Genomic DNA, 72,089 nt, shown 5'->3' with positions numbered 1-72,089 from the left:
GATAGCTACTCCAGGGTGAGTACTAGTGTCAAAATAAAACTAATAATAATAATGATAAAGTTTTTGAGGGCAAATCTTTCTGTTAAAAATAAAAGAAAATACTCTTCTAAGTCCCCCCAAACCATTACTGAATGGTAAGCATTCTTGTTTAATTTATTTTGGTGATAAAGGATCTTAAATATTGCAGCACACAAAAGCACAACAAGTCTTTTTAGGATTGTGAGCGCCATGGTAACTATCGCCCCTCAGTAAATAAAGGGAGATGGATCCCAAAGGCACAGATTGAGCGTCAACTGGGTGATGGCTCAGGCTACATTTGCAGCAAGACTCCAGAGAGGTAGGAGATATGGGACTTCTTACAGCTAAGTTCAGGGAGAGGGGATTAGATAAGCATATCAATGTCTTAACCTCAAGAGTCAATTTTATAAGATGGAGAATTCCCCCTTGTTATGTAGACACTGTTTGTTTCAAAGTTTGCCTTCCAGAAGAACATTAAATGTCAATGTCAGCTGGCTGCCAGCATAACAGTGAAAAAGGCCAAAGATGTCTGCTGTCCCAGGGTCTCCTCTCTAGGCCCTCAGGTCTCCCAGCTGCCCTCCAGGTAATCCACACCTCTTGCTGCCCATGTCTTTTGATTTCTCACCATCTGCTCCCAGAAAGCTTGTAGAGCTCCTTTTATCATTCCTTGTACATTTTCTTTTGTGACAAATAATAAGAAATACATTTCACATCAGAAACTTTAGCCATCCATGAATCGAAGTTAACTTAGGTGAGCTGGTTTGGTGTTAGGATGTTCACTTAATGAATGCTGTGATTTTGAGTCAGTCCTTTCACTTCTGTGGGGCCTGCAGGAGGTAATCATTGGCAAAATCCCACACATTTCAATGAGTCAATCTGTTATCTTCCCTGAAAGCTTTTCTAGAATGAGGACTATTGAAACAAGGCAAAGAAATGTCAGTCATTCAGGACTAGCACCAGGGACTCCTCATTTAATTGTGGCCTTGTCCATGCACTTATTCCAGAGAATATTCAAGACTCTGGAGAAGAACAGGACTTTTCCTCTTGAAAAGAACTATTGTCATTTATTAGAAATAGTGACTGTTTTTCTCAATCAGTGTTAAAAACTCCCTGGGTCCCAACCATGTGGGGTAGACTTCAAACAGAAATATGAGGATCATTTAAAAGAACTCAGGTATTGGAATTAGCTGGAAGAGTTAAATAAATTCCATGTGAGAAGTGTCTTTAAAATGAACAACATGTATTAATTCATTATTTTACCTTACAGCCTGGTTAACTAGGAATAGGTCAGTTTCACAATTTCAGAGTGTGTGCTATCATTTGAATAATGTAGTAGTTGAAGAAAGTTTTATCAGGTGTTAACCTGTATTACTTCTGTGTAAATGTATGTGCAAAGAAATATATCTGGGTATCTTTTTTTTCCTCTTATAATGAAATTATAATATTTTAATTGAATGGCTCAAAATAACATTCCACAAATGGCTTCAATAACTGTGACATAAGTTTCACACAGCATTCTTCAGTCCAAGGCAAGGGTTTGCTTCTTTGTTCTGATGCCCTAAAGCTCAGCTCCCAAGAGTTTGATTAGCCTATGATGTCTCCACCTGACTTAAGTCTCAGTTTATGTAGAAAGAAATGCTTGCCTTCTATACAATATTCCTTTTGCAGCATTTATGAAAGCCATTCTTTAATTGAAAACTGTTCAATAAAAGATTTCAGAGTGGCAGAGGTTAGGGTTGGTAGGTGATGGGCTCAGAATGTGGAGTTGTAGAAGCCTGTTCACCATCCAGATGGAGAAGTTCCATTTGGCAGTTGGGATATATGTGTCCTAGGGACCCATTTAGAAGTCATCAGGATCTGTAGGGTGGCAAACACAGCCAGAGGGAAGCTTAATGAACAGCAGATAAAAGCAGCCAGAAGATGCTAAGAAATTATTAGGAAGGTAGAAAGGTCAAGCCCATATCTTTTTTCTTTTTGTAACACTGCTTGTGAGGTTACTTTTTCTGAAGTTTTAATTCCAGAAAAGTAAACTTCAGGAGAATTCATATAGATTAAATCACTATTGTTTCTAATTAGAACATTATTTTGCATGTGAGGTTTTTTTCTTTCTTTCTTTTTTTTTTTTTTGATTCTACAAGCTCTTCTCAGTGAGAATTGGAGGAGGAAAGGATGTATTTTTGGTCTAACAGTTCCAGTAAGCTAATTTTCCTCTAAAGTGTTAAGTAGCATCTATAAGTTAAGAAATGCTTAATATGCCATCATCAGAGAAGTACAAGTTAAAGCCACAAGGAGATAGCAACGCTTACTTGTTTGAACGAATTTTATCAAGAAAAGATAACAAGTGTTAGTGAGGAGAGAGAAAAGGGAATCTTTGAACATTGTTGATGGGGATATTAAGCAATAGAGACATTTTAGGCATTATGGAATACAACAGGAAGTTTTCTCAAGGTACTAAAGATAGAAACGATATGATTCAGAAATTTCCTTCATATGTTTTTATATGAAGGAAATGAAATCAGGATGTCTAAAATGTATCGACATTCTCATGTTCATTGCAGCATTATTCACCAAAGTCAAATTTGGGTTGAACTAATCATGGACCTGTGAATAGATGATAACAAAAGTGTTGAAAATATTAAGGGCACTTCAAAAAGTTGATGCAAAATGGAATTGAAATTGAAATTTATTTTGGCAGAAAAAATGGGTATCCATGGATAGTTTTCTTACTATATGAATTTTCCAAGAATATTTTAAAAAAATATGTCACATACAAAATAGAACACCACTCAACCTTAGAAAATAAGTAAATCTTGGTATTTGTGACAATATGGGTGAACCTAGATGACATTAGGCACCATAAAACATGTCACATTGCTTCCCATAAGTATATGGGATATATAATGAAAACAAATATATCAGAAGCTAATGGCCCTAGATATTAAGACTTAAGTAGTGGCATTATCAGAAATGTAAATATGTACTCATGTAACAATTAAATGCATACACACCAACATAATATGCATTCACAATGCATATTGTATGTTTTTAGGCTTCTCTCAAATAAATAAGTGGCAGATATTGTTGGTTTTCCTAAAGAACCATACAAAATTTATTTCTAAACAAAGCCTGTCAGTTCCATCCAAAGTTTCAAAACTTTCTGGTGACTTATTAGGTCAAAATCATATGCTCCCATATTCAGTGTGTGAAGTACCATTTAAATAGTATTGTATAAGAAAAGACAAGATAATACTCAAATCTCTCTCTCTTTCCTGAAGATGTCAGTAAGAGAAATGCTATCACTTCTAACTACTATTCTCTAGATACATTTGGTAGTAAAATCTCTGAAGAAACCATGGAAAGCTTTCAATGTATTTGCTTTTTTATGAGGTAAAGCCAGCCACATTTCTAGGACATTAATCTTGTGTCAATGAGCAATGGACGTTTATCAAAGTGTCTGTGCATCTCTGTCCATCCTACATGAGGCTCTCCTAGGTCATTTCCACTTAGGAAATGATGTAGGCATACAGAGAGACCTATATACTTGTGCACACACCCAGAAGGAATATAACCTTTCAAACTTCTATGATGAACTCTGACCTCTGCAAAACATGTTTAGCTTGAGAGAAAATGTCTACACAATTCCTATCCATTCTAATATTCCTTTCAATTTGGTGGTGGCGGTGGGGGGGGGGGAGATGCAGAAATGTTGCTGGCTGAAGTTCTTGGAATGGAAATAGGTATTTCCATTGATGATGGTTGGATACTCCTATTTTGTGGGATCCACACAATTACAGATTACATATTTAAATTACCAAGTAGGAATTAGTGGTCACTCCTGGGCTATAGACCTGGAACCCTATCTCTCTCCCTCCTGTACATCTTGACTGCTGGTACTGTGGTGCCTAGACTGTCAGCTCTGTGTCGATGGAGGCAACGCTTTCTTTATATTGTTAATGAAGACTGCTCAACAAATATCTGTTATATGAATGAGTGCTGACTAGAGATTGAGTGGGCTCATGATACACCCATCCCTGATTCTATTTACAGCCCAAGATATGATAAGCTTAGGGGTAAGTGTTAAAGGAATTTCTGATACTGATTTTACATGAAACGTAAAAGATTTCACAAGCTCTGCAGCAACATGCTGTTAAGTATATGCAGCACCACAGTAACATGCTTCGATATTCTGGGGACCTGCCAGCTTCTGGTTGTTAAATCAATAAAAGTTGAAGTTTAATGGATATGAGAACATTTGAAGAATCTCCACTATTAGAAATGCAAATAGCCTAAGTATAAGTATCTAAAATGCTCCCAGATATTCACTGATGATGTATCTGCCTATCCATATGTCATCTATATCAGAGATATACACAGACATGTTTGTCCTGTGAGATATCTAGCATCCAAAAGATGTCGCATGTTTTGTGAGCAAGCATCCTAATAATCTCCATTAGGATCTTTGGGTCATGTTATCTATTGAGTTTATCTCCATTACCCTTAATATGGTCATGACAATTCTTGTTGAGAAATCAAGTAGCAAAGAAAGCTCTTTTGTACCTTTGTCTCGGGGTTTTCCTGATCAGCAGGCCCCGGGCCCACTGACGGATGCTCTTCTGTGGCAAGAACCAACAAACTAGTGAGGGATGTTCATTTACGAGGGAGCTCTTACACTCTTATGTAGGGGAAAAGGGGGGCTGTAGAAAGGCAGTCCCAACCATATGCCATCCAGGGATTATTGTGAATGGCTAATAGCAATGCCTGTCTGGACCATCCAATCACAAATCACATTCTGCATACATGAGTAAAAGCTGCGTCTCAAGCCATGGGCAGGAGAGCCAAGATTTGAGTCTGTGCGAACACTAGCACCCAAGGTGAAAGCTATGGCCCAGGGCATATTCATCATATGCGGCTGAGGAACAGAGTAGGGGTTGCTTTTAACTTTCTAGAGTTACTAGCACAGCTTGTCCAAAGACAGAGAAGAGAGGCTGGGGTACAGCCCACTGCCCAGTGAACAGGCCAGGTTGAAGTCTCGGTTAGCCAAGACCATTATCAGGGGATTCTCCCAGGGAGACAATGTGCCGTGTGCCTGTAGCTTCCCACATGGGCTAAGCAGACAGAGAGCCAGGGGCAATCTCCCACACCTTTGAGCCCAACTGTGTGCTGTGTTGGAGTTGGGGTGCTGATGTGGGTGAGTGGGAGGAATGTTAGAAGGAAACAGAGAGATACAAACAAAGAAGCTAGCCTACAGTATTACTAAGGAACATTGTAATGCAGTAGATTGCATTAAAACTCAGTAGTTTGAAAGAGAAGGGTAGGAATCAGTGTTTAGCTGTAGGCTCAGTATTAACTGTGAAGTCCTTCCCATTTTGACTCTCCAGAGACAGACTCCATTGGATGTCCATGGTTAGGGGTGAGACCACACTGCTCGAGACCTTTGAGAGACCTCTACTGATGTTGTTTTGATCTCAACATCAAGTATCTTTTCAATTGGCTTGTCTTTATCCTAAACTTAATCCAACACTGACCACCAGGCTTTCCCCATCCCCAGAAGAAGCATAATAAATTTGATTCCTTCTAGTACTCAAGAGGACCATACTATTAACCTTCAAAAATATATACCTTCAAGTGCCCCATAGGATGTTACATGTTTTGTAAGAACATGGGAGATGCCATATATGATATTTATCCCCCAAAATGATTAATATATTTATTACAATTCTGATTGGCATGTCAAAGAAATGGGAAATAAGATGTTATAGAGATCTGTTGTTTGATCTCGGCATTTCCTAACACTTGCTGAATTAATTATATAAAAAGCCATCAAGCCAGGGAGTCCTATTTATTTCTTACCAGACACCTTGATACCAGGAAGCATTGTTTCATAAAATTCTTCAAGATATTTTAGCTAATAGAATCTTGTAAAAATTTTTTTGGAGGACTCTTGGGCTCCATTTTGGCTTCTAGAGAAAGACTGCTGGGATTGTTTTGCAGTGTTCACAATGGGTATAACAAATATATGGGAGGTGCAAATGTGTGCCATTCCTGCCACAGATAAAAGTGACTCTACCAAGAGGCTCGCACCTTGTGGGATCTTCGTCCAACCATGGCCTTTATTATGTATTACTGCAACTGAGTGTGGGCGCTTATTGCCAGTGACCCCCATTTATACTTTCCTTAATCTCTTGTGGAGAAAGATGTGATACATATATAGAGCTCTAAACTTTTGTTTGTTAAAGTAATACATCTACTTTGAATTTTTTTTAAAAAGTAGCATGGGCGCTTTTATAGATAGCTTGGGTAGCTTGGATTTGCCTATTGATGAAAATCTCATTGAATTGAATGCTATGCCCTTTGCATTAGCTAATGAATTGAAGAGGTTCAGATTTTGCCATTTATGGTCAGTAAATAAAGAGATGAATGTGGTCACATCCTTTGCTCACCATCTGGCTCTGACTCTTTAAGTTAGTTATAGGAAGAATCTGAGAGGCTGAAAGAAGCTGAGTTGAAAATATGATAACAATGATAAGTAGAAGATTACTGAAATCATTGTTGAATTATTTATACAATAGAGTACTTGGCATAGTACATGAAACAGAGTAGAGATGGAAACTATTTTAACTGTAGACACATTTAGATATTGCAATTAATCTCAAACCTGAAGGCATAGGATCTTGACTCAGCTTCCCAGGCCACTCTCAGTGCCTACATTTGCCTTCCTTGGTCAAATACCTGACATTTGGAGGGTGATATAGCAGCTCTATTTTAGAATGTGGTACTTTCAGGACACTCTCCCAAGCTGTTGTCCCACTGTGGTACTCTTGCTAGTTGAGTCTTCTTTTTTCAAGTTTTTTTTTTTTAATTTGAAAGACAAAGTTACAGAGAGAAAGAAGAGAGAGACAAAAAGAGATTGTCCATTTGTTGATTCTCTCCCAAATGGCCACAATGGCTGGGGCTAACTAATTTGAAGCCATGAGCTTATTCCAGGTCTCTGACATGGCTGCAGGGGCCCAGGACTTGAGTCATCCTCCTCTGCCTTCCTAGACCAATAGCAAGGAGCTGGATCAGATGTTGGGCAGTCAGGACATGAACTGGTACCTATACAGGATCCCGGAGCCACAGGAAAAAGCATAGCCTACTGTGCCACAGCACTGGCCCCTGAGTCTTTCTTACCCCTGCATTTTATACATTTTATACAATGACTATATCTGTAACTCATCCTGAATGGGGAACACCTGGGCTCATCTTTCAAGGGTCAGCACTTTTCTTTCCAAACACCTTTTGTTTCTGTTGCTCAATGCTGACTCTGCAGTTGCCTCAGATTTAGCCACCTGAAATCTTTCCACTCCTTCAATAGAATTTTTAGCAGGAAACTTACAATTCATAAACTTGCTTCATTACCATAGCACTGTGACTCTTGTCAGGTCCTGATTTGAAACCATCCAGCTTGACTAAGTAGTTACTAATCTGTTTGGTTTCCATTTAAACTCCCCCCTCCCTTTCCCCCATGTGCTCATTACTGTGGTTTATATTCAGCTTCTGATGATAGCTAACCATTTCTGTGAAGCCTAGAGCATAATAGGTATTAAAAGCTCAAGCCTTCTGATGCATCTGCTATTTGTTTTCCCTCCCTACTAATTAGCGGGTCTACATTCTCTTTTGTCTCGTTTCTAATGTATTTGTGAAATATTGTCTGGCTGCCCTTTGTTTCTCTCGCTAGTTGCATCTCATATTGTGCTTTGGCTTTCCGGCTGCTGTTCCCATATTACACATGCCCTGTTCTCTTACCCTTGCCTTCAGCAGTGTGCCCTCATTTTCCCTGTGCATGTCATTTCATCCTAGCAGCAGAAAGTTCGGTGTGGGTTTTGCTCTCCATAAGAATCACTCGCTGAGTGAAAGCTTGAGGACATGCTTTTGGTCACTTGGAGAAGAGCAATATTTGCCTCAGCTGGTATATAATACATGACACAAAAGTATGAAAAAATATCCCAGTAGTTTCTGAAAAGCCTACCTATTCCTACCCAGCATTTGGGATTGCTTGCCAGGTTGGTAGGTCAAGGTCCTGATATTCTTGGGCATCTAGTAGCATTCTTTGTTGTCTTCAGTGGCTAATGGACAAGGTGTCAGGTATGAGAAATTTTTGCCCTTTCTAACACCCTTGAATATTGGTAGAAATTTCAGGTTTCCCCATAGATCTTTAAGCAAATGCATGCCAAAGTATCCTGGAGACAGTCTCTTGGCATACCGTTTAAAAGATGTGAAGTGAGATTAATTCCTCTGTGGTAACTCTAATGTCTAGCCTGGCACACTGCAAAATTTAACAGACACAGTTATGAAGCTAAAAAGAACACTGAGGTTGGTCACTAGGGTGCAGATTTCTTTGGTTGGTAATAAAACAAGCTGGGGGCACTCCAAGTCAATTGTAACTGTCACTGCTGAACCTTGTCCCATTCAGAAGCCAGCCAGAGATTTTAGATTTATCTAAACAGAAGAATCTATCGCTTCTATTGGATTTTCAGACCACCTCCTGAACAACCAAGGAGATGGAGAACCTTGCCTACTCATCAAGTCTCATGTATGGTTCCTGAATTGATTGTTGGCTGGTTTAGTGGCAAACAGAAGTGAAAGCAATCTTGGCCGGGTCCAATTCACCATGCTTATGGGGCTGTGGAACCAGCTTTGTGGTCTGGCCTGGCTCAATGTCTGGACCGTGGTTTCTTTTATCAACAGTACTACCTGCAATTGTTTGCATGTAAGAAGGTTTTCTTGAGGAGAATGGGACCTGACAGGAACATTGCAGGCATTCTTAAATTTTCGGCACTTTGCTTTCCTGGGATATATCTGTCAGGACTATTTTTCTTTTCTTTTCCTACCACTGGGAAGTCAAATTAGCTGTTGACTTATGAAATTCCAGAACTTCTATAATGTTATTCTAATTGATAATAATACAGACATAACTTACACAGTATAACAAAAGCTGTCGAGAAAAATGTCATGGGTCATTTCATTTCTTAAAATCTGGACTCATTTCTTCTTTGTATTCTTTTTAAAAATGTAGCCTAATATTATCCTATAGTAATAGAAGCATGGAAGATTTATCGAAAATATACATGCATCCCTATTGTTGCTCCCAGGAATTAGCCCAGGTTCTACTTCATGGCCATAAAGACATTGGTCTCCTCCACCCCCCATAATGAAATAACTTGCCCAGCTCCTGTTCTGATATTTTAGCAAATCATGCTTCTTCAAATTATTATACCTAGCTTGGCACTTGGCTAGTTTACCCCCAAATTCATGCCAAGCTTGCCTGGCCTGGGGAGTTATCTTAGGCCTCAGATTCTCCTGTGCTTCTGTATTTTAGTTTCTAATTGACTTCCTGGAATTTTGTTTATTTTTTCTAAAACTTGGTTGTGGTGTAGTTCATTCCTAGCTCTTTTGGGAATAAATTAACCCAGTTTTTGTCCACTTGGAAAACTGTAGTGATCTCACCTTGGGTGTCTGGCTCTCAGCATGGTACTTTTCATCTGCATGAAGAAATCAATTTTCTTTTTTAATCTGGTTGCCTCTTGGTCAACTTGTTTTCCTCTGTACATTTGGAGCCTAGATTACTAATAGATGGTCCTTAAAAATGGCCTCTTTCATTTTAAATATGGAGCCAGGCATTGCTATACTGCGTTCAAATTGATGTCTACCAGAAGAAAATTGGTATCAATATTAATATGGGAATACTGGCTTCTTCTAGACTCTGTGCATCAGTACTTAGAATTTAACTTAGAATTTTACTGTGTCTGTTACTACTTTGTAGCTTCAGATGAGAAGAGAGACTCCCAATTTGTGTAGCATTCAGAATGATAGATACATAATATTTTAAAAACTGATCCTACACTTTATGAAGATCCAGAGCCCGGACAGGTCAAGCTGTTGTCCAAGGTCACACCATGGCCTTCATACAGGAAGATGAGACATAACCCCCTGCCATCTGTGGTATATTCATTCTGTTTATTGACATCTCAGACAAGGAATGCAGAGCCAAAGCTGCAGCTTGGACTGCAGAAAGCTCTCTGTTGTAGGATAGATTTTAGGTATAATGCTGAATCTAGGAAAAGAATTGTGTTCTCAACTAGATTAGAGAGAAAGAGAAAGACTGAGAAGCTATAACAAGGGATACATCACAGGAGGATAAAGGGAGCAGCTGGGCTGGGTGTTTTCATGCTGAGAAAGTTCCCGCTTGTGTAGCGACATGAGGGAGATGCTAAGACCTGCCAGGGTGTCCAGACAGGTGGGCGGGGGTGCAAGGAGATTGTGGGTGGTTATGGCACCGTTTGTGACTTTTTCAATGGAAATAAAATCCAACAGTGCCCGTGAGGCCATTGTATTTATACAAGAAACTGGCAAACTCCAGGTGTGGGAGGCTGGAAAGCCGGAAAAGGAAATGGCATTTTATAAAGGATTTTCTAGCACATTAACCGCATAATTCCTCAGCAGGATTGCTAGCTCTTTGTGCAAAGTGCAAACCTCTCCCACATAATTGCCAGAGTGGGATTGCTTTTGGAGAAACTTCAAAGCCCTTGTTGAGAGTTACGGCAGCGTCTCAGCACCTCAAGGGATCATATTCTGATCATGGCCATCTTCACCTACCTGTTCAATGCTACCAGTCACAATCTATTCCTAAAACTGAGCTCATTTCATTAGACAACCTGACATTAACTCAGGCCGATGTCTTCAATGCACCTGACTAAGGGATTCGAGCGTCACACATAAAATACAGGCTCCAAGTGTCAGCTTGAACTTCAAGAGTGAGTCACATGTCAAAATATCATCCTGCTTATTATAGGAGTAGAGCTGACCAGGATCAACACAACAAAGGGCTGACAACCTCCCTGTTTTTCTTACTATGTTTTTCTGTCCTCCCTCATGCCCAGAATTTTCATACCAGAAAGGCAAACATGAGCAAACTGAGTGACAGCCTGAGCTCCATGGTCAGCCAGCCTGCATGGACAAAAGTCTGATGTCAGTTTTCACCAGTCAAGGATTCCATGTGTCTCAGTGCAGCCCTGCTTACATTGTAGCCCCTGAAGTGAGAAGCATGCTGTTGATGCTCAGCTTTGTCTGGCAGCCATTGTAACAGGCCCAAAGGAGATAAACGGCCTGGACTCTTAACCAATGTTAAACAAGTTATGCAACCAACTCTTGCTTCATGAAGAAAAAATTAATTAGTTCAGGCATTACTGTTTTTATGTGCCTCTTCTTGTAGCTTTAACATTCAGTGATAAGGGAAGGTGATGTGAAAAGTCATAGGGTTTTCTCCAAGGATGCAAAGGCTGGCACTTTGACGAATAGGGAAGAAGCAAGGAGAGCTAGGTGAGGCCATGCCTTTTGCACCAGGGTGAATGAACTCACAGGACTAAAAAAGAGGGTCTGGATTGAACCTAGTGTGGCAGGGCAAGGGAAGGTGTGAAGGTGGGGGGAGGGCAGTTTGTGTCTTCCAAAATTCAGGGGAGGCGTGGGGGTGGGGAGAGATAACTGAAACCCGGTTGAGATAATTTTTGCATTTTTTATGATGTTGAATATTTATTTCCTGCCATCTTCTTTTTCCAGATCTATGGACGTAATTTACACAGGACCCCCGAGGGTAATTAAACCAGTAATTCCTTTGCCAGTAAAATGAGAAAAGCCAGCTCTCGGGAAATTCTGAATTCCACTATGGCTGTTGCAGAAACAGAACTAAAAACAGCTGCAGTTTATCTGTGCTGCCGAATTGACTATAATTTGCTGCTCCCCTCACCCTTAGCACATAGCAATCAGTGTACCGAAGTGCAGAATTTTAAGATGATGAATGTTTTGTTTCTTAAAATAAACAGTAGCAATTTAGACACACAGTTATGTGTTTTACATTTTTCATATAGTAAAGTATATTGGAAACTTCCTTCCTGTCAAAAATCCTTACATGCACTTGTCAGAAATATCAAGATGGCAAGCTAATATGGAATTCAGATTTAAATAATAGATTTCTCAGATACACTCCAAGAAACTTCTGATTGTTTTGTTTACACTTACTGAGGAATGCCAATTCCTTATTCCTGGTTGGGTGTTTTAAAGTGGTGAGATTTCACAGACATGAATTCCAAAAGTTAAAGCTGGACCAAGATGTGTGAGTTTGTTTGTTTGTTTGTTTTCCCATTAGCCTTTTGCTAACCTAGCATATTCTAGTCACTAAATGAGCTTCCTTGGTTACAGTGATTTCTCCAGTCTAATAATCCACTTATATAGCCTTTCCATGCTTGTTGCATACTCATATGTACTCATCAAAGCTGGATTATTAGTGTCTTTCTGTAGCTCTAAGATATTTCAATTTTAGGATGCACCATTTTTACATTTGTGACTAAGCAAGAAAAAACAACTGTTGGGATATTTTCCTGTTTCAGAGGTGTTCAAGGACAAAACATACATCTCTTGGAATCCATGAACTACAGCACACAGTTTTCTGTAAACTGATAAGGGGATCCAAGTTCAAAGTGAGGTGGCAGAAGCAAGAGGCCCTAGTATTCTGTTTCTGGCATCAGATTTTTGAGTTTAGCCTGTCTAGTGCTGTGACCTTGAAGAATCATGAAGGCTCTCCATGCTACATTTCCCGCTTCTTTGTTTCCTGTGAAGTTAACAGTGATAATAATAGAGTATTAGTGTAGCACTGTAGGATCTAGGGCTAAAAAGGATTCTTTGAATTCAAATGATCAGTCTTGCTTTTTCAAGGTCATTTGATTTCTCTTTATACCAGATTGAATCCTATTTGTTTTTTATGGTTATTAAATTTAAATGTTCACCTATTATATATTAGTGTCTGCTTTCAAAAATTATACAAAAGAAATCTCAGTTCACAAATGACTTTCAGGCAAAACAATGAACACAACACATGGTCTTGAGTTATCCTTATCATGATGGTGAATATCATAACTGATTTCATGAGTTCAGAGCTAATGTATGCTAGTTCTTCATATATATATATATATATATATATATATGGACTCAACTGTGAAAGCTTGACACAATGTCTATAAAATTTAATCAAATATAACTATAGAAATCATCCTTCTTTTAGATAATTCAAAGAGCACCTTACTTCCACCTTTTGTGGTTGATATATATATAAATATATATATATTCATTTTTTCTGGATCTCCTTTCAAGTAAAAATGCCAGAGGAAAACATTTTGGATGATTTTGCTTTTACACACTTTTATATAACCTGTTATGTAACTCCTTAAGTTGTCATAAATGTTAACTAGCTGTGCTTTGTAAGGCATCCAAAGGTTAACCCAACTTTGCTGAGGAGCAAATGCAGGGTTAGATTAATTTTGGAGCAGCAATTTGAATCAAGGTACATGATGACATGACAGAAGTATAATGAATTAGTGCTTTTGTTCTTTATTCCATCATCCTGTTTTAAATCTGTTTGAAAGGGGAGCCAAAATTCATCTCTGTTCCTAGTGCATACCTTGCCCTTCCCTCTACTTTTCTTCCTCACCATTCCAGTCATGCCAGATCCCCACCACGTGTGAATCCACAATCCCATCCTCTTTTCTCCCAATACCTACATTATGCTCCTTTTTGTGGCCAGTGATCAAAGCAGGGAGCTTTCTTGGTCCCTGAAACTGCCAGCATTCAATCTCACTCTGCTTTGTGAGTGCTGGTTCTTAGGTTAATACTATTTAAGGAGATTCTTTCTTGGGGAACATGAATAGTATATTTTACTTTCGTTTATATTCTGCTTCACCTTGATTATGCTGAGCCTACAGATGCTGCTCAATAATTATGACTTCCTATCCAAAGAACTACTCATGCAAGGGACATCACTCATCAGGTCAGTTAAGTACTTGCCAACATTACCAATAAATGCCATGAGTAGATCCCTTAGGGACAGTTAGCTACATTTGAAGGCCAAGCCTTGTGCAAATCTCCCCATCTCCCATTTTCCAGTTATACCATCTCTCCTAGAATATCTGAAATCAGGAAATTTATATTTGTGTATATGCCCTGAGGATCTAGAGATAACATATTTTAGAGCTCTCGGGAATTCTGTGTGCTTGGCAAGGAATATGAGTGAACCTGTCAGCAAGAAATCAGGAGTGGATGGTTGTAGGGTATTTGAGCAGATGATGGCTTGTGGGAGGACTGCTGGCAACAGAAGGGATCTAGGTTTTGCTTACAAGCATTTCTTCCACCCTGTCTGTAGATATGATGTACAGTGTGGTAGATTATTAGCAAAGTAGAATCTGAGAGTTCATACTTAACAAAATTATTGTCCTTAAAGTCCACTGTAGAGATTGCTGTTCTCATTGGTGAATGAAACAGTACTATCATCATGGGTATTTTTCTTTAAATACAAATTTGTATTATGGTGAACAATGCTGCTAAGAACATCTTGAAGTCATGGATGATGAGTATTTCCAAGTGACCCTAATTTTTGTGTTCATGTTTTCTTTTCTCTGCTTGCTTTATACTGGATGAATGAGGAGAATTTCATTTAATTGGACAGAGGTAGTTGCCCTGATGAATTGTTAGCCTTCAATTTCCTCTTTAAAAAGCTTCGAAAAAGAAAGAAAAGGGAGAAAAATCTTCTGATTCTAGCAAATTGATTGTATCACAGAAGAAAGGAAATGATGCCCTTTCAGTGAATCCGGGACTAGATATGAGGGTGATCAGATTTTGACATCACCTTTGGAAGCTGGATTTGAACTGGTGCATCCATATGTTATGTATGTCAGCAAATTCACAAGGAAAAAATAAAATGAAACAAAAATAGGGCCCCCAAAATCTCCAATGCCTGTTAAACTTTTTAGGTACACAGAATTTAGTCTACTATTAATGCTTTGCTTGAATCATCGTGATACCCATTATTACCATTATGCCTAACTTAGAAGAGTACACGGATGAATAGGCAACCCAAATGGCTTATCCTATCCGTACAAAACGATGACCTTTATTCCCTTCTCATGGTGGTGTATGAATCACTGCAGGACCTCAGCTCTAAGAAACAAGCAACTTTTAAATTCTGAGCTGAAATCACCATAGGAGTGTTTCCTGTAAGCCTGGGATGGAGGCCAGAGTGTTGGTCTGACCTCCCACAAAGACTAATAGCTAATCTTTCAATCTTCTGGTGCCAAAAGAAATTCAAAAGAGGTACTAAAGAGATGACTGTGGTTTAACAGGAGGAGGGGAACTGCCAAATCAGCGGAAGTCTAGATGTCTTTAATTGATCCTATGAATAGTCTGCAAAGGTATCTAGACCAGACTGCCTTCAAGAAGCAAAGTCTTATGTTAAATGTGCTCTGACTGTAGAAAAATTTTGCATTGCTTTTATAACTTATACCCTTGAGCAGGGAACCAGTCAGCTTATTGTTTTTTTAAGAATAAACAGAAAGAAATTTGAAGCTAACTCTCAGAATCTCAAGGTCTATGAGAAATCTGTGATTTTGGATATCCCTATGTGTCGGGGGTTACAATACCCAATTGAGCGGATGGATAATAAAGTCTGGCCTTTGTAATATCATGCTAGTTCTTTAGTAGGAGAAAAAAGAATATCATTACTACATTCCGAAATCTTTGCATTCACTGCAAAAGAGAAAATATTAGTGGAAACAATTAGCCTCAACAAAGAAAAATAGTAACAGTAGGTCTCTGTACAGTTGTTCCTGTGTGTTTTGGACCACTTTGAATATTTGTACTTGCTCCTCTGATTCTCATGGCAATCCTTGAAAGAGACAAAGTTGTTATTCACCCTTTGTTGCTGAGGAACCTGTGGTATGGATGGGCAGAAATATGTAATCCAAGATTTCAAAGTAAAATCCATATTTGAGCTTAAGCAAGTAGCTAATTGGTTGCAACCCTCCCATCACATCACCTCCCAAATGAAAGTCCCTAAATGCTGTTTATTTATTTTGTTATCACTCCCAATTCTTGTTTCCCATTTTCCTCCTTGACAATTCATTATCTAAAGAGCAGTCACCTTCTTCATGTTTTTTTGTGAAGTAGAATGACCACTTGACCCTGTGGCTTACAAACCCTTGCATTCCTTCCCTCATCATCCAGCTCTGAACTCCCTGGAAGGCTTCCCTTGAAGAGCAGTGCATTCTGCTTCTCACCTCTTGGAACACTGATCTCTCCTGACATCTCATTCACTTTGCTGTAGTGCCACTGGTCTTGGCGCCAGTCTCACTTACTCCCTGTTCAAGCTGTTTGCATTTGCTCTTCTTTCGATTTGGAAGATACTAACCCTAGAGGTCCCCTTTTAATTCATAACTCTACTCAGATGTCACATTTTTGGACATCATCCCACTGTACAATACTACCCCATTCCTTTATTATTTTGTGTATGACAATTTTTACTGTCTGTCAATTCACTGTGTATTTATTGTCTGTCACTGTAACACTCAAGAGGTCAGAGGTTCTTCCTGTTTTGTTTGCATCTACAAGAACACAGCGTGGTACATTATCAGTGCCAAGAGGTATTTGGTAAAGGGATGCATGAAAATATCAACAAAATAATGAACCATAATCTAAGGGAAGATAAATGTTTTTGGGAAAACAAGAGTAAATGCAAAAAGATATTGCTGTTTGTTGCTATCCTTCCTCTCATTCCCATAAATTTCAGACTTTGGCTTATTAAACAGAATCACAAGTGAAGAGAAGCATAAACTAAAATTACAACTAAACTTCACCTTTATGAGGTTACACAGTTGTACAAGAGACCAGAAGACACAGAAATGCTGAATCAAGTATTAAAGCATGACTTTTCATCAGTGAAAATGTCCAATTTTCATTCAGGGTAACAGCTTTTTGGGGCTTATGAATAGAAAGTGAGCATGCTGATAAGAAGTACATCCAGATGGATTACCACAGGAATGAAGTCTCCACCAAGAAAGATTTAATCACTTTATTTGTAAAAGCTATTATATGTTGAATAGCATAACTTCTTTCCAGAGAAAGGGAAAAGAGACTTGATAGGGTAATGTACTGACAAGAATAGGTAGTTTTCAAAGTCAGACTCTTCTTTGTGCATATTGAAATTCCCTGATTTTTTTTAATGGAAACAGTTTAAACAACTTCAGAGGCAAAATCAACACAACATCACTGGTATTCTCTCCATCTCTGATCCACTGCTGTATTTGCTGATGGGGAAATTGAAGAACACTGCCAAACTCTGAGTCCTTGAGGAATTTATTTCCAAGTCATCATAGAAGGCTTCCAGGGTGGGATCACAGTAGACACTGTTCAAGTTTATCAAGACTGCATCAAAATTGCAAAGGTGGCTTTTCAGTATGATCTCTAATGGCCTCTTCTACCAAGAAACTGTTAAATATGTTGACAATAGGATGCTGGACTTTTTGCCATTGCTTATACCTACAATGTCAGGAAATATTTAAATTGTGGAATGATGAACTCATGAATACTTTTGAAGGATTATACTAATGTAATAATATAGAGGAAATAAGTGGAGTAAGAGGAAATTCCTGAGCCTATGGAACTGTATCATACAATTAATACATGGAGCTGGAATCTTCTGCAGAGGGGAGGTTTTCTTTCTAAGGAAGGCTGGGCACTATCCTGCAATATAATTTCTTGATTCATTTGGATTACTAAGTACCATTGCCTGCCTGGGTGGCTTTATCTACAAAAGAAACTTCTATCTCCACTTTGGCAGCTTGGAAGTTCAAGATTAAAAGGATGACAGATTTGGTGTCTTGAGAGAACTGGATTCCTGGTTGATAGACAGCTATCTTCCCACAATAACATTCATGGTGCAGGGAAGGGAAAATTCTATGGTGTTCCCTTAAAAGCGTGCTAATGGTTTAGAATGGCTCCTCCTTCAGAATCTGATCATTTCTCACCTGCTACACCATCATATTGGGGATGAAAATTTCAACACGCATATTTTGGAGAGATACAAATATTTAGTCTATAGCAAATGTTGTAAGTGGACATAATGTATCAGAACACTTTACCTAAAGATGATAGAATGATGTCCAATTCTTTGATGCTTATTACAACCAGTTCTTGCTTCTTTCAGTAGTATCTTTATTTGTAAATGGAAAATTAAACATAAAGGCAAATTTTTAAAAGAGTGTGAAATAAAGATAAATGGTCTCCAATCTTTGAGTGTCTGAGTTAGAGGAAAAACATATTTATCTATCAATGAATGTTTTAGATTCATACAACTACAGTCACCAGAGACTGAGAATGTTTGATTGCTATCCTTTCATTAATTGAAAATATATACCTGGTTCTTTTCATAAATAAGGATAGGGGAAACACTGAAACATGAGCATCAAGGCACAGACTCAACCAATATTTCTAAATGACATTGCTCCCTGCTGCATATTGGGAAACTTCCCTGAATGATTCTTAATTGGAGCCATGGCTCAGATAAATACAACAAGACATTTAAGATAGCTTGGGCAGTTCAAGCGCATGCTGTGACTCTCTGATCTAGGTTGTTTGGCTTAAGGATTAGAGAGAGCAAATAGAAGCAGCTGCACTAAGGATTTTCTGCAATTAGGTTCATGCAGATTCTGGAAGTTGCTTATTAGGTCTGTCACTTTCAATCCATCGGGTAGTTTCATGTTCAAGTAGTATCGCGAACAGCTCAGTGGGGTCACTGGTTTTCCTTTTACTGCTAGACAGTACTGTGCAACCGTGAAGGCTTATCTGCTGGAGGCAGGATGCACAATTTGGCTGCCTATTGCTAGGCACATGCATTTTTGATTTGTCTGTGTGAGACAGCACAGGCACCTCCTAGGAGTTCCAATTTGGTCCAGTATAAGAGTATTGCCGAGTTGTTCTGAACTCATTCATTTTTACATTTTTTTTTTTTGCATTGTTCTTTTCTCTGGTGACTTACATAACACATAGACCCAAAGGCAAGAATCATGGAGCTAGTTTATCCATTTTATTTCATTGCCTGTCTGGTATTGATTTCAAAAGCTGTAGACCAAATTAGACACTAGCCATGGAACTTTGACTAAATTCTAAGGCTCTCAATAGTAAAGTTTATATCTGATCTTTCAGAATGGGCTAATGTTTTCCAGCAGGGTTCTCCCTTCCACTGTCTCACAAGAGTGAAGTTAAATACATCCAAAGGAATCTCACAGCTATATTTTATCCCCACATTTTTTTTTTGAATGCTCCCATCCTAGTCCCTCATTTGGTTACAAATTTCCAATTATTTGGCAAGTTTCTATCTTCTCTTCCTCCTTGTCTGCTAGATTGCTGCATGGGATCATATGAAGACATACAGTATTCACTGGACTACTCAGTTATGAGGGCTTCTCGTTCCTAGACAGAGCCCCTAAAGTTTTATATATTTTTCATTTTCATCTGACCCCTTGAGACTCTGAAAGCAATCTTTTGCAAGGAGGCACAGACAAAGCCTGAGCTAGATTTTATTGCTTCTCTCTATCTTGCACATTTAGAATTTAAAGTTGAAGAGACAAAAAAGCAATGACCATAAGGGCACTGTGTTTCTCACCAGGTATATAAAACATGATAGGGACACCCAGTTAGTTCAGGAAGATGAAATGGGCTGCTTATTCTCTTTCCTCTTGGCAGCCATGAGGTACACCCCACAAACACAGGAGGATGTCTAGTCTGTGCATTTTGCAAGTGGTTCATGTGTCTTTTTTACTCACAGGGATGGGGATGGGAAGGTGTGCAAGTGAAGGGAAATGATCTGTTTTTCTTTGGTGCACTGCTGCTTGGAAGGAAAACATGAACATAAAAAAAATTTTCTGTGAGATTATGAGTTATATCAGCAAAAGTTGTTAGACACTTTGCTTCTTGAAATGTTGGCTGTTCTAATTCTAGACGTTAGTGTGAGGCATGCTTAGATATTGCCACTGATGATTTTGATGTAGAGTGCTAGAGAAGCAAAAAGTGGCAAGAGTCAAGTTTTTGAAAAAGGGCTCATTTTAGTGCTATGTAGAATAGTCTTGAACTTGAGGAAGTAACAGCTGTACTGAAGAAGTTAACTCATTTCTGGCCAATCTTATGGACTGAAATTGAAAAAAAACCACATATATAAATGTGTATGTACATATATATATATGTATGTATGTGTATTTGTATATATATATACATATATATATAACACAAATGTAAGATTGCACATATGGAAGAAAAGGCAGAATATTTATTGAACATGAGATCTTGGTGGTGTGTTCTACATGAGTTCTTTTATGCATCAAATATTTGGAGCTGAAAAATTTGATAATCCATAATTCCAACAGGTTCATTTAAAAAGTGAGAAAAGCCTACTTTTTCTCTCTACTCATTCTGTCAGGAAACATGAAGCATAGCAAGACAGAAAACTACTGGATAAAATCCATTCTACTGCAGAAAACACTACAGAACAATCCCTAACTATAATTTTATCCATGCAAGCAGTACCAAGTGGAGAACTGAGACTTGTACTCTCAAATACTTTGCAAAGTTGCTGCAAAACCCCCAGAAGAATGGTTTCAAAAATCCAAGCAGAGAGCTAGCACTTTGGCCCCATCTGGTAAATAAATAATGAGATCAATCTCTCCTCTAACCCTTTCCTCATGGTATTAGCAGTCATCATGTGGGAAACTAAGACTTCTAAGGGCACATATAGTCTAAAGATGTGGCATCTCTTCTTTCTAGGGTGGCATCAGAAAGGGTATAGAAGAAAACTATGTCTTTCACTCAATGGTAATGAAGTGAACCTCTTCATGGTATTAGTGAAGATCTCCTGTGTGCAGAGCTTCTGTCCCATGCAGCAGGAGGCCAAGTGAGAGACAGGGGCTTTATCTCCACCTAACACTGAGGAGACAGCACTCTTCTGCCATTCCTTGCCAGAGCTGTGTCAAAGACAGCCAGATAGAATGGGTTAGCTGGAGCTTGGTGCGATGGTTCAGTGACTAAATCATCATCTTGCAAGCCCCAGGATCCCATCCAGCTCGCTGCTTGTGGCCTGGGAAAGCAGTAGAGGATTCTGTTTCCACCTGGACCTCAAGGAGAAGAAGGGAGAGGCAGAAATGCCAAAGTGTACACTAATCTCTGTTCTCTTTAGCTCTTTTCCCCCTTTCCTCCCTGTGGTCCTTTAGGAGTAAAGATCTCAGGAAGGCCATTACCTCTATTACATTGTTTTATGTACATTTTAATCAAATGAGTTCATCAATGTTTAGCTACAAATCCCTGTCTCCCAACTTTCCATGGGTTTAAAGCACTCACTCTTCTTTAGTCTTTTTGTCTGTCTCTCTTGTCTCTATCTTGATTTTTATTTTCCTCTACAGCTTTGTAAGTATAGTTCTCGCCTAAGTGCTTTCTCATTCTTTTCTTTTTAAAAAAAGATTCATATTGCAAAAGTAGATGTACAGAGAGGAGATACAGAGAAGAAGATCTTCCTTCCAATGATTTACTCCCCAAGTGGTCGCAATGGCTGGAGCTGAGCCAATCCGAAGCCAGGAACTTGCTCTAGGTCTCCCACGTGGGTGCTGTGTTCCAATGCTTTGGGCCATCCTCAACTGCTTTCCCAGGCCACAAGCAGGGAGTTGGATGGGAAGTGGAGCTGCTGGGATTAGAACTGGTGCGTTCAAGGCTAGGACTTTAACTGCTACGCTATTGCGCTGGGCCTCCATACTTTTCTTCTTGCACCCCCTTTCCTTTACCACCAAGCCTCTTTTTCCATTAATAGTCATTTAGCAAACCCTTGAATTTATCACAGGTCTCTGCAGTTTGGGGTTCATCTAAGGTCTGTAAGGGCAAGAAAAGCATGAGTGTAGAATATTCAAATAGAGACAATTTCAGTACTGCTGATCGTAATTTATCATCATTACCACCAGCAGCATTATTTAGTAGGCATATAGAGAGGCAGCAGAGACAGAGAGACAGGGATAGATTGAGACATTCTATCTTTTGGTTCACTCCCCAAATGTCTAAAACAACTGAAAGTAGGCCAAGCTGAATCCAGGAGTGAGGAATTCAATCTAGATGTGCCATGTAGATGGCATGGCCCAAACACACCCTAATCTGTGACCTTTCAAGTATGTGTTGCCAGGAATCTGAAATCAAGTAAATTTGGACTGAATGCCAGGCATGTTGACATGAAATGTGGGTGTTTTAAGTGGCATCTTGGTTGTTTGGTTAAATATGGACCCTAACACTGTTACTTTGAATCTTGTGAAACAGGAGTAAGTGTACAGGCCCTCTTCCCTTCTCTTGGCGGATCTTCTAGGGTGCAAGAACCATACATTTGCATGTGGGTATTCATATTGTGCTCCTTGCATATGTCCATTCATGCATGCACTCAGCAACAGCAACTTGTAAGACACCTACTGTACAACGGGTTCTGGACAAAAATTCTGGGAATGTGATTGCTAGGTTAAAAAAAAAAAACAAACGTGTGTTAAGAGCCACTGGAAGAACTTGATGGTTTCCAGTTATGAAGATCATAAATGTAGCTTAAAGGAGTCTGGTTGGGCGACTACTATCTTCGTATAAAATGGGGCCCTTTATAAATGAAAGGTGGTATGGGTAGGGATAAATAGACAGATAGTAAAGATATCCAATAAAAAGTTTACACAGAAGAGTCTTTTCAGCAATGATTACTGAATGAATGAAGCAACTTGATTTGTCAAAGAAGAAAAGAATGACCTACATGAATTTGGGCGTTGGAGTTATACAAATCTCTGTTGGAGATGTGCAGCTGTGGGTAACTTACTTAACCTTTCCAAGTTTCAGTTTCCTTAGCTGTAAAATGTGGATATTTTTACAAGGATTGAGTGACTAAATGCATGTAAAACAATTAGCACAAAGTCTGGCATAAAATAAGTGATAAAAATTATTACAGCTTACATCATATTGTCATTTAAAGAGGAAAAAAAAGAATACTTTGAACAGATTTAAATATTCTTTTGAGTAGAAGCAAATATGTAAAACTTTAAAATTCAATTTACTTGAAAAGTATACTTCCCCACTCCCCTTGTTAACAAGCACACATAGTGATTTTATCTATGTATGTATCTATGTATCTCTCTCTCTCTCTCGGTTCAGCTCCTACTTACTCTCAAAGTGAAGTTGGGCCAGACTGGAACTGGAGTTTAGAACTCCATGTGGGTCTCCCATGTGACCCAACCCCACAGCCACTACTACCTGCAGTCTCCCAGGATATGCACTGTATCACCAACTTACTATTTTCTGGCGCATGTGAACAGAGGGAGAAAATGTTTATGGTCTTCAAAGAGTGAATCAAATCTATTAACCTGTGAGCTTGCAGTTCTGGCCAAGAACAAATCAGTGAGAGTGGTAAACTGAAAACACAAATACCAAAGCCCTCCCTCCCTCCTCCCCTCCCTGCTGCCTTCAGATATCAACCATCCTGCATTCATCAACTACTGGACAAAAATATCACCCACAGTCATCTTCCTTTTAGCACTGTCAGGCAGCAGCAGGCAACTATTTCCTTTGCCAGAAATTTTGACTTTTCATTTTAGACAAAGTGGAGAAAGCCAGATGCGCTCGGTAGACAAATCCTGGCTGTCTGCGGACCTGCTAACTGCTCGACAATAAGGGTTTTATGAGTCTGTTCAATGCAGATATTTTCCAAGGCACCATGGGGGTCTCTAAAAGGAGTACTCTGCATTAGAAACTTTTAACTTCTAGCTAGTTCACATTGAATGGAATACTCAGAGATAGAGGAAAGAAGAGATCTCCTTTCAGCATATGACGTATTAAGCACACAGCTCTTTATCGACACGGTATAGAGTTAATTATGTGTGTTCCATGCATAATGTGCATTAAAATTTGTTTTTCTTTTTACCAAGAGATAAGTTTTGTTGTGGGGCAATGTAGACTTTCAATCTATTTCCTGTTTATTTGTAGGATGATATTAACTTGAAATAATTCAACCATAGCTTGATTTTCATTATAATTGTTGCATTTAATTTGTATTTTAGTGTTGCATCTTAGATGCATGTTAGTGTTTATCTACAATATCAAAAGCTCCACATTTTATATTAGTTCTTGTAAGATGCCTTGACTGTGATTGTGAAACTTACATGATAAGCTGCTTGAGTTTGAGTGCAGTGATGAATATATAATAAGTGCTCAACAAACACTTGTTGATTGGTGTGATGCCAGAACAATTTCAGTGAAAAAAAAAAGGTGTGGATACTGGGCATGTATGAAATAATGGGCTGAAGGAGAAAATGTAGAATTCCCCAATTATATACCTATTGCTCTCCTGTTCGATTAATTCGAACAAATTCAGATGTTCCAGGTAATTTTCTTCCCATTTTACAAATTGATTCACTCAGATAATTTTTCAAAAAGTGACAAGTCCTAATGTTCAGAGAACTTGGAATTTTCTATATGGGAATGGTCAAATATATGGTATTGTCATCTTCAACATTCTATTATTCAGTACAACATCTAGTAAAAATAAAAAAGTGTCCACCAGTTAGAAATTCAAGTTTACAATAAAATGTCCTGAATTCCAATGCTTCAAAACATTTCCATTTGTTTTCAGGCTGCAACCTTTTATCTGTTTCCTTGCAAGGAGAAATTGTATATTGGATACATAGTGTCTGGCAATATAGTCTACATGGGACAGGCAGAAATTCATTCATTCCTGTTTATGAAACATGAACTCCATGTCCAGTAAAACCAGCTCTGCAGTCGAGCTCACTCTCTCAGGAGAGATTAGCATCACCTTTCAGCACTTTTACTATGGTAACATGACAAGGCTTAAGAGAACAGAGGACCAAGGAAACAGCTATATCTTCTGCTTTGAATTATCAGGAAAAAATTAAAGGCAATTTCAGAACACCAGAGAACAAGATCAGGGCTTGGAGGCATGAGGACACTGAAGCAGTGAGTGCAACAATGTTGGCTTGGAGTTGGCATTGTGATACACTGGGTTATGGCTTGCTTGTAATGTCTGTATCCCTTACTGGAGTGCTTTTTTTGTTGTTATTTTTACATTTGCTTATTTTATTGGAAAGGCAGATTTACAGAGAGAGGAGAGACAGAGAAAAAGACATTCTATTTACTCATTCACTCCTCAGGTGGCTGCAATGGTCAGAGCTGAGCCAATCCAGTGCCAGGACCCAGGAGCCTCTTCCAGGTCTCCCACGTGGGTGCAGGACTCTAAGACTTTCGGTTGTCCTCTACTACTTTCCCAGGTCACAGCAGGGTGCTGGATGGGAAGTATAGCCATCAGGATAAGAACCAGGTCCAAGCCATCTTCAACTGCCTTCTCAGGCTACTAGCAGGGAGTTTGACTGGAAGAAGATCCAATGGTACTCAAACCGGCACACATGGGATGCTAGCATCTCAAGTGGAGACTTTTCTTGCCACGCCCTGACCTGTACTCCAATCCCTTTATTTTCACTACTAAGCCAGTTTCTGTAGCAGCTTTGCCACTTATCTGTCCAAATGAGATGTGATTTCTTTTGGATAAAATTTTATTCATTTTTATTTGAAAGGCAGAATTACAGAGAGAGAAACAGAGAAAGCCCATATGAGAATGAGAGAGATCTGCCATCTATTGGTTGATTCCCGAAGTGGCCCCAATGGCCAGAGCTGAGCCAATGGAAAGACAAGAGCAAGGAGCTTCCTCTGGATCTCTCACGTGAGTGTAGAAACAAAAACTTGGGCCATATTCTGCTGCTTTCCTATGTGCAATGGCAAGGATCTGGATGGGAAATGGAGCAGGATGTCCATGCTGCACGAGGAGGTTTGTTAAGCCACCATGCCAGCTCTATGAAGTTCAACTTTTATTTAAAGGGATTTAAGTAGTGAGAGACTCATAAGTTTTGCGTACAATGCTCAATATCTGCTCTGTTGAGAGTGGATGGACAAGGAGAAGGCTGGAGCTTGGCCTCTGTGTAAGATAAAGATATGAACAAGGACTGTCTTTTGTAGATGAGGACAGAGTTGCCGAGAACTTCAAAAAGCACAATCAAGCACTTACTGAACTTATGTGATAATGGCATCCCCAATAATCAGCCTTCATAATGGGGGAGATTAAAGAAGGATAAATCCTGAAATATTAAAATGAATTATCGAGGAAGGGTTGCAGAATGGACTAACACAAGGAATGAGAAGAAAAGGAGGGTGATGAGGAAGAAGAGAGGAGACATTTAGGAGATCAAAGGAAGGAAGGAAGATTGGACAAAAAGGACCCTATGAGTATATGTATGAAAAGATGATCACATGGGTTTATATGTGAGAAAATATATTTTGAGAACTGAAAGTTGTGATTTAAAGAAGGTTGGTGGAAAAAACAGGAACTAGAGAGAGAAGTTTCTCACATAAAAAAAGAGATAGGTTGTTAGTTTAGGACCAGGTAGCTGAATCATTTGCATCCTCATGGGTTAACTGAATTGACTGTTTGAGAAAAATGCATCACTGCTGTTGCACATGAATGCAATACAGGCATTTGTCTCAGACATTAGTTATAGGAATTTACATTCCGAAAGAATCACAAATACGCTGTCCTAAAATTAAGACAATCAACACAAACATTTAGGAAATCAGCTTTTTATAATTTACCTGAGAAAATCTTGAGGTTAGAAACAGACATGGGCCAGCCTTAGTGAGGGAAACATTGAGCTGTTAGTTTATAATTTTTAAGGTAGTTACAATAAAGATTATCTTCCTAAAGATATTGAAGAGCAAGAGCAAAAAAGCACCAAATGCATTCAAAACTATTTCTAGTGAAGACGCTGCAGGAAAGCTCATTCAGTCATATTTTTGAATGGATATGTGATGCAAACAAGGATAATTTCTGTGCAAGACAATTCCGCGTCTATTGAATGTGTCTGGATGCAGTTTTTGAAACACACTGAATAAAATACATTGAATAGATTTTAATGCTAGTGAAAGGGCCTAGATTGAAGCACCTTAAGTCATTTGTTGGCTGTACTGAGGAAATCTTGTTGCCAAGCAAGTTGTTTAACCTTGACCTTGAAGGAGCTAAATTGCCTCAGAGGAGAAGGGATCAGTGGTTTCCTAGCTGTGATCAGATTTAAGTTTTCTTTAGCCTATACCCTGAGGACATTTAAATATTGTTGTTTGGCTTATAGAAGTCACTGGGGAATAAACAAGGACTGATTTTGTGAACATTTTATATTTGCTGTCCAACTCATGCAGTATTTTTGTTTAACTTTCTCATTTTCAGTTCAGGAGATCATCTCTTAGAAGCAAGCTATCTTTGACTTTAAATCTCTTATTTCTACTGAAGTTTATCTTGAATGCCATGGAACTTTCACATTTTGGTCTTCTCATGAAAGTGCTGACTGACCCCTCAGGATTTAGAGATGCGGATGAAGTGATTGTTCCTGTGGCAGGGCCTTCTACTCAGTTTTAACCTACTCACATATTCCTATTTCTTTCTTTTGTGTTCTCTGTGTGTGTGCATGCACATATGTGCTCACATACATGTGAGTGCTTGCATTCATTGTGTGAATAATTCCCAATTATTGTGCACAAGCCACCTCTTTCATGAGATAAGCCACAGAATTTAATTTTGGGGATCAAACGATCAGAAAAAAAGCATCACAAACAAATTTGCCTCCACAATGAAAATAGCTAAGTGTATTTGACTGAATAGAGTCCAACCAAGTTAAACACAGCTGAAACTTCCCTGTCCAGACAAGGGTTTCCTCAAAATAATCATGCCTTTAGGTAGAACAATTGGCAAATAGCATGTGATAAAGGGTAAATGTGTTTTCCACGGAAAGAAATTTTGCAAATCTTTTTCTTTTTTAAAAGATTTTTCAAGAGAGTGACAGAAGTTAGGGAATAAAAGACAATGTGTGTGTGTGTGTGTGTGTGTGTGTGTGTGTGTGTGTGTGTGTGTGTGAGAGAGAGAGAGAGAGAGAGAGAGAGAATGAGAGAGAGAAAGAGAGAGAGAGAAATTTCCCTTTCGTTGTTTCATTCTGCAAATGGCCGCATTGATGAAGTCATGGATGTGGAACTCTACCCAGTTTCCATGTTGGTGGCAGGTACCCAAATATTTAGGCCATCTTCTGCTGCATTCCTAGGTGTATTAGCACATGGTTGGATTGGAAGCAGAAGTTGGGACTTGGGAATCAATGCTCACATATGGGATGCCAGCACTGCAACTCAGCTTGTAAGGCTATAGCTCCAAGCCCAATTTTGAAAGTCACTTTTGTTAAGAGATTAATTTTATTTATTTGAAATGCAGAGTCATACACAAGAGAGAGAGAGAGAGGGAGAGAGATTAATTTTCCATCTGCTTGCGTGTTCAATACTGCAATGGGTTCAACTGCCCAGGCTGGGCCAATACAAAGCCAGGAATCTAGAATTCCATCAGGATCCTTCACATGGCTGGCGGGGACCCAAGCATGAGAAGCACCTTCTGCTGCTTTTCCAGGAGCATTAGCAGGGGTGGGGGAGTGTATCCTGAATCAAGCACCAAGGACTCAAATTGGTGTTCCAGTGTAAGATGTGAACAGCACAAATAGCAGTTGAACGCACTGTGCTGTCACAACACATACCCTTTATTTTACAAATATTACAACCAAAGCATGCAGTGTATCTTTTTTTATTTTCATATCCTTTAAAGGTAGGTTTCTTTTTTTTTTTTTAGGTAAAACTGATTTGTTTTGTCATCACGTAATAGATACCCGTAAATACGACTTATACATATTTTAGATTATGTGGGCATCAGTCTAAGGAAAAATAAATTGATATTGTTTTAGTAAGTGTTGTTTCATCATATAGCTGGAAAGATTCATCCCAGAACTTGCCAGAAAATTTTCATGGAAGTGTAATGAAATGTTTAATCAAAAGTGTAATCAAGCCCCTTCCTGCAATGCCTGCATCCTATATGGGCACTTTTCTGATTTCTGGCTGCTCCACTTCTAGTCTATTTTCCTGCTATTGTGCCTGGAAAGCAGCAAACATATCAGTCCTGGAGCTTCCGATGAACATGGGAGACCCAAATACAGCTCCTGGTTGCAGCCTGTCCAGCCCCAGCAATTGCGGCCATGCAACGAATGAACAGTAGATGAGAGAGCTCTGTCTCTCTTTAGAACTGCCTTTCAAACAAATTAAATAAATCATTAAAGGGTTTTTAAATGAAAAAAAAATGTTGCTTTTCTAAAATTCTAAAACTTGTATAACTTGTTTAATTAGAATGATCAACTTTGACTAAAACTTTACTCTTTTGCTATTATTATCACATTTTGTTTTCAATGGTAAACCTCAAAGGATACATTAGCACAAATCACTCTAAAATAACAAATGAACTATTTAATGATACAATTTCTTCAGAATATTAAAAATCCCAAGCATTACTGAAAAACTGACAGAAGAATTTGTGTATTAGGCCTAGATGATGATCTTACGCTTAGTTGATTTTTTTTTTTTTTGGAAAGCAATTCATTCATTTATTTGAAAGAGAGACAGAGAAATGGAAAGAGGGAGACAGGGAAAGATTGGGAGAAAGAGGATAGGAAGGAGGGAGGGAAGGAGAAGAGTGAGGTAAGAAGGGAGTAGTCAAACTGGGTTATTCTGCACATGACCACAACAGCCAGGACTGGGCCAAGCAGAAGCCGGGAGCAGAGAAATCCACATGGGCATCACGACAGCAAGGACCCAGGTACTCCTCCCAGGTATGCTGCAGGAAGCTGGATACGCATTGCGAACTGACTCTAATGTGGGACACCAGGGTCATAGTACCATTATTGTCACAGGATCAGCTCTAGCAGCAGCTGTTTTCACTTGGTCAACACACAAAGATCAAAATTAATAAAATTCAGATATTTCTAACATGTACGGTGTACTTACTGAAATATGTGAACAAATGGAGACAACTGAAATGATTAAATGCTGCAAATCAGCAACTTGATCACATGAAAAAATACAATGATTGGAAATGTGCAAAACTTAAAGAGCTAAACTGAGCTGACATTGAAAAACATGATCTAAGCTCAGATTATCAGTGAAGAAAATTTTCCACATACAAGTATAGTTAGGTTGTTCTTAGCAAAATGTGGAAAACTTGTTTATTCAACGATAGTTGGATGGATGGTATCTGTTTCATCACTAAAACAATATACCGAAGCATGAAAACTAATAATGGAAAAGGCTGATTTTGGCGGAAAGTTTTGGAGGTTCACAGTCTAAGGTTGGGGCGGGGCTCACTGTTTGGTCTCTTGTGATAGTTTTCTCAGCTGCTGGAATACTGAGTCTGCGGAAGCATCACACAGTAATAGACAGGAATTGCTGTGTTTATGTGGTCCTGCATGCAGCCAGATAGACCATATTAGGGAACCCCACACCAACTATTCAATCGAATCATATCCAAGAGGAGTCACCTCAAATGACCACAACCAGGTTATATTTCTAAACTAAACTCTTGCATTTGGGGAATGGAACAAATATATAAATTACAAAAATGGGAAATGTACTTTAGAATAGAGATGGATGTTATGCTTATTAAGGAGATTTATTGTCTTCAATATTCAATGTTAGCAGACTGTGGGTTAGATGAAACAGATTTCTAATGAGAAAGTCAGCTGTACAATAATGCATACATTGGCCTGGTACAGTAACTTAGGGGCTGAACTCCATGCCTTGCAGCGTCTAGATCTGGGGCATTGGTTCATGTCCCAGCTGCTCCACTTCCCATCCAGCTCCCTGTTTGGCCTGGGAAAGTAGTAGAAGATGGTCCAAAGACTTTGGACCCTGCACCAACGTTGGAGACCTGGAAGAAGCTCCTGGCTGCTAACTTTGAATTGGCTCAGTTCTGGCCATTGCAGCCACTTGGGGAGTGAACCCAAGTTCATTTCAGCAGACTGAAGCTTTCTTTCTGTTTTGCTTCTCTCTGTAAATCTACCTTCCCAATAAAAATAAATACACCTTTTAAAAATGCATACATGATGGTAGAGAGCTCCAAGAAGGTGTTTACAGCTTGAGAGTTGGAATTTATACTGGTACCACATTTCAATTAATTTGTACTTCTGATGACAGGTTTTCCATCATCTGCTTGGAGGAAGCTTTGCTGGACAATACTACTATGCTCTGTTCTTCATTCTGCCACTTACATTGAGAAAGACACTAAGAAATATCATCTCTGTGTGTCTGTTAGGAAGTTTGCAGTCAGAAATTTGATCCCAAACTGACTTTTTCTATGCTGCATGGTTTTTCTAAGCCTTGAGATGATAAATGGAAAAATTTTCATATTGAATATAATCCCTAGATTAACATCTAAATTAATCTGTTTTTTTTTTCAATTCATTACTACTCATTTCTTTCTTTTTTTTTTAAGATTTATTTGTATTACAAAGTCAGATATACAGAGAGCAGCAGAGACAGAGAGGAAGATCTTCCATCTGATGATTCACTCCCCAAGTGACCGTAATGGCCGGTGCTGCACCGATCCGAAGCCAGAAACCAGGAACCTCTCCCAGGTCTCCCACGCGGGTGCAGGGTCCAAAGCTTTGGGCCATCCTTGACTGCTTTCCCAGGCCACAGGCAGGGAGCTGGATGGGAAGTGGAGTTACCGGGATTAGAACCAGCACCATATGGGATCCCGGCATGTTCAAGGACTTCAGCCACTAGGCCACGCTGCCGGGCCCTTACCACTCATTGCTAAGAATGTGGTTCTTGGATTGTTTATAGCATATTCCCATAGCATATGATGTCTATGATGAAAGAAGTGGAAAAGATACAGAGTAAAACTGTGGCTGTGTAATAATGATAGTATCTGCTAATTATTGAACAATTAGCCTCTTTGTGTTTTAGTTTATTATGTGGAAAATAAGGATGTTCTTAGTAACTCTATAATGATTGAGAAAATACCAGTAAGTGTGTATACGTACTGCTCATAAATGGCCAATAGTCAAGGACTATTTCTTATAACTAGAACTAGATGCTACGTAGCACAAGCTCCATTCACAAATCCTCTCGCCTGCTCATAACCACAGTCTTGATTCTTAAGTACAGAATCTGATGTGCTGGGAAATTCAATGATCTGCTCAAGTCACACATAGAGTAACTAACTCTCCTAGAATTTGAAACTTGTATTCCAGACTCAATGGCCACATTTTCAACTCTTTCACTAGTTTAGTTCGTTGTTTTTGTTACTTTATGCCTTCAGAGTAAGGAGTAGGCTTACTGAGCCCATTAGATTGTGGTGGTGAATAGCATAAAAATACTTTAAACAGCCTATGGAAAATGCAATTAAAATTCGGATGCCAAAAGTTTGAAATCCATAGTTATTGTATGATATGCATTTTTATAAAAAAATTAGGAAAGTACTGGGTATAGAAAAAATGTACTTTCAGAGCATGTTAAAAAATAAATGGTAAATAACATTGCTTTATTTATCAAAATTAATGTTTCAGAAGTTAATATTTCAGAGCACAGTTTTGTTTCCATTTTGGAGATTTTTGTTTTTCTATAAAATGTTGGAATTTACTTATTCACTTAATAATGCACTCATTTTTGTTGCTAGATGAAAGTCATGCTGTGAAAATTAAACAAACATACAGCCCTGAAATGATCATAAAGTTTTCAATTTATATATTAGATACATCTTAACTTCTATTTCTCATTAACATGCTTAACTATCTGATAAAATAAACTTTTGCATAATTTAAAGGGTTATTTATTGAAACCATTATTAATTCATTTGTAATTTAGCATAAGACTTTTAATTGTGATGTATTTTGATACAAATATGGGTATAACATTATTTCTCAATCATTACAACTTAATTTATTTACTTTCTTAGTATCTTCTCAAGTATGTATCAAAGTTTGTAAGCCATGTATTTTCCTTTTTTCAGAGGAAGGTACAATAGCATTATAGCCAATAAAAGAAGAGAATGGTGTGACTCATGAAAAAATCCAGCTTTTTCATTTACTAGTAGCTGTACTACAGTGTATTTAATCTGAAATTTCTGGAGGTTAATGTGCAAGTCTTCAGAACTGTCCAATTTGTGCAAGACCAAATCAACCAGTATGCAGTTGGGCCATTTTTTGAAACTACATGTGACATAAGTCAAGTGGGGTACTTTTGGCTAATAACTAACTGCCCATGTGACATGTTGCTTTGACTTCTGACACGGTTACTTGGCCATGCTACAGTTTAAATCTTTCATCTGTGCAAAAAGTGAAATACTGGCAGCTCATGTCTAACGGTAATACAGTTACATATACAGACCAAGAACAGTTGTCTGGAAAGGGCAAAAGACATTGTAGCAATCTTACTTGTTACATGAGAGCCATTCCAGAGATCATGTAAGCCAAACAAGGTGATCTCCATCTCCGAAATGCCCTGCTGCCCTAAGAGCTTACACTGCAAAATGCTTCTGTATGCTCTAAAAGCAAGAACATCTCAACAGATGATATGGAAAGGGACATTTCACTTCATATGAAGGTTTGAGAAGATGAGATAGAATAGCACAGTAAACCTATTTATCAACTTGCTACTTTGCTTTGAACTTTTCATGATACTTCTTCTCTGTTCCATTTCCCGATCTTGACATTTAGCTGACACCTACCCATCATTAGTGAAACCTTCTGTTATTAAACTTCTGTCAACAGTTTCCTGAATTAAGATACAAACTCCACAGCAACAAACCCAGTTATACATTTATGATGAGCAGAGGTTGGCATTCAGCATTAAAGCGAAGATGCCGATTAAGATGATCGGGTACCAGATCACAGCTCCTGGGCTGCATGCCTGGCTCCAGCTCCTTTATGCCAATGCAGACTCTGGGAAGCAGTAGGGATTGCTCAAGTAACTTTTCTGTTACCCACGTGGAGACAATGGTTTGAATTTCTGGCTGCCACCTTTGTGTGGGCATTTAGGGAGTGAACCAATGTATGGGACAGCTGTCTCTCAATTACAAATAGTTCAATGAAGGTACTAAAATTAAGGTAAAAATTAAAATCATGGCACCATAGAGACTAGTATTAAAGCTTCACATATGTGTCTACATGTGTTTATGTCTTACTTTGTCTTCATGCCTGTTTGATGCATCAACAAAGAAAATAACCTGTTTTATGTATCCATGTTTATGCTCATTGACATCATTCTTGGTGCTTGTCCAGTCCAAATTCAATAGTCAGAGGAAAAGGACCCTTATTTCTCCACTACCAACTAATCTTGGAGTCTTTGACCTTTCCTGGGGAATGAAGAGGATAGCATATTCTTTTTTCAATTTCAAGATGCTGTTTATCTGTGTTCATGTGATTTTAATTACTGCATGCTCTGATGGATGTGATTAACTTGTGTTAAATTGTATCTTTCTTCATATGGCTGTATAGCAAAGAATCTTAAGGTTTCTGGTCATCATGCTGATGATCACAGAGTGAGGTTGCATTCTCTCCACACCAAAATCCACAGCCTTCCCATTTTTTTATACAAGTAAGTTTCCTCTTCATCTGGATGGTTCTAGGGCTCTGCTTTGCACTTCCATGCCTATTTTGCAAGTGGATAGGACAGAGATAGTTAACTCCAGTGACAATCACTTTGACACCCCTGGGAGTATTCTTGGAAGAGGTGCTATGTAAACACAAGGCATTCTGCAAAAATGTTCATATTCATCCTCCTAACATCTCATGAGGTGAATGCGCTGTGAACACTGCTAATATAAAGTTGCTAGAGTCACAAATAGACCAGAGATGATTTTTCTCTCACTGCATGAGGAATGACATCTTCCTTCCCCACATTTCTTAGGAGGAATTATCTATCAGATTACTTTGTGAATGTCAGCCTGTATGTATTTGTCTGATAGCTCTCACTTCCAACCTATAGGCTTGCTTGGAAGAAAAGCAGTAACTCTAACCTTGAAAATGTATAATGTGTAAGTGCTGCTTCCCACTGCAAACCAGATTGGAAGAGGTTAGCACGGTCTACTGAAAGAAAAATGTGCAGAACTGCTTATTAGGGAAGAGCATCTATTGAACAACGAACTAAAAACCTACTACCAGTGGACATTCGCATCTTTTAAACACAGGTTCTTGGCATCGCTTGTTATTGCTTTAAACATTTTAATGACATTACACTGTAACAGCATGAATTTTATCTTAGTAATAAGGCTCCAAAATGGCAGTTGATATAATTAAGTCCATTATCAATGACTGAATAAGGAGCTGGCTCTTATGTAAGGCCAATCCTCTTGGCACACCACGTTAAAAAAATATTACTCAACTGCCCCAGTGAAATGTCAGCGTGTCCCTAGAGGGCATCAGAAAGAGTACATAAAGAACTATCAAGCACAAGCTGCTCAGGATGCATCATCAAGAAGCTCTCTGTAAAGAAAACAATCAGCAAAAGGGATATTTCGACTGAAAATGCTCTCTTCTTCATGGCTGATTTGGAGTGCAGGAATTTAATATAATACGAAGTTCGTAACGGGGAAGAAGCGTATACTGCCTGCTCAGTTATCAATTGTGCAAATTAAGAATGGCACAAATGGCACTGTATGACTCATGATAGTCCTGTTTTACAGTTAGGTGTTTTAGATTGCTTACCTATTAGAAGTTGGGTTAAAATGCTGTCTTAGTGAAACGGGCAAATATGATCAACTTCTTACAGACTTGGGATACAATTGATCACAAAGCACAATGACTGAAAATGTACATCAAAGAAGTAAAATTCTGTAATGGATAGGGTCAAGGAGGAGCTTTTTTTCATTACAGAATGATTTTCATGGTTTAATTTGCTATTTTCAGAGACCCCCTTTCGCCTTCTCACTGCACAGATACAAGTCTGAGGACTAGTCAGGTAGAAAGTACAAAAACTAAAATTGATCTTACAAAGCCATGCATTCTTTCACTACTAAAATATGGTTTAAACTAAACCATGCTTGCAGAGCACAATTGGAAAAAATGTTTTATTAAACTAATAAGGTAAAGAAATGTGGCCTCTTCATAGACTGAACATATTAACTGCCTATTAGACAATATGATGCTGGGTGGTATGACATTGTCTGTACCAGCAATGTCAGGCACACTTAAATAACAGACTGATGGAATCATGACTCCTTATGAAAGACTTTACTATTGCAGCAATGTGAGGAAAATCTGTCAGGGGGTGGGAGTTTTGGAGGGGGTAATCCCATTTTATATGAAATTGTACCATAAAATTTAAAAAATCAAAATAAAAATTTAACAGAAGGCCTCACTTTCAGAGCTGTATGCACAGATAATATTCTGAACTGTTGTACATATCTGAGGGTATCTTCCAGTTCTTACAATGCCATCCTCTCTATTTTATAAATGAAAACATGGATGACCTGAGAAACTATCTCAGTATACTTTATGCAGAAGTTGATTTTGAACTCCAGTTTTATCCTAAAGCTTAGATTTTTTTCCCCACTCTACTTCCCATGATGACCAAATTGTTTACCAGATTGTTTTCATTGTATTTGTAGACTTTTGATTTAAAGAGATGATGGGCAGGCAATAAAGAGGACCCAAACTCATTGGGTAGTTGTTGCTACTTAGTTTTCCAAGAGTAGGGTTGAACCATGCTACCAAGGGCTGTGTGAGAAGCTCCAGTTTTGGACAGGAGTCAGAGGTGTGAGGGGATTTCGTGCCCCAGAGCCTTTGCTGTGCTCTCCCTAGGGAGGTATGGTGGAGGAAAGCCATACTGCTAAGGAGACTTCAGATCTGTTGTTCTGGATAGGTTCTGATGGCCCTGGGCTCTCAGAATGTGGGCCTTGATTGTGTCTGTCCTTAAATAGGACAGGAAGACAATGTGCTGCCAAGGGAGTTAGGCAAAAAGAGTAAATGAGTGTAAGGGCATTGGGCTGACTGGTTTAAATATGAAACGTGTGCTCTATCTTAAAGAATTAACTTTGGGGGCCTGACATGGTGGCCTAGGCTGAAGTCCTTGCCTTGATGAGCTGGCGAGTTCTAATCTTGGCAGTTCCACTTCCTATCAAGCTCCCTGCCTGTGGCCTGGGAAAGCAATTGAGGACAGCCCAAGGCTTTGGGACCCTGTACTCGCGTAGGAGACCTGGAGGAAGTTCCTGGCTCCTGGCTTCTGATCAGTGCAGCACCTACTGTTGCAGTCACTTGGGGAGTGAAATATCAGATAGAAGATCTTCCTCTCTGTCTCTCCTCCTCTCTGTATAACTGACTTTGTAATAAAAATAAATAAATCTTCTTAAAAATTAACTTTTGGAGAGGCCTTCTCCCTAGGAACAGTGAGACTTCCCAAAATGCCATAAAACCATGGAGAAAATTAAAAGCACGATGAATATATTATTGTTTGAAAAAGGAAACTATCTTTAGTGTGACTTGGGTAAATGTTGATTTGGTCTGAATATTCACAGTGCCTTTTAGCATATTTAAGGTTGCATAAAGTCTGAGAGCAAAGTAACCTTTTAAACATTGTTTAACCCAGAGTTGCATATATTGATTTGCCATTTGCAACCAACTAAAATTTAGTAGAATATTAATATTATGAAACCACTTTGCTATATACATTCCTTAACCACTTTTTTTCATATTTTAAGGTGAATCATTTTTATGAGGTGAACGAACATAGTGACGATTTCATGTACTTTTTATAATGCAGTTTATACATTGGCATGCCTTGGAATAGCTCTCATTTTAATGGAATTTTACCCCATGCTCTGAAGAGCATGAATACATAACTGACAATTTCCAAAATGGAACCCTTTCCTCAAATTCCTTCACTATGCAAACCATTTGCAATTCTTTCTCTTAGACACCAGGTATGCGTGCAAATCAATATTGTTCATCCACTTAGAGCAATTTTTATAATGCTAACTGCTGTATCTGCTTAGAGAGATAGAAAAATGACTCTTAATAAGTTCAAGAACTTCCAAAATGTGCCATTGAGGATTCAGAATCATACATTGCTAGAAATAACTCTTGCCTAAATTGGACCTTCTACATATGCAATGAGACCTGATTCTGTATTATTTCATATACGGCTAAGCCTGTGCTTCTGCCAGTGAATAATTATTTTAAGTTATTAGAAAGAAAATGAAGCATAACATTTGCATGATTTCCCTCATACTACAAAATTGAGCCCATAATCTACAATTAAAAAGGAAAAAGAATCATTACACAAACCTTAAAAGCTGAAAATAAAGAAATTACCTTTTTCTTCTTCCTCACAAATCTTGCTGACCCAATTATAACATTTACAGCAGTATCATGTATCACCCAAATGGCATGGTACCGGCAGAATTTTCAGTCCTTTCAGACTACCTGTGACTTGGATGTGATCTTAAAGGTGAAAATGATACATCTTAGAAGAGGGAACTCGTGGGTGGGAACACAGATTATCCCAGTTTTGTAGTCAAACTGCAACTGAGAAATTTCTCCTTATTCTATCTTTTTTACCCTATACAGCTTCTTTATGGAAGTGATTTAAAGTGATTTTCACTTAAATTGGCTAATTGATTCACTCGTTGAACATTTATCATGAGCCAAAATGTAACAGGCATTTGATAGAACACTACAGTAGGCTCTGCTATCAGGAAACATATTTACAAGTGGAGACAACTAATAAGCAAAAAATGAAGAGTAAAAATACACATGAAAATTCACAGTAATAAGTGAATGCAGAAAATATTCTGCTGTGATACTAGATGCCTTGCTAGTTACTTTTGATTTCGTGGTCAAGGAGTGCTTAAGGAGATAATTATTAAAATGGAATAATAAGAGGAGACAAGGAAACCCATTCTATTTAAATTTTTCTTCCCTCAAAGTTAAAAAAAAACTGCACAAGATTATTCATTTCTGAAAATCTAGAGGTGAAAACAGGTCTGTTTGTCTTTAAGTTAAGAGAGAATAAATAAACTAATAAGATATTTGGAAAATGTTCCTAGGACCGTCATGTGTTGTGGCACAACATGATACACAGCAGCCTGCCATGCTAGCATCAAGTATGGCATCCAGTTCCAGTTTCACCTGCTCCATTTGAGATCTGGCACCCTGCTAATGTGCCTGGGTGAGCAGCACTGATGACCCAATTCCTTGGGCCCCTGCATTCATGAGGGAGACCCAAGTATGTTTCCAGACTCCTGATTTCAGCCTGGCCTACCCTTGGCTATTGCAGACACCTGAGGGAGTAAACCAGTGGATTGTATGTCTCTGTGTGTCTCCTTCTAAATGTGCCTTCCCAATATATCAGTAAATAAGTAATTCCTTTAAACCCATTTTTCAGAAGAACAATTTGTTGAAATTTAGAGAATCCTTTTTCATTTTGAGTGTTATTTAGAATACAGTTGTTAGATATCGAATTCTCAATTTCAAAAGTAGTTGTGAGTCATCCATCTTCAAATACTGAAATGCTTATAGATGGGGTTTGTTCCCCTTAGTTTGCGAATTTAGACATCTATGATCTTACTGGCTTTATAGCAGTGATTTTCAGATGTGGTATCATCTTGCTTACTTGGAAAACTTGTAAAAACATGATTATCCTGTCTGGAGCACCTGTGATTCTAATAATGATGTCATCCCAAGACTTAGGATTTGGAGCTTCAACCGATATTGCTGCATTGCTTGATTTTACTCTTGAGGGAACCATGTGTTGTGGGTAGCTGTATGCAGAGAAAGGCTTCAGCTAGGGGAGAGTGAGGTCTCACCACTGCAGAGTGGTGGTCTCAAAGGGTCAGTGCTGCTGTGCCCTCTTCAGGCACTGCTCACTTACTTCCTCTTGTTCAGAGACCCTCTGCTTTGACTGCTGTATATTCTGACATTCTACATGCCATTCCACTAGACAACAGATTCTAGTTCTGATCATACTGAAATTCACTCATCTAGGACTGGGAGAGGTCCAAGCCCATATATCAGATTCTAGAAACCAGAAAACATAGGGGAGGCCTTGGAATCTGTGCTACATCTGTAGGTTCAGCTTGATGACGCTTGGTTAAGGTATTTAATGTACAGTCATAGTTTCTTTTCATAGAGAAAGGTGAAGAGCATAAAATCATGACTAATGGTTATCATAATTATCATTATTAAAGTTCCATTAACTTTGTATCATTTGTTCTGTATAATGAATCATTGTGGAGAGTATCAACATTCTATTTTCCAACTGAATGAATAGAAACTTGGAAATATTAGATAACTTGCCTGAGGTTCCTTGTTACATCCGGAACATGATTTTAGGTCTGTTTGGATGCATAGTTCATGTCATTACTTTCTAAAAAAAGTTTGTTCAGTTTTACTTTACATAAAAGAGAGTGATTTTTCCATGTGTGGTTCACCTCTCAAATGCCTACAGAATACATGGCTATGTCAGGCTGAAGTCAAGAGCCCAGAACTCAGTCCCTCCTGTGAATGCTGAAATCCAAGCACTTGAGCTCTCACCTGCTGTATGCCATGGTGCATGTCCAAAGGCAGCTGCAATTAGAACCAAGGTTTGAACCAGGCACTCTGATAGTGATGCTTGTGTCCTAAGTGGCACCTTAACAGCTGAGTCAATGCTTACCCTGTAGCCATTTCAGTCAGTCACTTCTAACCAGAGTATGTTTTAGAACAAATAAGATTCATTGTTCTCTTTAGTGATAATTGTGGCAAGGCTGATCATATACAAGTGATATTTATCTCACATCCATCATGACTTTTTAGTATAATCACTCAGGTAGAATCATCTCTAAAATAAGGAACGAAGCAATGGAACAGGAGGGTATATCCTTTTCTTACCTGTTTCAGATCAGTAAGAGGCAGCTCTTCTTTAAGGAGAAGGAAAGCAATGTGAAAAAATGAAAGTGGCATGAAAGTGGCATGAGGATGGGAAAGGGATTGGAAACTTAAGGGCAGGAAAAATGAGCAAGAGTGATTAAGAGATGCTTGCAATGTTAGTCAGCCACAACAAACAAAATCAATTGCTTTAACATGTTCTTTGTGTTTTTACCAGGTTATGTTTTCCAAAAATAGTTAAAATATCCCACTGCTGCCCAATATTTACAATGGACTATGACTGTTCTTAAAGCCAAAATTTGCCCAGCCAGAATGGATGGAGATCTGTTGTTTCCAAAAATGTCTGAGGTCATAGAAAACAGCCCCAGGAGTTCCTGACTTCCTACAGCCACAGCCCCTGGATGAGACACCATTTTGGATATTCTGATTTCACCATATATCTAGACTTCTCTCTCCTACACTATGTTCACAGTGAGTCCAAATAAAACCTGAATATAACTATTCTCTAATGACTACTATATAACTGTATTTCTAGATTTTGGACAAAGGTATAGAGGATATCATATTTTATAATTGTTTCTTCTCTCAATTCAAGATTCAATATAATGTCCAAATTCCATTACATGCTGTAAAGAACCATATATTTTACCTCTTCCTTTGTGAAGTAGGAATTTGAGAAATGTTAGAATCTCAGGAGCTATAAGTCAAATGTGGCAAATATGCCGTGTGCTTTAGGATGAAAAACATGTAAGTGGTGTTGTACAATTCAGTACATAAAAATAGCATGTCATTGACCATATTTTAGCTAAAGAAAACTCATAATGGAGAGCTAAATAACAGTGGAACTCTACATTTTGGCTTACCTGCTAAAAAACTATTTACGTGCCATACAACATAATTTTCTATCAGGCAAAAGATTGAAAAGCCACGAACCATCATTTTCTTTGGAAGAGACATAAGAAAAGTGTTTAAGTGGAATCTGATATCTGGTGACATTTGGCAATGACTCAACATTCAAAAGGGAATTCCTACACAACATCAGACAGAATCTTACATCTAGAGCATTCAATAGTATCACAGATATTTTAAAGAAATAATATGCAATGTTATATGTGGAACCTCTTAACAAATGTGAAAACATTCTTGGCTCAAGGGTCATACAGAAGCGCTTTTGGTCTGTTAACCTACTTATTTTTATGGGTATTGTGTAATATCAATTTTCTGCCTGGCACACTGTTGAGTCTGAAAGTTAGGGCTTGATGAAGGTACAAACGTGATTGATGAGGTTTCTAATTAAGAAAAGATTAGCTCCACAATTGTGCATGTCTGAGTGCCCCCGGGTGTTTCCATTTTTTCTGCCTACTTAGCTGTGACTATGACTTGGGTAAGCCAGAGAGATAAAAGCATTTTCTGGCCTCACCTGCTTTTTTATTTTATTCTATATTTTTTAGCAATCAGGAAAAAAATATTTTGAATTAAAGGCAGTGACAATACAGGGGTGGGCAGTTATGCTTTTAGCTTTCCATTATGTCAACAACTTTAAGACATGCTGAATTTACACTTTGTTCTGCCCTATGTAATGAGGATGTGACAGGAAAACATAGCTGAAACTTCCCACTCGGGGCTAGTCTCAGAGCACGAAGTGATCACTCCCATGTTTGACTTGACAGTATTTCTCTCCTTCAAAGAGTAACAACATGATACCTACATTAGCTAGTATGAACCATTCTCCTCCTGCTACTTCTGAACAGATAGCTGAAACGGCCCTTTTCAAATTTTAAAAAATAATATCTTCAAGTTTCTAAATATATATAATTTCTTAAGGTGAAAATAGCTTTGATAACACGATTTTGTTAATACTAAAAAAAAAAAAAAATTCCTGATTCATTAAAGGATCACTTTAAAACACCGGCCACAAAATGAGGCATCTGTTGTTGATTTAAGAAAACCCAAACACGAAAGGTCAAAATACAGACAACACTAATGGCTTCCTAGTACAGGAAGAAAGATCTTGCGGGAATATATGAAATAATAGCTCTCTACAAAAGCCAAAACAGTGTGATTGAAGAAAATCCAAAGATTCTCACTTTCTAAAATAAGTTATGATCTGTTAATCCCTGAAGAATATATTTTCCTGGAATAAAGTTGGCTGTGCATTAAGACATTTGACACTTTTTCAAAACTTGGGTGCTAGCAAACATTTAATGTGGATTTTAACTCGCTATAAAATTATTTGATTTAAAGATATCAGAGTAGGATGAGAACACAGCTACCCAACCGATTGCTGATGCAGCAGAATAGATTACTATGATTTTTTCCTTCCTGGTTTGTTTGAATTACTCTCCTCCCAGCAGAGGCCAACAGATTCTACAACATTGAGTGTTTTCAACTTGGCAATAAGATACAGCCTCCAAATCAAATTAGTCCTTTGCTGTAGTATCAAACCGACTTCTCAAATGCCTTCCTGGCAGTGAATGTATAATTGATTAATTCCTAGCATGTGACCTATCTATGTGACTGAGGCAGAGGGGAAAGAATATGATTAAAATTACACTGGAAAGCAAAGCTGCAGAACCGTACTCTGCAAGTTTGAATGGGATAACACTGAGAGAAATTCAAACTCTGTAGTTTTGCTCACTGTGTTCCTGCATTGGAGAAGATACCCAAGATAGTTGCCAATTGTTGCTTACTAATCTGTATTAACCAACTCTTTGCCCTGTATTGGGTACTTAAGAGAACAAAACCTCAGCAGTCTCAACAGTAAAAGGCATCAATCTGTAGTTAACATTAGCTAACCCAGGTGCCAAAGTGACTCAGAAGTCTACCAAATAAAAGAAGAAATGTCAACATCCGATACAAAAGAAGGAGCTAAACAGTATAAAAGTGGAATTACAAAAGAATACAAGGAAGAAAATGTCTACCCACTCTCAAAAGAAAAGGCACTCCATGATCTTAATTGCTTAAAATTGGAAGTTTAAGGATTTATTATTTAGAAGCTAAGCTTTTGTGCAGGGAAAAAATTGAACAAAGTGTTAAATAACCAAAAGTGCTTCTTGTCAACCTGAAACAGCCTATGAGGATAACAGATATTGAGTATATGAGTTATGGAGCAAAATGTTTTAATTACTGAACAATGCACTGCTTGTTCTTCTACCAATTTGTTGATACATTTGTTATCTAGAGACTCTCAAATTTTTTAAAAAACTGAATTTTCTTTTTTCTTCCTTGAGAATGATGCTACCCTGAAAAGTCTATCTGGAATCAGATTGTTTATTTATTTACTTTTTTTTTCTTTGAGTGGCCCAGGCCCAAAAACTTGAACTAATTTGCCAGTAAAGGACCTATGACATCGATAACTCAACATCAGTGCTTGATTTCTACAAACAACACACATGCGAATGAGCACACTGGTATGGTAGAAACGATCTAGTGCAAGTTTTAGAGAACATGAGGTATGGGGTGAGATCATCAGAACACTGTGTTTGCAAGTCTCTTTCTCACAGTTTCTCTTACAGGGATAGAAAAATTTACAGGGAAGTCATTGCATGAACTCACAAAAAGATGCTCCTCCCAGTAAGAAAACTCCTGAATTATTTCTTGCTGTACTACTGTGGCATTCTCACCTTAGAATCTTATCAGCCTTCTTCTTCCTCCATCGATGCTAAGCTACTTGTCATCCTATGGTGGGAACAGCATTCCCATTTAGGCTAAACCCAGATCTGCCTTTTAAAAATGTCCTAGGGTAACATCTTACACACCTATAGCCAACATGCTGCCCTGGCTTCATCACCTCTGAGCACAAGGAATCTAACCATTCTCTTTGTTGCCACGTGTCACTTCACAATAGTTTGTTCTCGCAGAGCAGACACAGTGATCCTTATTCTAAGTATTTCGTAACAGTTAATTTCTCTGTATGACATTTTCATCAGTATCTGCCAATGTTTTAAATGGTTGTGATACAGAAATTATATGAAGTTCAAATTTCAATATCTATTTTCTGTTGCATAGAATGTCTTTTTAAAAAAGATTTAAAATTTTTATTTAAAATTTAAGTGTGATAGAGAAGGAGAGACAGGGAAAGAGGTTTTCCATCTGCTGATTCGTTCCCCAAATATTTGCAACAGCTAATGCTGCATTGATCTGAAGTTGGAATCCAAGAGCTTTCATGGGTCTCCCACATGTGTGCAGGAATTTTGCCGTCCTCCACCGCTTTCTAGGCTAAAAACTGGGAGCTAGATCAAAGGCGGAGCAGATGGACCTAACCCAGGGTCCCTATAGAATGTTAGTGCTGCAGCTCGTGTGCCAGCTTGAGACTTCTTTTGTTTTTTAAGGCTTACTTAATTTGTATGTCTGAGTTACTTAGTGAGAGAGGAAGAGATATATCCCATCTACTGAATCACTCCCTATATGGCTGCCACGGTTAGTTCTGGACTAGGCTGAAGCCTGGAGCCAGGAGCTGTGTCCAGTTCTCCCACACTGGTGGCAGAGGTCCAAACATTTGAGGCATCCTCCACTGATTTTCCCAGGTACCTGGATGGAAATTAGGGTATCAGGGACTTGAACTAGTACCCATATGGAATTATAAGCAGTGACTTTACCTCCTATGCTACAATGCCAGGCTGAGAATGACAAATTTCATTTGCCTTACAGGATAGGATTGAAATGCTGAGTCATAGACATGGAGTCTGCAAAGCTTAAAAACCCAGCTCTCTGCTGCCTTATAGAAACAGTTTGGCACCTTTTTACAGGTTTCCACTTCTGTTGCCTATCATTTCTTTTATTGTGATATGTTTGAAACCTGCCAATTAAGCAACTATTAAGCATGTTCTTGCTATAGTACTATTTTATATTTTATTTCCCTGAAGATACCATGACTTCCTCCCTCATATCACTCTGGAATCTGTTATCTTTCTCAATGCGGCCTTCCTTGCCTATATATTAGAATATGTCACTGCCAATGTGTCTGCAAGACATAATCCCCAAACTGCCCGAGTTAAAATCGCTTTTCTTATGTTGAAATTTTTGATTATGAAGAATTAGTGTTAACATCCACTGGACAGAAGGATAAACAAGGAAAGAAAATCATAATTCTCTTTCTCTGCTACATCTTTCAAGCTAAATATGTGGCTATAGACAGATACTTTAGCATAATAGATGCTCACATTTCCCTTCTGTGTCTTAATGATTATACTTTTTGATTTATACAATAAACATGATGATTTACCATAGATATAACCAATTTACTAAGAAATAGCAAGAACAACCAAACATCCCTGCCACACATCATAGCTTACCTCACCTTCACCAAGATTTTATCTTATTAAATACCAGACTTTTTAAAGTCTTGATGTATGTAGTAAAAATTGTGCAGTACTTGGATTAGTTTCCTAGTATTATTTTGGAAAAAAAAAGTTCCCAAATTGGGTAGTTTAAAATAACAAAATTCTTGGGTATAAATTTTGGAGGCTAGTTTAAATTAAAGATGTCAGGAAATCAGGAGCTCCTTTTAAATCTGAGTTTCTTTCTTTCTTTTTTTCATTTTTCCCCCAGATTCTTGAGGTTTGCTGAAAATCTTTAACTTTGGCCTGAAACTGTGTAATCCATTAAAAAGAAAATACATTTGAAAGGCAGAGTCACAGCGTAAGGGTGGAGAAGCAGATACAGATCTTTCATCTACTGATTCACATCCCCAATGATCTCAAAGCTAGTGCTGAGTCAGGCTGAAGACAAGGTACTGGAAATCCATCAGGGCCTCCCGCATGGATACAGGGGCTCAGGTCCCTGTGTCATCTGCTACTGCCTTTCAGATGCATTAACTGGGAGCTGGAACGAAAATGGAGCAGTTGGTACTTGAACGAGTGCCCTTTAAGATGCCAGCATCACAGGCATCAGCTTGATTCACTGTACCACAATACTGGTCCCACATGTATCTAACTTTAAATGGCTATCATACTAAGAGTATTAGTCAGATTGTGTTAGAAGTTTACACTAGTTTAGTATGGTCTTAACTAATTACATCTGCAATGACCTTATTTCAAAATAAATTTATATTGTGAGATCATTAGGATAAAGACAGACATAGACACTTAACTACACACACAATTGAAACTATGGCAGTACTTGATTGCAATGGAAAGCATATTGCTTAATACATATTCTCATGAACATGAGATTATCTGCTTGCATTCTCCCATGAACATTCTTACAGATTTCCATGCTAGTTATTAATGTAAATAATCTTTATTTGAAGGGAAAAAACAACAACAAAAGCACATGCTGGTTTGCCAGTTTCTTAGTGATTACTTTATGTTGGTGGCCATCATTTGGGGCCTTAGTTGAATGAACAACTGATGATCTAGCAATCTATCCTCCGCATTGAGCTGACATAAAAACCATCACTAGGAGCTTCACTCAGCTGATAGATACCTTGGAATTGCTGGATTATAGACTAGAACCTTGCCAATTTGTCCCAGAGTGGAAAACCTTATGAAATACTATTCACTAATAGCTGTTGATTTGATACATAAAAGATTTCCAATGCTTAGACAGAATCTGTGAGACCTAAGTGTATTAATTCTTCAACAAAGGTCCAATACCAGAAAGCAAATTTGTCAGTGAGATGCCAAAAAAAAAAAAAATCAAGAATTTGACTTGGACTAACTTGTTTCTCAGCTTTTAGACAGTCCCTGGGGTATAGCAGACATAGAAATATATAAATACACCTCTAGAACAAAATCATAGCAATGGTGGTACAGTTATATGTTATACAAATACCGCTACCGATGAGAGTTGTAGAAATTGGTAAAATACGAAAAAAAGGCCTAATGCTTTAAGACACTGCATGTGTTCAAAAGTAGACAAATGCTGGAGGAGTTTATTCTTCAATAAACCACAATTGTAAAGGATAAGATTCACAAGCTTATGATATTAGAGTATTTCTAAATTCCCATGGCTCTGGCCATGGGAAATGCTGGGGGAAAAACACAGCCATATGAGCAGATGTTGAGAGATATATCAGCTCCTATGGCTGACAAAGCAGTTGAGAATATGAAGATGAAATCCTGAAAGAAAGAAAACTGCAAAGGAAAATAACTGAAAGCTCATAGTGTCTGGTTGATAAACTGTGCATGGTGAGCGAAAATTCTGTGAGGAATCTTCAAAAAGTTTATGGAAACAAGTGATATAAAAAACCATGCATGGCTTTCAAAATATCTTTGCAACAAAATAAATTTTATTTCACTTTCATTTTTCCATGTACTTCTTATAAATCTCATGTACAACACCCGGCAACAAGGCTAGAGGAGGTCAGAAAATAATTGATTGTTAAAAGATGAAAGAACAGTGGGACAGGATATTTAACTTTGCTTCTTTTTAAGCTAAATGCATTTTCTAATTGTATAAAGCACAGTTTTGGATATATAAAATATAAAGAAAACTCTATATTCAGGGTTCTGAAATGTTAACAGTAAGATAATGGAGAAAATACCCATAACATCTTATTTCAGAAAGAAATTTCTAGAAGAAATTTCTAGTGTGACCCAGAAAAATATGAATAAAATACTTTCCCAAATTCATGGATACCAAATTATACAATTATAGAAGGTCAGACTAATAAAAGCATTTGGATTCTGCCAGGTCAGAATATAGATGCTAACCTACAGTCCAAAAGAAAGAAAAAAGACAAACATTGCTGCCATGACATGTAAATTAGTGGAATATGGGAATGAAAGAACAATAATTCTCACATGACAATGGATTATGACAATGACAATGAGTTATCTTCAATGTCTGATTAATAATAATAATAAAAAAGTTACCAGAGAAGCAGAGAAGCAGGATACTTTGACTCAATTACAGGAGCAGAGACAGTCCACAGGCACTGTTTTTAACCAATCCAGGTGTTGCATTACATAAACAAAAAATAAAGTATGATACAATGAATAGAAAATTGAGTATCTCGAAAGAGAAACAAATTAAAGAACTGAAAAAGTCAACAAGCTTTGCTAGATGGGCTCAGCAACAGATTGGAGATGATGAATAAAGAATCACTAAGCTTGAGGATAAGTCAACAAAAGTGATCTGCTATGAAAAAACAGTAAACAAACTGCAGAAGAACGTTAAACAGGCCATTTGTAACTGGATTTCCTAAAGAAAAAGAGGGGTATAAGTAAGCCCAAAAGGTATTATAAAATAAGTAATTGCAGATTTTTTTCTACAGTTGGCAAAAATCATTAAATTGAGATCCAGGAAACATAATGAATGTCAGCAGGATTTAAAAGGTGAAAAAAAATTACACTGTAATCACTTGCAGTAAGACCATTAAAATCAAGAGCTAACAGCATTTTCAACATTTTGAACATCGCTAGAGAGAATATGAGCATTAATTACATGGGAAGAATGTTTGGACTTACTTGTAACTTTTCCTAAGGAATTATGAAAGACAGATGATAGTGGAATGAGAAAATTTAAGGGGTGACAAGTACAAAAGAAGCCATCAATAACGAAATGTATATTTAGTGAAGATATTCTAAAAAGTAAAGATGAAATTAGAGCTCTTTCAGTTTAAAACTAAGTTTATTATCAGGGGAATTGGATTCAAATTAGTAGTAAAAAAAGCACATTCACTTTGAAATAATTCTTTTTAATAAAAATGATTGCCAAAGCAAACAAAACAACTTATTGGTGAGTTTAAGTAATGTATTGGAAAACAACAGCTCAAAAAGACACAGATAAATAGAAACATAATATTGGGATGCTAATAGAGTTAACTCTGACTAGATTGAGGTAAGTTTACAGTGGAGATTGTGATTCCTTAAGCATCATGGAAAAAATCATGCAGAGAGATGTTATTACAAAAACAATGAGGACACTGAAATGAATAGTACAAAAGAAGAAAACATACCCAGTGAAAATGAAGTACTGCTAAAGAAAAGAGGAAATTGATACTGAAAAACTTCAATACCGCATTAACCGACCAGCCATAATAATAATAGCTTCAAACTACACAGAGCAAAATCTCTTTGTAGAAATACCCTCTACAATCACAAATAGAGACTTTACAACCATGTCAATAATTGATAAAATGGACAAAAATCAGTAAGAAAATGGAAGCTGTAGGGGTAGTGGGTTAAGCTGCCACTTGGGACACCTGCATTCCTTGTTGTAGTGCCTGTGATCTGGTTCCATCTTTCTGATTCGGTTTCCAGCTGATGCACTTGTGAGGCAGCGTGTGACAGTCTAAATACCTGAGTTACTGCCAGTCACGTGGAAGACTTGGATGGAGTTCTGGCTCCTGGTTTTGTCCTAGCCCAGCCTTGACTGCTGTGGGCATTAGAGAGTGAAGCAGTATTTTAATGATCTCTCTCTCTGATTCTCTGTGTATCTCTCTTTGTGTCTCCCTATCACTCTGCCTTTCAAATAAAAAAAAATCTTAAAAAAAGAAACCCAAACAAACAGAAGATTATGGCACCAAGGGTCACTCTACTCTTTGTATTGTACCCGATGGGCCATCTCTTCTCATCCTTTTGGCTAAGATCAAGTGTACCTGATGGGCCAAGTCCAAGTCATGAATAGTGAGAAAGATCCTTGTGCATACAAAAGGAATCTTTCATTTGGGAACCCATGATGCCCACACTGTTTGCCATCCTGATTGCTTCTTCAAGGTGAATGATACCATTCACACCGATTTGGACCTTGGCAAGATTATTGATTTCATAAGTTTACACTGGTAACCTGTGTATGGTACTGGAGGTGCTAACTTGGGAAGAACTTGTATGATCACCAATCAAAAGAGACATTCTGGCTGCTTCAGAGTGGGTCATTTAAACATGTGAAAAGTCAATGGATTTGCTGCCTGACTTTCCAATATTTTTGTTACTGGCAAATGAATCAAACAAACAATGAATTTCTCTTCCTCTAAGAAAGGGAATTGACTTCACCATTGCTGAAGAGAGACAGGAGGTTGGCTACCAAATAGAGAAATGGATGAAATAATCTCTAGATGACTTGTTGGAAAAACATTGTACTTAATTAAATATATCATGAAAAAATCATAAGGACATCATCAACATAAAGACAAACAGGCAATTATAGAACACTGCATTGAGTAAATGTGGGATATATATTCTCCTCATGTGTGTTCATAGTTTTCAACAAGATAACCCATGTGGTGGGACAGTAAATCAAAATGATCCATTTTTTTTAAGATGTAAAGAGATATGTATGTGGTTGTTCTCTGAATAGAGTAGAATTAACTTAGAACTAAGGAAGAACAAAAACGTTTAGGAGAGCTTTAACCAACTTCTCAAAAATGGGAAAATAAGTAATCATAAAAGAAATTTTGAATTATTTTATATGGAAATAGAAATAAATGCAAAATTGTGAGATACAGCTAAAATAGTGATTTGGGGGAGTTTGTGGCTTTAAAGGTAGATATCAGAAAAAGAAAAGACTACAATTATGCCAACTTTCATCACAGAAGGCAGAAAAATGGACCTTCAAATATGTCCATGCTCTACCTCTGAAACCTTTACCTAAGTGAAAATGGATGACAAAGAAACTTGGCATAAATTATTAATGTATGGCTCTTGAGAGAAGGCGACTACCCTGGAATATCTATGTAGACCCAGCATAAAAACCTTTTATTTTTTCAAGATAAAAAAGATAGAAGAATACTGAAAACATTTTAAAAAATTAAAAATTCGGAGTCAGAAAGACAGACAGATACATGAAGAATGTCTCATCTGCTGATTCATCTGCCAAATGCCTAAAATGACAGGAACTGAGTGGACTGAAGCCAGATCATGGTTTCTTAATCCAGGCTTCACATGTGGGTTGCCGAAACTCAATTCCTTAAAATATCACTGCTTCCCAAAAAGGTTTGCATTAAAAGCAACTAAAGTTAGGAGCCAGAGGTGACTATGATGTGGAAAGCAAGCACACTTGGCATTGTCTTAAGTAGGCCAAATGTTGGTCCCACGAAAGGATAAGTGTGGTGGACTGCACCTATCCATTATTGCTGGCTTTTAAGACTAAAGAGAGAGAAATCAAGATGGCGGAATAGGGTAAGGACATGTTTTAAATGGACAGAGAAACATTTATAATCAGGATGAAGCAGAGAGGACATTCCACAAAATAGGAGAGGACAGAACAACAGCAGAGGGGTACCTGGAGGCTGACAGACACAGGAAAGCAGCAGACACAATGTGATGTTGTGTTGCAGTGATGGATACTCCAGCGGCATTCAGCTAACAGGTGATCTGAACTCCACTAGCGGCCAGAATTCTACCAGCAACCAGGTGGGAGGGGACATTCACTGGGAGTTTGGGAGGTGAACCCAGACAAAGAACTGTCTGTCCTGATGGTCCGTTTGATTTGACCAGGAGGAGAGACAGAGCAGCAGATCCCAGATGGGCAGTGTGAGAAGAGGGTGGATTTCACAGCCCAGTCAGTCCCCTAGGGCCAAATTAGGTGCCATTTTGCATAAGGAGGCAAAAGCAAGGGAAAGGTCCGAGCATACGCTGAGCTGGGAGTGAACTCATTTCTGACTCCATGAACTGCAGCAACTTGGCATTCTACAGATTCCACCCAAGATAGGTCTAGGTAGCCCTCAGACCTGACAGCCAACAGATCAAGAACTCTAGAAGTGGTATGTCAGACGCCATTTTCTACACTGTGGTAAAAGCTTTTGGACTACAGGAGACAACAGTGAACTGTGCATGTGCTAAGCTTACAAGAACTCACTGAGTTCTATGCATTGCACTGGTCCTGCAGGAAAATAATACTAACTGTAGCATCATATGGGTCAAAATAGGTCTGTGTGGCACTAAGACCTAACATCCAACAGGTTCTGACAAGATCAGTGCCACCAACAACCTAGGTATAAAGGACACCTGGTGTATCCCTAATCCTGGGACTTGCTCCAACCCTAAATGGGAGAAAGGTTGTACAGACAACAGTGCAGCCTCAGCATGGTATCACAGGAGGTGGAGATTGGTGAGGCAGGAGTTGGGGCTATGGAATTCTTTGTGAAAATCTAACATCAGGACCCAGACCTGGAACTTGCTGGAGGGAGTGGCACCATTGGCTGCAAGCAAAAAGTTGTGTACCAACCACAATAAGTAAAATCAAACAGTGGACCTGTGGGTGACACAGCTTAGAAACCTGCCCCAAGGAGAAGACTCTGCTAACCAGAAGTGCAATGGCCAAGAGCAAAAGAAGAGATAAAGGCACAATGAATGCTACCAAAAACTCCCTTGCAAAGGAGCAAAACCCTATGTCAACCTCAGTTAACTGAGGAAGACATCAAGAAAATTGGGCACACAGAATTCATAAAACTCATTTTAAAGCTTCTGATAAAAAATGAGAAACACAGAAAAGTTCAAAAAATTTAAGGAAGCAATAAAGCAAATCAAGGCTGATATATCAGAAATTAAGAACACATTAGAGCAAATTAAAAGTACAATGGAGAGTCTCCAAAGTAGAATAAAGCAAGCAGAAGAAAGAATTTCAGAATTGGAAGATATTTCCTGTCACCAGGGGAAGCAAACAAAAAGCTGAAAGCAGAGCTGGATCAGGCCAAGAAGAGTATTCAAGAATTGAAAGACACTATTAAGAAGCCTAATATAAGAATTAAGGGAGTCCCAGAAGGTGCAGAAAGAGAAACTGGGATTAAAGGTTTAGTCAATGAAATAATAAAGGAAAATTTCCCTAATCTAGAGAAAGAATTGGGAAACCACATGCAGGAGAGGCACAGAACTCCCAACAGGCTTGATCAAAAGTGATCTTCACCAAGACACATGATAATCAAGTTCTCTTCAACTGAGCATAAGGAAAAGATCCTTAAATGTGCAAGTTAAAAAAAAAATCAATTGACATATAAAGGAATGCCAATTAAACACACAGGAGATCTCTCACAGGAAACTCTACAGGCCAGGAGGAATGGAGTGACATATTTCAGATTCTAAAAGAAAAAAATTTGTCGGCCTAGGATCCAGCAAAGCTTTCTTTTGTCTTTGAAAATGAAATAAAATTCTTCCACAGTAAAGTTAAAATAATATGCCTCTTCCAAACCTGCCTTACGAATGATACTTCAAGATGTTCTCTTGACAGAGAAGAGGAATAGCACCAAACAAAACCAAAGGCAAATGGGAAGAACATCCCAGTAAAATGACAACAGAAGACTAAACCAATGAACGGCCCATTCCTAAAATGACAGGACCAAAGTACCACCCATACATATTAACTCTGAAAGTAAATGGCTTAAGCTCAATCAAACGTCATAGATTAGTGGACTGGATTAAAAAACAAAACCCATCTATTTATTATTTAGAAGAGACATATTTCACCCACAAAAATCAGTGGAAACTATATTGCTTGAGTTTTGATATTTTCTGTAAGTTTCACCTCTTTAAAACACTTTCTTCTGATTAAATTCTTCAATGACTCAGAGCATACAGTAGCATAATTTTCTGCAAGAAGGTTCTTGATTTTCATTGCTCCAGCTACACAGTAGTCATTTAATAGCATGTTATTTAACTTCATGGTGTTGTTAATTTCTTTTTTCTTCCTGATGCTGAGTTTGTTTTGTGACTTTTCATTTAAGGGGATGTATAGTAGCTGTGTAATGGAGACTGTCATATCTAGTAACATGTTATTTAACTTCATGGCATTGCAAATTTCTATTTTTCTTTCTGTTGTTGACTTTGTATTATGACTTTTCTTTTGAGGGGATGTATAGTAGCTGTGAAATGGAGACTAACATATCCAGATGTGAGGATGCAGTGTAGTATGCATTTCTACTTCCAGACAAAGATGGACTCCCAATGAAACTGTTTACTATATCTTGTCAATAGGATGCTGGACTTTCTTTCATTGTCCATGCCCACAATGATGGACATATGACTGTGTATGAAGAACTATACTTTAGTAATGATATAAAGGAACTAGGTGGGGGAAGATAAGGGTTGGGATAGGGAAATACCAGGAGCCTATGGAACTGTATCATAAAATGATAATAATAATAATAAAAATGTAAAAAAATACAACAAAAAAGCTAATGTGTATTTTCCAATAACATTCTGAAGTATCTACATAATGCCTCTTAGAAGAAAAGATTGGAGAGAAATTCCTCAACTTGATCAAATTGTGTCTTTTAAAAAATTATTATTATTACTATTATTACTTATTGGAAAGGAGGAGAGACAGAGAGAAAAGATCTTCCATTCACTGATTTACTCCCCAAGTGACCATAATGACTAAAGCTGGCCTGATTCAGAGCCAGGAGTCAGGAGCTTCCTCAGGATCACTTACATAGGTGCAGGGTCCCAAGGCTTTGGGCTTGAATGCTTTCCCAGGCCACAAGCAGGGAGCTGAATGGTTAGTAGGGTCGCTGGGATTAGAAATAGCCCCCATATGAGATCCAGCATGTTCAAGGTGAGGACTTTAGCCACTAGGCTACTGTGCTGGGTCCTTTTAAAATTATTTTCAAGGGCTATGTATTTATTTAAAGGCAGAATTACAGAGAGGAGAGACAGATAGAGTCCTCTCTTGCCAGTTTGTTCACTCCCCAGATAGTGGATGAGTTTGGGTCAGATCAATGCTGGGAGTTTCATCTGAGTCTCACATACGGATGCTGGAACCCATGCACTTGGCTCATTTTCCACTTCTTTTCCTAGACCACTAGCAGTGAGCTGGATTGGAAGTGCAGCAGCTGAGACATAAACTACTTCCTGTATGGAGTGCCAACATGGAAAAGCTTCAGCTTTACCACCTGTGCCATCATGCCTGTCTACTTGTGTGGACTTTAGAAGCTGGGAATGACCTTCACCTGTCAACAAGCAAGGAACAGGGATGTTACATCTACAACTGGAAGGAAATGAAACCCTCCTTAGAGTTCCCTAAAAGGAAATGTGGCCATGTTGACACTGATGTTAGTTGGGTGAGACCTGTGATAGAACTCTAAGCTACAGAAGTATACAATAATAAAACTGTATTGTCTCTAGCCATAAAGTCCGCTGCAACTGGGCACAACAGAAACCTAACAGACTGATTAAAAACAGAGATGGAAGCCTCCAATGACTAATACAGAGAAATATAAGGCAAATACTATCACGTATCTTATACCATGGAGAGGATTTAGGGAATTTGACAAAAGTTTTATATCAGTGCTTCAGAAAAGTCACTTGAAATGTATACATTCTTTGAACAACATAAATAAGCAACCCTTATAGTGTATAAGAGGAAAACTGCCCCAGAGATACTAATAAAACTGAATTTTCAATTAATAACTCCCCACATACAAAATCCAGGCCCAAATAACTTCTTGGTCAATTCCATCAAATTTTAAGGGAGAAGTATAATATTAATACTACATAAAGCCTTTCATGAAATATGGGTAGAAGGAAAATATTTTCCAGCCTATGAGACTAGTTTTATCTCAATGTCACAATATAGACATTATATATATATAAAAGCGTCAGCATCATTATGGAACTACTAGTATGTCAAGTCATCAGTACACAGAAGGACAATATCCTGTCGTTGTGAACATTCTTGGAAGTAAGGAATGGAACAGACCCCTTTTTTGTGCCAAAGAGTTTGTATGAAGTTCTTCACACTCTGTAGTGAGGGACTGAATGCCTTCCTAAAATTTGGGGAAGATCAAAGATGCTCACTTCCAAAATTTCTATCTAAAAGTTTAGTGAAAGTTCTAGAAATTTCAGAGAGTTCAGAAAAATAAAAATGTAGATTAGAAGGGATGAGGGATTTTGACAAATGACTTGAACATTTATGTAGAAAATCCTGAGGTGTATATATTAACAAGGAACCAGGTAGAACTAAACACTGACATTACTGCCAGTGGCAAAACAGGTCAATACACAAGAGAAGGTTGTACTTTGACTTCTAAAACTATTGCAGAATGAAATAAAGAAATGCAATCCCACTTATATAATGTCAAAAGCTTTTTTTTTCTTAGGGATCAACAAAAATATTAAAATATTTGTACCCCAAAGATTACAATCTATCGCTGAAAGAAAGAACAATTCAGGAAGTGAAGACTAAATGGCATTATATTTGGAAGATGCAGTAGAGTTTAAATGTTAGTTCTACAAATAAAACCATAAATTTAATGCAGCTCTTGTAGGAATTTCAACATTTTTTATAAAGGGTAAAATTTATAGACTAACTCTAAAAATTATATGAGAATATGAACAATTAAGGACATTCAAAACAATTTTTAAAGGTGACATTAAATTTGGGCAACTTAAGCTATTTGTTCTCAAGATACTATAAAGCTAGTACCAATGTATAATAGGACTTAAACAAATGACATATTAATGAATGGTACAGACTAGAGATTTCAGGAAATGACCAACACATATTTCAGTTATTTTTAGATGAATGGACTAAGGTAATTAAATGAGTGAAAAAAAATATCTTTATTAGTAATGGTCCTGGAGTGATTAGCTATTAATATGAATAAAGTTCAAACATAAAAATTTTTGAATTTATAATTAAAACTGAAAACTAACTCAAAATTACTCAAAGATCTAAGAATGACAACTGAAATTATAAAACTTAAAGAAAAACTTACAAGAAAAAATTTTTGTAGGTTTCAAGTAATCAGATGTTTTCCAGAACAAATAGAAAAGTATTAACCATAAAAGAGCACAAATTATTTTGGTTACATGGCATGTTATCATTTTAGTTAATAGAAATTAAAAATTTTCTCTTAAAAACTCATCATTAAAGAAAGCACGGAAGGAAAATCCATATATTGGGAAAACATATTTTCTGTATAAATATTTGAAGAGCTCTTATTCAGAATGTAGAAAGAACTACAACTGGAGGCAAGGGGCCTGGTGCAATAACCAGCAGTTAAAGTACTCACATTGCAGGCGTTGGTATCCCATATGGGCACTGGCTCATGTCCCGGCTGCTCCACTTCTCACCCAGAAGAGGGGTGACCCAAAGCCTTTGGACACTGCACCTGCATGGGAGACTTGGAAGAAGCTCCTGGCTCCTGGCTTTTGATCGACTAAGTTCCAGCTCTTATGTCCACTTGGGGAGTGAACCAGCAGATGAAAGATCTTTCCATCTGACTTTCCAATAAAGATAAACAAATCTTAAAAAAGTGAAGGCATGAAATATACTATGAATACTAGACAAACATGTTAAGCAGATACTTTTTTTTTGGTAAAGCAAGTACTTGCAAATGCTGAACAACACTAGTTCTAAAAGCAATGCTAATTAAAATTGCAGAGTGTTACCACAACATACACATATTGGAATGACTACATCTAAAATGACTAAATATCAATTGTTGACAAAGATTTCTAGCAACTGGAACACTCACACATTGTTGGTAGAAGGAGAAAATAATTCTATAATCATTTTGGAAAATCGCGTGCTCCTTTTCCTATGCAGTTAAATGCACATGGCTATTTTAACATGCACATGAGAAATGGAATTAGAAGCTTATTGTGGTGCAAAATATTTTTATACTCTCATTTATGATCCTCCCTTTTATACAAGATTTGCTCTTTCAGAAATTTACTTGAGAAAAGTGAATATCTGTGCTTAAAACTTGTATATAAACACTCTTCAGTTTTGCTATATATAGCTCCCAAATGGGCATTACCCAGATGCCTATCAAAGGGTGAATGGATGAACAAAATAGGATCTATCATACAATGTGGTGTTGTTCAGCAAGAAAATTAAGTCTATTGAAATATACAGCAAGATGTTTAAACTTCAAAATTATTATGCTCAGTGAAAGAAATCAAACAAAGCATAGAGATACTGGATGACTCAGTTAATATAACACTTAGTAATACATAGATTAATCTGTAGTGGCAGGAAGGAATGCAACAGTTGCTTAATAAGGGCTAGATGTGGAGAAAAATGTCAAATCCACAAGGCATTAGGAAGTTTTTATATGGATGGAAAATTCCTGCATCTGTTTGTTGTGCTAGATTCACCAGTGTGTACAACAGTGAGAATTCACTGAATTACTCAAACACCTCTTTTTAAAGCACACAGAAAATGTCAGGTTGTTACATGGTCTAAGGTAAGAGACATTCATTGCTTGTGGAGATCGAATGGGAGTCAAGAGAGGAAAAAGCATCTAAATACCTTGAAATCATTTTTAATAAATATTTACTACTCTATTGTAACTTTTTAAAAGATTTTACTTATTTTTTATTGGAAAGCCAGATTTACAGAGAAGGAATGGCAGAAAGAAAGATCTTATGCCTGTTGGTTCACTCCCCAAGTGGCATAAGAGCCAGAACTCAGCTGTTCCAAAGCCAAGAGCAGGGTCCCAAGACTTTGGGACATCCTCAACAGCTCTCCCAGGCCACAAGCAGGGAGCTGGATGGGAAGTGGAGCAGCCAGGACATGAACTGGCACCCACATGGGATCCAGGTACATGCAAGGTGAGGGCTTTAGCAACTTGTATCTATTGAACTGTAGGTATAACCACATTAATGAAGAGAGAAAGCCAAGTAGGAAATCAATAGACAGACAGAAACATACAACTCAGCATGAACACAGGATTTAGGACGTGTAGTACGTTAACTGATAACAGTCTTTTACTTAAACTATTCATTTCCATAACTCAATGGCCCTTTCCTTGGAAGTTATCCATCTCCATTAGTTGGATTTAAGAATGGGGACATTTCCTTTTCATAAAGATAAGCAGAGAACTAAGATGAAATGATAAAATCAGTGAATGCTTAGTCATCAGGGTCTCAGACTCCTGCCAGGTCACTGCTTCCCTTTTAGAGTTAAAAAAGAAAAAAAAATCCACAGTTGTCATCCTATCTTTAACAAATCAGTAATGATAATTTCTGAAACACAAGAAGAACACCACTGGCCATAAAGAGCTGAATCAAATGTGATAAGGGAAGAATATGTCAGTTCCAGCAGATCAATCCATTGCACTTCTTGGGGGCTCCCCGTAGCCTAACACAGTGCTGAGTTCATCATAGGCTGCTTAATCAAAAACCATTTTTTTTTAAGTTTACTAGTTGAACTTCCTCTAGGTTGCAATTCTCTTGATGACCAAGACATGGCATTTTTATTTTTATATTTACCACAGATTCCAACATACTACCTGCAGTATAGTTGATACTCAGTCAACATTTATAATGAATTGAACAAATTTCAATATCATATTTACAAAAGGCAGTGCTTCAGAGTTTCAGGGGGATTTTATGTTTTTATTCAGGCAACATGTGTATTTGTTTTTCTGTCAGTAAAATGTGTAGTCTACAAATGGTATCTCCTATTTTAACACCTGTGGTATTATAAGGTTAAAACTATTCCCAAACACTAGAAGAGCTAACGGCAAATACAAATCTATCGTTATAGACTCTTTCTTAAAACTGTGCTATCATAACACTTCAGCAAGGGAAGGAGGAAAGACATTCTGATTATGTGCATATGTATATATCAGAATTTGGGTCTATTATTGGTTCTTTATCCATTGAAGAAGTGGATAGGGTAAATGTAATTTCAGTGTTACTCAATATTTCATTAATGGGGAAAGTATCTTTTTAAACTGTAGCAAGATTTAGAATTATGGACTGATTACGAGCACAAATGACAGAGTCTTACAGCGAAACCCATAATTTTACATTACATTCTGCAAGAGATGATGGCAGTTCTTCCCATATAATGGTGTTGCTAGCCCAGGATCTTGTTAACACAGAGAGATGGTGCAGCTTCTCTCATACTCTTATTTGGACCAGAAAGAAACATCTTCAAAGACCTACTGGTCTTTATTCTTCACACGTGGGTTTGTGGTCAGTTACAAATTTACAAAATAGAAATCCTCCATTCTGGAAATTTTAGAATTTAACTGGAATGGTTCAAAGCTTTTTTTTTTTTTTTTTTTTTGAATTAAGAAACATAAGTATTGCAGTTTGACTTGCATGGAGCTCTTTGTAGCTATTTCTAGTCACTGATTCTATATAAAGTCACTGCAGAGTTAGTTGCTTGTTACTGGGCAACAATTTATTCCAATTATAACTGAAATGTTGCTAATAGACAGTTATTGGTGGATAAGAACAGTTTTTTAAAAGGGGCTATTAAATCCACAGCATTTTCTCTTGTTGTAAAGAGGCAGAAATTATTCTAACAATTGACATGTTCTAATGTTCTGAGATCCTTTTAGACATTTTAAGTGATCTGGGGGCCATTGGAAAGGACCCAAGGGTAGCGCAGTTCAGAGCTGTTAAATGTAGAAATGACACAATCAGATAGAATAGCTTCAGAGACCAGAGACCAAATGTCACCAATGTATAGAACGCTACATTCTCTGTAAGATGCAAATGTCATCCAACCTTTGAATAGCAATGGAAGATTTTTTTTTTCTTTAGAAAAAAATATTTTAGTGGACATTTGGTAACTACATTCTCTTTTTGACAACTTCTCATTATATTGCTGCTTAACTGCTGAAAAATAATACTCAAAGCTAACCACTCAAAAACTACCACATTAATAAGGAACAATGGAGAATAGGAAAAATGTATTTTTTGATATTTCATATGTACTTTTAAAGGTAAAAAAGGAAAAAGATAAACATCCTTATGTTTACATTTCTTGACACAAATCAAGGCAAAATAACTCACAAGCTTAAACAATTCCATGTTATCTTCAGCAAGTTAAAATCTTGATAAAGTTTATAAAGTAGATATACTCTAAAATGATATGTTTGATATACTGAAAAGGTAGGATTTCTATGTTCATTTCTTCTTATTAAAATACAACATAAAATATACTAACCATTGTGGCATACTGATATAAGCAACATGTGCATACCACAGAAGTTCATCAATTGTAGATTTAACCTTGAGAACTTAATAGTCAACTGTCATTCTTCTATGAAACTAAAAGCTGTTAAAACTCTAAACCATCTGGATTTAGTCTCTCCATCACACAACAGGGTGACAAGTTTCCTCAATAGCAATGTCAGGCAAAGTACCTAGAAATACTTGTTGAATTTAATTAGATTGGATTAAAATTGGTCTTTTTAAAAAAGCAAGTTGATCTCTCAAAGACAATGTCCTCAAAAGATGTAGGTTTTTTTACTGTTGACTGTCTAATGAACTCCTGAATACTTCAAGATAAAAGGGATTAAAATAAGTTTCCTGGGAACTCACTGGACTGCTTCATTACCTGGACTAAAGACGCCTACAATAATTACAGTGTTCCTCCAAAAAGTTTAATCACTCGTTTCCCGTTTTTTCTTTCTCTCTCTCTCTCTCTCTTTTTTTTCTGGGCAAACAAGCAAAACATTTACCATCCCTAAGGGAATTATTAAGCTCCACAGAGCCCTGATAGGAAAATAACTTGAGGAAAGTCAAGAATGCTCTCTGACAGGACACTGAAACTCCAGACTAAACAAAAATCAACAACTCACTGTCATAGTGCGACAATCTTAGCCCTGTTGCATCTGGACGGATAGTCAATTTGTGGCGAGAGGCATCATCGGTGTAGATAGGAACGCTGTTATTACCCATTATAAGTATGACGCGAAGGTCATCTATTAGGCAATTACACCTTTTCATTACATGCTAACCCCTCACGGCAGGGAAGTCACGCTTATGACTGCATTAGACAGACAAAGCCTTCAGCTCTTTTCTTAGAAAAAGAAAAAGGAAAAAAATGATTTAAAAAATAAAATCATTTTTCTTACCAGCACGTTGCAGCACCAACTCGCTCACAGGAATGTTGCCTTTACAGGTTTCTCTTTTAATTATCCTGGATGCAGGGAGAAAAAAAAAAAAAAGGCAAAGAAGAAGAAGCAGGGTGGTTAAATTAGCGTGCTGGAATCTTTTCAGTTTGTCGCAGAGTAGAAAAATAAAAAAGGGGGAAAAAAAGGCTCAGTAATTTAAATTTGCTCTCAGTTCAGGCTGCATCGCTGGGTCCCACCCCTTCTTCCCGCTGGGTTCCACTACCTGCAAGGCTGGAACTGACAGCTCCTGTGCAAACAAAAAAAGGCAACAAGCATGCTGGGACCATTCTGGCTGCTGTTTGGGTCTGACTTGTCCTGACAACTAAAAATCATCCGTGGAAGGTAGCCTGCATTTTCTGTTGGAGCTGTTGACATGCAATTTCCTTCCATTTTAATTGATAGACCATGATGATAAGGTCAGGTTACTGATAGAATATTTTTCCTTCCATTTTCTACTTTTTCTAAGTACATGTAAAATATTAACTGTGTTGACAAAATTTTTGTTACTATGATTTTTTTTTCAGTGTTTTCCTAGCTATCCTTGTCCTTTACTGCAAACTAAATGGTCTCTCGATATTTTCCTTCAGTAGCAAATACTGAAATTTCTAGGAATATAGCAGCAGGCATACCAAAATTTTTCTTTTTGTTTGACATTTTTTTCATGAGTATCTAATGCTCGGACTGATTTAACGGACAAAGGGCTTAAGAAGAATGTCTCCTAAGTTCCAGGTAGTTCTAAAAAGGATGAAATATTCAAAATAAATATACATTTGCAACCACACTCTAAAAGTTTAATCATTAAAATCTTGGCAAGTAACTCACAATCACAGGATAAACTTGGTCTATTCTAAATTTAATCTAAGGCATCTCCTATAAAACTCACTTTAATTTTAGCAACAATAATACACACGTAACTTCATGTGATGCATAAATCTGCTTGTAGCAGAGGAATTATGAAAGATAATGAAACTCATCCTTCTTGTGTCAGAATGGAAACTGCCTACACAGAATCAAAAATATTTTTGTTGTTCATTTCAAATGATGCTACAATAGTATTATCTACTTCTTTGGCAGCGAAGCTTTCACAGGCTTGTGCATAGGATGTGATATACACAATCTTGCCTCTGGACTTGAACCTTAACAATAAGTTACAACATTAGTTTTCCCATGAAAGGATGGGTCTTTCTTGGCTCATCCTGGTACTTCCATGTAACAGTATCATGGTAGTGGATGTGTCATGTTACATAGTTGGGGGTGGGTATGTAACAACATACTTCTTTATTGCGCCTTCCCAGATACTAAAAGCATGCAAGGAAGTTACTTTTGACAAATGACAGTATGTAATTTATTTGTGCTTGTTCATTTTTGTAGTTTTGACAACACTTTCCCTTTGTCCCTACTTCAAGCCATTCAAATGGATTTCAGCATTCTTACAAAATTTGCAGAACCTCTCAAAGCCAAGAATGTGCTGTAATAACATGCTTTACTTTTCTTAAGCCAGACATTCAAAATAGAAATGATTAACAATATAAATTAGATATAATTTAGTCTTTCCAATTGCTAAAAATTTGGCAGAATGTCAGATACTTATTCTGTCATTTGGGAATCTCCTCATGAAACAAAATCAACTTAAAAAAATGAAAATGGCTAAAGAGGCCAAGAGCAAAATTGCATGTTTTCCTTATAACATTTCAAGTATATATATATATATATATACATGTATACATATATACATATATATACACACACACACATATATTTTGGCTATTGAACGCATTGAATGGCTTTGTTGAATCCCCCACTAACAGCTATAGCTTAGAAAAATGAGGCAGGCCAAACACTCAAGAAGTCATGCTAACTTCCCAGGTAGTTAGGCAATCAGCTTTAATGAAACAGTGGTAAATTACACCAATGTGCTAATTATGGTACTTTGTCACAGCATAAAATGCAATAAAACTAACTTATGCTTTAGCTTAGAAAATTTTATGCACAGATTTTTTTCAAACAATTTAAGTGAAAGTTTATTTTTCTGAAGCATCCTTTAATTTCAAGTTTCTCTCCTTCAATCCTTTCCTTTCTGAGTTCTAGAAAGGAAAAAGTTATGCAAAACAATGATAATGACATTTAAAACATCAACATCAATTTGTGATTATAAATATTTAGGACTACTATGATGATATTATTTACTTTGGTATAAAAAAGAGGTACATGCTTAGACTATGTTAGACAATATGCTAATATACACAAAATTGTACATGCTAGTTTACATTCCGGATGTTTGTTTTAAATGAAGTACGAATATTATTTCTATGGATATCCACACTTACTGAATTCAAATCACAAAATGTTAATCAAGTAAAAGTATATGATATGGAAGATATATTTAGAGAAGAGATATTTCTTTGGATAAAATCAACTAGGACTTAACAAAAATATAACCCACATGATTTCATTTGGCACTTAACCTGTTATTCAGAAACAATCTGTTTGATGGTTGTGAACTCAACCAGTATGTCACATGTTTTAACTATACTGAAAACCAAATTTCAAAATGAAATTTCTATTAAATTGCTTGGGAATTCATTGAATTTATATGCATTTACAAGGCTTCCCAATCATAACTTGTACTTAAAAGTATATTTGGACCAGTGTGGTGCGGCTGTTGCTTGTGCCACTTCTTGGGCTACCTGCATCCCGGAAGGCATTATTGATTAGAATTTTGGCTTCTCTTCTGCTGATATAGTTCTCTACTAAAGCACATTCTAAGAGTTGAGGAGGCAGCAGCCAATAGCTCAAGTTCGTGGGCTCCTGTCATCCACATGGGTACATGGATAGAGTTCTAGTCTTTAAAAGTTGGTCTGGTTCAGTCCTGCCTATTACGGGCATTTAGGGAGTGACCCAGTGGACAGGGGCTTCATATTGTCTGTCTCTCTTTTCTCTCTCTCTCCCTCTGCCTCTCTAATTAGAAGTAATGATTTAAAAAAAGAAGAAGAAACATACTGGTCAAATTTATTCAAGATCTACTTAAAGAAATTATTCCAATTGTGCAATATCACACATTATTTACATTTTTATGCTCAGAGAAACAACGCTAGTTTGGAAATGCTAATGAATCTTTTTAAAAATTAGTACTTATTTAGTAAAACAAAAGTAATACATCTTATTTTCTTAGCTACAATCAGTAGATCTTGGTCTCAAGCTTGCATGAATCAAGACTACCTTGTTGTAAATGATGTTGAAAAGATGTGATCTGTGTGTGCAGAAGGATGAAGCAGGATCCCTACCTGTGCCTTATAAAAATCAACTCAAAATGGCTCAGGGATCTAAAGTTATAACATGATACCATTCAATTACTTTGGGGAAACTCTGAGACACAGGTCTTGAAAAAGAGCTCGGAAGCACAGGCAATTAAAGCCAAAATAGACAAATGTGATTATTTCAAGTCAAGAAGCTCTGCATTGCAAAAGAAATTGCCAACAGACTGAAAAAGCAACTGACAGAAAGGAAGAACATATTTACAAATCATGTAACTGATAGACGACTCATATCCAGGATCTATCAAAAGCTCAAGAAACTCAATGAGACAATCCAGTTAAATATGGGCATGAATAGGATGAAAATGTGCTCAGGATGACTAGCCATCAGGGAAATTCCAGCAAAACCCACAACGGGGCTTCAGTTTACCACCGCACAACTGGCTACCATTCAAATTTTTAAGAAATGTAAATGCTGGTGATGAAATAAAGAAAAGATATTCCAATCTAATATAACCATTGTTTAAGATAGTATGGAGAGTCATCAGAAACCTGAATAGATCTATCTCCTATGACATAGTCATCCCACTCCTCAAAATTTTCCAAATAAAAACAAAGCAAAATACGAGTGTTATTTTTGCATCCATGCTTATTAGAGCTCAAGTCACAACAGCTAAGATATGGAATAAACCTGCATGTCCATCAATGGATAATTGGATAAAGAAAATCTCATTTCTATGTATGAAGAAATCCTATGAAGCCATTAAAAAAAAAAGAAATCCTGTCTTTTGCAACAAAATGAATGCAGTGGTAGCCATTATGATTAGTGAAATAAGCCACTCTTGAGAAGACAAATATACTATATTTTCTCTGATATGCAGTAACTAATTCAGAACAGACACAAAAGACATATAGCAATGAAATGATGACTTTGGGATAGGATGGCATTTTTCAGCCTGTGTTTATACTCCAGCAGAATTGTGGTCTTTCTACTTTTTACTAGTTGAAAACAATGATTGGTGGTGAATTAATATAAAGTTAAGTATATCTTTGAAGACACTGATGAAGAGATTGGTGGGTATTCAGGAATTTTCAAGGGGGACTGGGGAGTAAGGGAACTGTACCTGTAAAATGTATAAAATCTTTTCTCTCGATATCATTAAAGTTTCTAAAAATAAATTAAGGTGAATGCTTTTTGATGACTATCTCTCATTATTAATCAATTGTCTTCAGTGTGATCTTACTGTTTGGTCCTCTGGGTAGTGGAACACTGCCTGATGAATGACACCTGAGATTTGTTATTTTTAATTCAACATAAATGGAATTAAACGATATCTATTTTATTGCAAAAAATTGAAATGAATGCAAGTTTTTGTGTAATACACATTTTTTTTGTGAACTTTTGGAAGCAATCTTGTATACATGAAGTGCAAGTCTTTTTGCAGCAGAATAAATATAGCTTTTAATCCCAGTTTTCCACAAACCTTTTGAAGTACTGATATCTTGAGGTCTTAAGGAGTATAATAATCGGTGCATAATTGTGAATCAAATTCAGATGATTATTCACAATTTATTATACCACTGATCTGTCCTAATTCCTTTAAACTGAGATAACGTGGAAACATTAATCTTACGGGGAACATAAAAAGAATCTATGACTCGTAGATACTTTGAGCCATATCTTTATGGTCTGGAAAATTTTATTAAATTTATGGAGTTAATTTTTAAGCATGCACGTGCACAGACAATTTACAAAAGAGATTTTCATAATTGTTTCTATGGGACCAAGGAGATGCTTAAATTATCTATATGATCTAAGTATTTACATACTGATGGAAGCAAAATAGAAAGTGATGTGCTGTGGATGAAAGATCACAAAGATGCTTAAATCATACTAAGGCTTTTCAACCCTCATTCTCTGACTTACTCAGACATCTCATAAATTTACTTGATGCTATAAGATACAATTCGATTCTGAACTCTGAAATATTTCAAAAAGTTAATGACAAAATGGAATTAAAACTGTATTTTTATATGTAAAATTGACATTTTGAGATTTTATTATTGTGTGTAGACTTTAGAGGGTGAGAACCGAAAAAAGAGTGGGTGTAAGGTGGAAGTGTTGTGCTGCTAAAACTGTATATCTGAGGGCCCAGCTTGATGGTTCAATTGGCTAATTCTCCACCTGCAAGCACTGGCATATAATATGGGCACTGGTTGCTGTGGCCATTTGGTGAATGAGCAAGTGGCTGAAAGGTCTTTCTCTGTTTCTCTCCTTCTCTCTGCAAAAATAAATAATTTTTAAAAAGTATATATGTAACACATGAAATTCATTCTGTTAAATAAAAAATATATAGACAATTAAAAGAATGTGTCAAATAGCTAAGCATACTGTCCCTATGTAAATCATATATTCATATAATACACAAAATGACATTTTAGTAGTTTTATTGTTTTAATGTTTATTTAGTATTTTTATTGGAAAATCAGATGCATACAGAGAAGAAGAGGCAGAGAGGAAGGTCTTGCATCCGCTAGTTCACTCCCCACTCAAATGGCCACAACAGCCAGTGCTGAGCTGATCCAAAGCCAGGAGCCAGCAGCTTCCTCTGAGTCTCCTACGTGGGTGCAGGGTCCCAAGGCTTTGGGCCATCATTGACTGCTTTCCCAGGCCACAAGCAGGGAGCTGGATGGGAAGCAGGGCCTCTGGGACTTGAAACAGTGTCCACATGGGATCCTGGTTCGTGCAGGGCAAAGACTTTAGCCACTAGGCTACCATGCCAGGCCCAAGTAATTTTTATTTCTAAGCCAGAAACAGTCATTGTTCCTCTGAAAAGCAGCCAACATATAGGGTGTAAGCAGACTTTGACACCATAGGAAATATAAAGAGAACCCCTGAATTAAATCTACATGTAAAAACCAGAGTATCTGGTAGGAATACATATTTGTTACTGACATTGGTAGAATTGTGCATTGTGTATTGGGAAGAAGCAGGTTCCTCACTGGTTGGATGATGAGAGATTACGCTAAATTTAAGCAAAGATGGATTTCCAAGGAAATACCACTTGCTGTACTGACCGAAGTAAGACATGAGCAACACAGGGCTTACAAGATCAATACAGTATGCTGGGGGTGGGGTCAAAGGAGTGTTGCCTGCTTTCCTGTGAAACAAAGTAGATAGTTTCACTCTCAGTAAGATATTAGTGGAGAGGAAACAAGAGCCAGATCATTGGTATGCAGCTAAAACAGCAGGATGATGCACAATTTGAGAGAACACCAATACCAAGCATTTGAAGGATGGCAAGGCGGGCAGGGCGGGGCTCAAGTGAGCACTGAGCAGCAATGCAAAGATAAGGAGGAATGAGGAACAAAACAGGGTAACTTTTCTTTGGCCAAGCAAATAAGACACATGTTCCCACACTGGAGTGCCTAACTTTAATCTCTGGCCCTGGCTCCTGACTCCAACTTCTGTTTAATACAGATCGCCAAGGCAATACTGATGATGGTTCAAACAGGTTATTGTGACTCATGTGTGAGACCTAGACTGAGTTCCCGGTTCTTGCCCATGGCCATTGCCGTCCCAGATATTTTGGGAATGAACCAGCAGATGGGAGCTCTGCTTCTGTAAGTTTATGTCCCATTGCCTTTGAAATATTTAAAACGCAGTATAAAAGAATTCAAGCAAACTGACATGAAGTAAATCACAGCATCAATGCTGAAAGAAATTTCACTAATAATCACAGGAACAAGAACAAATTGAAAAATATTCATAAGAATTAGTAAATTGGCCAATTGCTTCTCAGCCTTTTGGCTAAGATCAAGTGTAGTAAATTGGCCTTTGGCAAGGCAGTTTTATTGTACGGGTATGGTCAGTGGTCAGATTTCAAAGGTGATAAAGTGAATTGCTGAAGGCAAGATTTCGTGTAGTTAATCACAATAAAATTAGATTTAGTTAGATACCATCAACCATCTTTCTGTGGTTCCACGTGGCACTGTGGTTAAGTTTAGGTTTTTACAGATGGAGTTACAGATATGAAACAATTAGATTTCAAGGTTTCTATTCTCAATGAGTTGGCAATCTGTTTGGAATATATACCAATGTATATGTCATTGTATTTTAAGTTTCTGTTAGACACCTCTCTCAAGAACAGAAAAAATGGAGTATGATAAGAAGAAAATTAATGTATACTCATACTGAATAACTTTGGTTATCACCAATTGATGGAGATCAACTGGCAGGGACTAGAGAAGGATATAATTTCACGGAAGGTGTTATGGCACAGAAAGGAGGCTGAAGAAATGCTTGTTGCATATCCACACAAATAGATAAGGGCATTGTAACATGGTTCAAATATCCTGGAAGTCAAATGTGCAAGGATACAATGTTGCCTCCATCAGTACACTCAGTAATCGTTGACTCTTGTCTAGACCAGTTGTGACCTGTCTTTGCTTGCTTCAGGACACTTTCTAACTCATGCATTTTCTCAAAATAGGAACTTAATCACCTGCCTTTAAGGAAGTATGGTCCTCCACTCCCACAGATGCTCTGCAAAATGCTCATTGACATAGCTTCTGTTTTCTGATACTTTTAGTAAGGCAGAATTAAATAACTTGCACTTTAGCAAAGGAATTTAGCAATTAATTCTAAAATTCAAAATTTCTTTTGAAATTTTTGGCATGTAAGTCACTTTTAGGGCCGAATTACTTTTCCCAAACCATTATTTCATGAATTTACCAGAATTTATGTGAAAGAGGTCACCCAGCCCTCATATTGTGGTTTTGCTTCCTGTGATTATAGTTAACTGTAGCCAACTATGGTCCAGAAAATACTAAATTGAAAATTCTAGAAATGACTCATGCATTTTAGATTACTTATGATAAGTTTTAATAATCATTATATTTTATTAGTGATTATTGTGGCAAATGTATTACTGTGGATAGTTTATAAATAAAACTTGTCTTATGCATGGATGCATAGGAAAAATTTGCATACATAATGTTTGGTCTTATCATTCTGGAAGTTCTATAATATATCTTCCTGGATAATAGCCATAAGAAAGTTATAGTAACTTATCTGATTTAAATGCAGGGAGAAAATAGAAACAAATAATCAGTGGAAAGATTACCCGGGAATCTTTAAATTCCCCCCCTTTTTTGGGGGGGAAGAATTCACCATTTTCACTTTAAAGACACTTTGGACGTAAGAATTTTTAAGATTTCTTGAACTCCAAGTCACTTTTCTTATTCAGTGGCTTCTAGGGAAGTTTGAGACATACAATAAAAAATTTAAAGTTTTTAATACTTATTCAAATGAAAGTTGAACAGATGCTGATGTGTTTATGTTCTTATGGTGCATGCTATGGTATCATTCCATATGACACCAAGACCTTTCTAACACTTCCATTCCATGGGCAAGAGAGTTTAATACGCATAGTACTGGGGGAAAAATGAAACTCAGTATACCAATTTTGTCAATTGTAAAATAAAATGTCTTACTCTATGGTTTTGATGGAAAGTCAGTATATTGCCAAAACGAAATTAGTTTTCCCTTGAAGTCTTCAGTAAAACTAAAAATATATGCTCAAACACACACATCAATATTGCATAAACAACATACCATGAAGAACTATGTGCACCTTCCAAAGAAGTTTGTATTTTACCTGGAAAGCCAAGAGAAGCCACAGAGGTATTTTAAGCAGAAGTAAGAAATAATTATACATGCATTGCTGAAAAATAAATCCACTAGCAGCATTAGCACTGGTTTGATATGGTGAGTTTTAATCATATTATTCTCAAAATATTTCACCTAGCTTGGCTCCAAATGGATTTAAGATAGCTTACAGGAAAAAATAATTTAATGACACATATATGGTTTAATATATTTTGAGGAAAGGAAAAAGAATAAAGACAAATATAAAGGAAAACCAAGAATTAACATAATGCACAAAATGTTAGTATAACTAAAAAAAAAAACGATGCAAGAGCCTTTACTTATTTTTCTGCTAGTCTCTGGCCTTTTTACTTCTTGAACACGGTATGTAGTGGTGCCATTAAGCTTTTGACTACAAAGCATATTTATTTATTTATTTAGTTAGTTAGTTAAGTGTTTATTTTTATTGGAAAGGCAGATTTACAGAGAAGGAGATATAGAGAGAAAGATCTTCTGATTCATTTTCTAAGTGGCCGCAACAGGCAGAGCTGACCCAATCTAAAGACAGGAGCCAAGAACAACTTCTTCCAAGTCTCCCACTTAGGACAGGGTCCGAAGCTTTGGACCAATCTCTATTGCTTTGCTGCCACATGCAGGGAGCTGGATGGGAAGTGGAACAGCCAGGACCAAAACCAGTGCCCATGTGGTTTCCTGGTGCTTATAAGGTGAAAATATATCTG

The sequence above is a fragment of the Ochotona curzoniae genome, unplaced genomic scaffold, assembly GCF_017591425.1.
Source record: "Ochotona curzoniae isolate NIBS_2020 unplaced genomic scaffold, NIBS_Ocur_1.0 scaffold_4683, whole genome shotgun sequence".
Classification (NCBI taxonomy): Eukaryota; Metazoa; Chordata; class Mammalia; order Lagomorpha; family Ochotonidae; genus Ochotona; species Ochotona curzoniae.
The sequence above is the reverse complement of the archived record's forward strand: the minus strand, read 5'-3'. Positions refer to the sequence as shown.